The sequence below is a fragment of the Helianthus annuus genome, chromosome 8, assembly GCF_002127325.2.
Source record: "Helianthus annuus cultivar XRQ/B chromosome 8, HanXRQr2.0-SUNRISE, whole genome shotgun sequence".
Classification (NCBI taxonomy): domain Eukaryota; kingdom Viridiplantae; phylum Streptophyta; class Magnoliopsida; order Asterales; family Asteraceae; genus Helianthus; species Helianthus annuus.
The window spans coordinates 410,814-480,614 of record NC_035440.2 but is presented as its reverse complement, the minus strand read 5'-3'; the positions used below and the strand labels follow the sequence as shown (position 1 = coordinate 480,614).

General features: G+C 35.5%; 3 protein-coding genes and 2 long non-coding RNA genes across 11 annotated transcripts; 2 read left to right on the top strand and 3 right to left on the bottom strand.

Annotated features, from left to right (window-relative positions):
* Positions 1-12,530: 12,530 nt before the first annotated feature.
* LOC110871704 (potassium transporter 6) lies at positions 12,531-17,350 on the bottom strand. 2 transcript variants are annotated; one of them, XM_022120418.2, is made up of 7 exons: positions 17,002-17,350; positions 16,436-16,925; positions 16,097-16,150; positions 14,510-14,770; positions 14,238-14,414; positions 13,882-14,136; positions 12,531-13,809 (listed from the first exon to the last, which is right to left on the bottom strand). In XM_022120418.2, the coding sequence occupies exons 1-7, from the start codon at positions 17,038-17,040 to the stop codon at positions 12,764-12,766; spliced, it is 2,322 nt and encodes a 773-aa protein (XP_021976110.1). In that variant the 5' UTR covers positions 17,041-17,350; the 3' UTR covers positions 12,531-12,763. The 2 variants fall into 2 exon arrangements, with proteins under 2 accessions (XP_021976110.1, XP_021976109.1); XM_022120417.2 differs by having other exon boundaries at positions 16,993-17,348.
* Positions 17,351-29,563: 12,213 nt separating this feature from the next.
* On the bottom strand, positions 29,564-35,632 carry LOC110871706. Of its 5 annotated transcripts, none has more exons than XR_002553904.2 (3): positions 35,348-35,629; positions 33,418-33,539; positions 29,564-30,326 (listed from the first exon to the last, which is right to left on the bottom strand). It is a non-coding gene; the product is annotated as an uncharacterized LOC110871706 (long non-coding RNA). The 5 variants fall into 5 exon arrangements; XR_002553903.2 differs by lacking the exon at positions 29,564-30,326 and adding an exon at positions 30,567-31,095 and having other exon boundaries at positions 35,348-35,632; XR_002553906.2 differs by lacking the exon at positions 29,564-30,326 and adding an exon at positions 30,567-31,038 and having other exon boundaries at positions 35,348-35,632.
* LOC110871705 (WAT1-related protein At3g28050-like) lies at positions 29,819-31,901 on the top strand. The gene is made up of 7 exons (XM_022120421.2): positions 29,819-30,015; positions 30,096-30,161; positions 30,619-30,732; positions 30,827-31,061; positions 31,134-31,292; positions 31,355-31,506; positions 31,657-31,901. The coding sequence occupies exons 1-7, from the start codon at positions 29,843-29,845 to the stop codon at positions 31,799-31,801; spliced, it is 1,044 nt and encodes a 347-aa protein (XP_021976113.1). The 5' UTR covers positions 29,819-29,842; the 3' UTR covers positions 31,802-31,901.
* Positions 35,633-40,791: 5,159 nt separating the features above from the next.
* Positions 40,792-52,969, top strand: LOC110871707 (WAT1-related protein At1g70260-like). 2 transcript variants are annotated; one of them, XM_022120422.1, is made up of 7 exons: positions 40,792-41,062; positions 41,250-41,294; positions 41,466-41,582; positions 45,609-45,855; positions 45,996-46,154; positions 46,250-46,401; positions 52,703-52,969. In XM_022120422.1, exons 1-7 carry the CDS (start codon positions 40,851-40,853, stop codon positions 52,836-52,838), a joined length of 1,068 nt encoding a protein of 355 aa, XP_021976114.1. In that variant the 5' UTR covers positions 40,792-40,850; the 3' UTR covers positions 52,839-52,969. The 2 variants fall into 2 exon arrangements, with proteins under 2 accessions (XP_021976114.1, XP_021976116.1); XM_022120424.1 differs by lacking the exon at positions 46,250-46,401.
* Positions 49,228-50,442, bottom strand: LOC118481137. The gene is made up of 3 exons (XR_004864528.1): positions 50,353-50,442; positions 49,930-49,996; positions 49,228-49,292 (listed from the first exon to the last, which is right to left on the bottom strand). It is a non-coding gene; the product is annotated as an uncharacterized LOC118481137 (long non-coding RNA).
* Positions 52,970-69,801: the final 16,832 nt, after the last annotated feature.

Below are 69,801 nucleotides of genomic sequence, written 5' to 3'. Positions count from 1 at the left end.
TTTTGTTTTAAGGCACACATCTTAACACCATAATAACATCATGTAAAATTTAATATTTTGTTCACTTTATAAATATATATCAACGTAATTTATCTATTTGTTTTTATTTATTTATTGTCTTTATTTATAAGGGATTTAGCTATTTTATCTAGTGGGGGATCGCTAGAATGAAAACCACCTCGAGTTGTAAGAACCGCGAGAACTACACCCCACGGAGGGGCGTTCGCCGCGATTTTTTTTTACAAGTAGATGTGTGCATTATAAACACGGCCGTAAAAAATCACGGCGAACGCCCCTCCGTGGGGTGTAGTTTTTTACACCTCAAGTTTAGTGTTTTTTAATTTTTTTTCTTTTTTCTTTTTTTTTTCACCAAACTTGAGGTGTAAAAAACTACACCTCACGGAGGGGCGTTCGCCGTGATTTTTTACGGCCGTGTTTATAATGCACACATCTACTTGTAAAAAAAAATTGCGGCGAACGCCCCTCCGTGGGGTGTAGTTCTCGCGGTTCTTACAACTCGATGTGGTTTTCATTCTAGCGGCTCCCTTATCTAGTGTGTTTTATTTAATTTATTATCCGTAGCTATTTTTTAAACCATTTCTCTTCAAAGTTCTTTGTAGTTAAAACTTAAAAGGGATACATAACAATCAAGGGATACATAACAATAAAGGAATACATGACAAACTATGATTCTTATTAGTAGTATATATCATTCTTATTTATTTATTTTTTCTATTTAAAGTTGGTTAAGTATTCAACATCATTTTTGTGTGTTATATAGACTTCCTTTTTGTTCTTTTATGTTTAACTATCACTTGGAACAATAGCTGATTAGTTTATTTTATTAGAAAGATTTTAAATATTTTGTAGTATATTAATATTTTCTAGTATATTAATGATAACATATTATAGATAGGTTGTTTAGGATTAGAGAATTAAGCTTATACAATATTATCTTTTTGGCACACTTATACTTAAACAAATACTTAATTAAATAAAGAAACAATATAAAGTGGGTACCAAAGACTAGTCATTCGTTGACTAATCCAAAAACCAATGAGATTAGACCACACCCACCCAACAACAATTATTTTATTAGGTTTCTTCTTTTCTATTTAACATTTATGTAAATAAGTAAAAGTTACAACAACAACAACAACCATACTCAGTAAATCCCACAAATAGCGATGCTACTCATAGGGTCTGGGGAGGGTGGGATGTAGACAGACCTTGCCTCTATCCCTGGGGATAGAGAGGCTGCTTCCAGAAGAGACCTCCAGCTCCAAAACGAACAACAAACCAACACATCAAGTCAAAGAATATAGAAAAAAGAAGTCACCTACACCAAGCTAGTGATCAGATTGACACAGTATAATGTAAATCGTGTATAATAGCATAGAATATCATTCAGGCATGTACACAAGAAGTCAATCACCGGTTAAGTCACTTAAAGAATAAGAAAAACTTAAGTCCTAAAATACACCTAAGACCTTCCTGCAATATCCTCTAGAAGTCCTTAACCCTAATCCTACGCCTCCACGAAGTCCTATCTTGGACCATGTCCTCAGAAAGATCCGACTCTAGTAAATCATGCCTAATCTGCTCTTCCCATGTCAGTTTGGGTCGGCCTCTTCCTCTCCTCCCCTCCACAGTAAGAGTTTCCACTACTCTAACAGGTGTTGTCGTTTGCCTCCGCTTCACATGCCCAAACCATCTCAATCTCCCCTCCTTAATCTTATCTGAAATACTAGCCACTCCTAATCTTTCCCTAAAAACCTCATTTTTTATCCGATCCAACCTCGTGTGTCCACACATCCACCTCAGCATCCTCATCTCTGCTACCTCCATCTTGCGCGCTTGTGTCTTCTTGATAGCCCAACAGTCTGTTCCATAAAGCATAGCTGGCCTAACTGCTACCCTGTAAAATTCCCCCTTTAGTTTAGTTGGGAACCTCCTATCGCACAATACTCCACTGGCTGCCCTCCATCTACACCAGCCAGCCTGTATGCGATGGGTTACATCACTATCTATGTCACCATCCCTTTGTACAAACGACCCCAAATATTTAAATTTAGTTGCCTGCGGGACCAATTGGTCCTCAATGGTGATTTGGGTGTCATCGTCATCGGCTACACCACTGAAATCACAGTGTAGATACTCGGTCTTAGATCGACTAATCCTTAGGCCCTTGCCCTCTAGAGCTAATCGCCACTCCTCTACCCTCGCGTTCAAGCACTGTTTAGTTTCTGCAATCAACACAATATCATCTGCAAAAAGCATGCACCACGGAATTGTCTCCTGGATCAACTTGGACAGCTCATCCAAGACCAACCCAAAAAGAAAAGGGCTCAACGCAGACCCTTGGTGGAGTCCTACCTCCACAGGAAAGAAGTTTGTATCCCCTACAGGCGTGCGAACACTAGTTTCCGAACTATCGTATGTATCCTTAATTATATCTATATACTTCCCAGGTAGCCCTCGTCCCTCCAAACTATCCCAAATCAGTTGCCGTGGGACAGTGTCATATGCCTTTTCAAGGTCGATGAACACCATATGTAGATCTTTCTTCTTCTCTCTATATTTTTCCATCAATCTCCTTAGAATATGTATCGCTTCAGTAGTTGACCTCCCTTTCATGAATCCAACTTGGTTTACTGAAACCTGCGTTTCTCTTCTAATTCTAGTTTCAATTACCCTCTCCCAGAAGTGTGACGACACGTGTTCCAATCTTATTGCTATAACGACACGTCGACACGTCGACACGTGTACTCATAGAGTCCTTTTTGTGGTATGCGACAAGCGGCAAAACGCGTAAGATAAGGGTTTTATGGAGCTTTATATAACTTGAGTGTGTAATGGGAATATATATATATATATATATATATGTATATATAGAGTGGGGATCCTACGGAAAATGTATTTTTCCTAAAAAGTGTAAAAAGTCATAAAACACAATAATTTCAGGCATAAATTGTCACACCCCAACCGATGGCGGAAACATCGGGATGAGACGTACAAACTGTTCAAAGACATCATAACACTAAATGTGACAATATAATTAAGTTTCATTTATTAAAATAGCAAAGTTTCATACATTGTCATGAAAAGAAAATAACAAAACATCAACATAGATTATGTCAAAAGTAGGTTTCTAGGCCATCCTATTCATTTCTTCAAATCTTGACTTCCTCATCCTGCAGTATGCATTTAAAATAAAGTCAACAAAACATGTTGGCGAGTATACAAGTTTGAATATAGTATAATATGTTTGAAATAGTTTAACATGCTCAAATCCACGTGACTACATGAGTTCATATTAACAGTTATACTCGTAACGATGAAATCTATGTGTTCAAACCAAAGTTTAACGCAATTAACATAGCCTAACCCAAAAAGGGTGGTAACATGAGTAACATAGAATAAACCTAACAATTCCCATAATATTATGGGTGGTGCGTTACAACCTACAGCGCTGCCATTGTTAGGGGAGGCTTGCAAAGTTAATGAACACACAGTCATAAATGTTTAACAGTAGCATAACGTGATTAACATGAGTCAAATAGATTCACATGAAATGTGGATTGATAGTGCAAAAATGTTTAACATAGTGTGTTTTGATATAGAAATGCATACTACACCCAAAAGTGTAAAATAGAAAATGGGTCATGTATACTCACCTTAGGTTGCGTTGCGTTTTTCTTGGAAATGATTAAAACAAGAGATTGCCCAAGAGAACGTGCACAAGAGATTTACCCTATTAATTTTGAGGATTTGTTAATTATAGAGAATTTAAGGATTATTTAAATAATAAGGCAAAAATATCATTAATATTTCTAAAATAACAATCATATGCCTCATATTTTATATTTAATGAAATATATGACAATTCATTTATAAATAAATGAGTAAAAAAATAAATATTGATTTTTATGTACTATTAAAATAATATTTCTGATTTTACCAAAGTATTATAAATATTATTACTAAAATAAATAATAATTCTTGATTATTATGCACTTAAAAATAATAATTCTGATATATATAAATTATAGATTAATAATTCGGATTTAAAATAATAATTCTGATTTTATAAAATAACAAATCTGATTAATAATTCGGGTTTAAATAATAATAAAATTCTGATTATTATATTTATAAAACAATAATTCTGATTATTATATATATATAAAATGATAATTCTGATTTACTAATAAAAATTCTGATTTTAAAATATAATTTCTGATTTAATAAAATACTAAATCTGAAATAAAATAGTAAGAACAATAATTCAGATTTTTAGATAATAAATTTAGTAATAATTCTGAAAATAAATAAATCTGATTATATATAAAATAATAAATCTAATTTTAATAATATAATAATCCTATTATAAAATGTCAGAATATATTAATAAATCTGTTTAATAATAATAATAACAATTATATTAATAAATCTGTTTAATCATAATAAATATAGTAATAATATATTTGTTTAACATTGCTAAATATATCTGATTATAAAAATAATTAAATAAAGATCCATTAATAATAATAATAATATTAATAATACTAATAGGTAATAATAATAATAATAATATTAATAAATATAATAATAACAATAATAATATAAATGAAACTGTAATTAAAAGAAAACGGGAAAACGAAATCGAAACGGGAATTCGTACCGGACACGGTCACCGGAGGCGGCGGACGGCGATGAATATCGGCGGCGAAGGTGGTGGTGCGGTGGTTCTCCGGCGAAAGTGGATTCTCCGGCGAAAGTGGACGAATCGGTTTCGGGAATCGGAAATGAAAGGGAAGAATGATGAGGGTTTAGTCGAGTTATATAGGAGATGAAGATTGTCAGTTTCGAACATGAAAGGTCGGGTCCGATCATTATTCAATCAGAGAAGACAAACTGTTCAGGCGGTTTCTTTTTTTTTTAATTCAGCAAATTTAATGTCATGTTAAATACTTTATAGTTTCATGAATTTCCGGATGTGGTATGCCTGGCCGAGTGGTTAGTGCGTTGCTTGTTATCCTCGAGGTCCTGAGTTCGATTCCGTTTCAATGCGGTTCAAACCCCTTTTTTTTACAACAGTCAGACTAACTAACTGGGTTAGTCACTAACTGAGTTTTCTAACTCAGTTAGTACTGCCCTTTAATAAACTTAACCTAGTTAGCTTATTTAACTGGGTTTTCACTAACGGAGTTAGTTTAATTAACCAAAATACTCAAAATCATTAAAAAATCAGTTTTTAATATTTATTTATTTAATTTTAATTATTAATTTTTTTATTTAAAATATTAATAAAATAATATAAAAATCATTTTAACCCAAATTTCGATATTTTTCACCGAATTAACGTATAAATTCCCAATTTTCGTACGGTTTAGGGTAATCTCTTGGCAATGATGAATTTAAGAGCTGAGATTAAGATGAAATTTCACTGTTACGTGCTTAACATAGTTTCAACATGTTATCAATTGTTTTGATAATACATAGCATTCAAACACAAATATGGATAAAATCATGCATTTTCATTATGATTTCAAGTCTCGAGTACAATTTGGGAATAGAATCAAATACCACAAAGGTACAACTTACAAAAATAGAAAGTACAAGTAGACTTGCCAAAAATGGAAAGATTGAAAATACGAGATGTCACATAAAACACACCTAAAACTCACAAATAATAGAATGAATATTACTAAAACACCATATTCAAACTCTATTAGTCCATAAAAACTTAAAACACACCATCGTAGAACTATGAATATAAAACACACAATGCTAAACAACATAAAACACAATAATATTTGTCATGCCACAATCAGAGCCTTAACATCTAAAACACCACACAAAACCCACATACATGATGTTTTAGTAATCTTCATCATATTATTTGTGAGTTTTTGTTGTGTTTTATGGTTGACATTATGGTGTTTTATGACTTTTTACACTTTTTAGGAAATTTAGACTTTCTGGCCAACTCCTATCCTATATATATATATATGTGTGTGTGTGTGTGTGTGTGTATGGGGCTTTATATATGTACGTATATATATATATATATATATATATATATATATATATATATATATATATATATATATGTGTGTGTGTGTGTGTGTGTGTGTGTATGTGTGTGTGTGAGTGGGGAAGATTGAAACACGTCGTTATGCATTTCGCGAGAAGTGGGGAAGGATGAAACATGGTGCCCCCGTAATGGTGTTCAGGGGCGCATGGGGCGTTATGGTGGTGTTTAGCGTGATGTAGCGCCCCATTACACAAGGTCTAAACACTTTGAATAACAAGATACATAAAATTTTGGCAGTTGATTTATTTAAAGACAAAACTACAAAAAACAACCTTTATGTTTGCCTTAGATTGCACGTTATATCTTTTACTATGAAATCGGTAAAAACCAACCTCTATGTTCATGTTTTATGACACCCTATAACCCTTAGCACTGACCACGTCAAAAAATTCAGTTAAATGGCCTCACATGCCTTGCACGTGAGGGCATTTAAGTATTTTAATATATCCCTTTATAAACGAAAATTGTATTTATACCGCACCCCCTGTTATCTTGTTCTTCATGTCAAGCCGATCCCACCCCTAAACGCTTCAATTATCCCGCTCCATCAAAAGCTTCAATTTTTAATATTAATTACCCCAATAAAAATGATGAATTTAGGGAACTATATAAAGAGCTTTGTAAATTTTATATAGTAAACTCAGTTTATGAACATTAATGAAACCCTGTCAAATTACAGATCTGCAACTTCCTTGATCAAACTATTGTGAAATAGGAGTATGATGAAAAAAACAACTACAGATCTAAGGATCAATATTGGTCACCATCGCCGGTTTGTTCCATTGTTGGAAAAACGATTTAGGCGAAGAAAAATCAAGATTGGTTCGTAAACTTCAATGAGCCGGAGCAAGGTTGTTTATAGAGAATGGGGGTTTCCTTCAGATGTGAAGTTTTCAGGGGTGAATAACAAAACGCCGATGAGGAGTTTATTAGTCTCGTTTCAAGGTACACCGGTGAATAACGAAAACGCCGGTGAGGAGTTCAATAACATTTCTGAGTTGTTCGATGACTAATTTTGTGTGATTGATGTGGTTAGGATCGAGATGAAAACTGGATAATTGCAGGTGCGGCTACTGTAGAGGTAATGTGGGTAGTGGTGCGAGTGATTGAAATTGGGGGTTAATGGTGGTGCAGCTACTGTTGAGGTGGATGGCGATTGAAATTGGGGGTTGGTTGTGGTCGGAAAAGTGGTGCAGGTGGATATGTGAAGAAGAGAAAGAAAGGGGGTGAGGGTAGGGTGCGGTAGGTTTGTTTATACAGGGATATATTAAAAAACTTAAATGTCCTCACGTGCAAGGCATGTGAAGCCATTTAACTGAATTTTTTGACGTGGTTAGTCCCAGAGGCTATAGGCTGTCATAAAACATGAACATAAAGGTTGGTTTTTTTCGATTTCATAGTGAAAGGTATAAAGTGCACTTTGAGACAAACGTAAAAGTTGTTTTCTGCAACTTTGTCTTATTTAAATTCTAAGATAAGATATATAATACATATTTTATAATAAAGGAAACAAATTTATTAAGTAAGTTGGCTGTTTGACAACTTTTAAATGGTTAAATGCTAAACAAGTAAGATGTCTGAACCATTAAGTGCTGAATCAGTAAGAAGTCTGAACCATTAAGAATCGGTATAATGCTTAACCAAAGGCAAATGTCTGACCAATTCAGATTAGAGGTCTTAACCATTCAAACTCAGTATAATGATTAATCATTCAGAGGCGAATGTCTGAACCATTTAGACATCTGCTCGTGAGACAAACAGTTTGAACATTAAATATTGAACAAGTAAGAGGTCTGAGCCATTAAGTTACTTATTAATTATTAATAGCTAAACAAACAACCCTTTCATTGACCGAGTAATAATCTAATATTATACAAACTAGGGTTAAGACCCGCCCGCGTTGCGGCGCGGGTACATCGTAAACATTGAATAGATTTGTCCAAACGTTATATGATGCATTAACCATATGAAAACACACATTTCGACGTATCCAGTTGAACTCAGTGTAACCTGTATAAGCATTGTGATTGGATCAAACGTAAAGTAAATGGAATTTATATCGAACAATCATAACGTATTATATGTGACCCAACTCATACATATAAAACGTAACGGGTAAGATGGAAAATATGCACATGTAATCGAAAGGGATTAATTAGAGCTTTCGGGAAAAAAGGAGAAAAAGAAACCATAATTTGAGTCCACTTGGTTCGAAAAAAACTTTACGAAACATACATAAAATAAACACGAAAACATATTATATTTGACCTGAATCATTTCCCAAAAAAATTTACGTCGAAACGTAGAACAACTTGAATTTATACCAAAATGTACATAAAAATATGCACTTAAAAATACTTTCTTTAAGCGAAAACGTATTATATTTAACCTGAGTCGTCTATAAAAAAAGTTTACGTCGGAATGTAGAATAAATCATATTTATACATACCCGTACATAAAATATGCACGTAAAAAATAGTTTTTAAGTAAAGGAATTATAGGGGTAAACCGAAACAAAATATTAGTAAAAAATTTAATAGGTTAAAAACGTTTGTAAAACTGTGCCAAGTAGCACCAATGCCACAACGACATCGACACTCAACATCGTAAAAATAAAATAGATAAAATGGTAAAAATTACACTGAACGAAAAGAAAAGAAGATTAAAATCGTTGAACCACGCACGCCCGTTACAGTGTCTTAATGCGAAGAAATTAACCAGAAACGTAAAACGAACAAAATAATAACTTAGTCGATCTAGGACCCGCACGTTGCGAGGAAGTTTTCAAAAGGGAAAAAATGAACGCGATGCGACGGGTCTGTCAAATACGAAAAAATAGAGAAAAAACGTTGAACCTCACATGCACGCTACGACATGGTAACTTGCAAGATTTAGAACGAAACGTAAAAGGAAAAACTTGCGAAATATAAAAAGTATGGGGGACCAAATTATTAAATAATAAAGTGTTGTGTTAAATTACAAAAGATTGAAAAGTTTGAGTTAAGAATAAAAATTTCAAACGGGTTAAAATGTAAAAGAAAAAACTTTAAGGTTGAAAGTGAAAAAGCAATTTTTTTTTTGAAAAAGTCCCCAAGCAAGGGGTACAAGTCATGATGCACAAAAATCTTGATAATTTAATAATTTATATATGGTATAATTAGAAGAAAGTTATTTATTAATAATATATTTAAAAAAAATTATCAATCATGTTAGTTTTTTTATTACCATGTACTAAAATAAATGTATAGAAAGACTTGTTCGCTGGACCACTCTAACCAGACCACTCTAACCAAGGATATGTAGCAAATCTAATTATAAAATGTAAATCTTAAACGTCGAAATATCTACAACATAGAAGGATAAAGATAGTCATTTTTCTGTATTCAGAGAATGTAATAAATACATATAAACTTTTAATAAATACATGTAATACGAAAGTGTTTGTATGTATGTATGTATCGATTTATATAAAAATCACTTAAAATTAATATACCTTATGTAAAACAGTAACTACATTGTTTTGTGGATTGAGTTTCTGGATGTGAATGAATGGCAATAAAATTCCACTTCACTTCTTTGATTTTTGTCTTCAAAGTTGCTACCCAAGGGCAACTTTGCAAACTTGTAGTTTCACCTAATTAACAGCCACAATTTCTCGATCGGTCACCTACAGGGGCGGACTCAAGCATAAGCTTAAGTGGGCGAACGTCCCCCTTAAAAGCAAATTTTTAGTATATTTTATAGGAAAAAAACCCAATTGTACTCCTTTAAAGTTTGATTTTTTTTTAAACTTAACTTTCATTAACACACCACCGAACCCGCAAACCGAGCCGGCAACAAACAACAAAACAAAATTCACGTCTTCCCCCTGATCACCTATAGCTTGTCGTCATACATTACCTCCCCACAAGCGACCTCAAACATATATGTCATGTCCTAATTCACACTCAACCAACAACATATTATGACACGTCATCACCAAGACCCAACCTAGTCAACTTTCACACCATAACTTCGGCAGTTGTACTTGTAGACCTTCCATGGATTAATTAATTGAATATTAGATAAATTTTGTACAAGTCAAATGAAACGTTAGGTCTTCATAGAATGAATGGAGGGCTCTTTGACAACTTAATGATTAAGTTAGGGCTGGCTCTGGGCTCGGCAAACCTGTGCCATTTTTTAACTTAAAAAAACACTATTTTTTTATATGCGTATTTTTATACACGTGTTTGGAGTGTTTGGTTTAAACTTTAAACCCTTTAATAAGAATCCTGTATCTAAGTTGAGTTGACATGGCTAACATATATAATAAACATGCTGTGTAACTCATGTCTGAGTTGTACTAAAACTAAACGATACTTATTTTTGTAAGTTTATTTTTATTTTCTCATCAACCTAACCCTATCTACTTATTAACTTATATGAACCTGATTTCTAATATATCAATTTTTTTAAGTTTATTAGTTGTTTTTTAAATAACAAGTTAATACTAAATGACAGTGGGCATGAAACAACACGTTGAGTTGATGAACATGGTCTGAAAATGGCTGGATATGCAAATAACATGGTTTCCTTACTGTATAACGTTAAAGTATTTATTTGAAAGCAATATTAAATCTTCATCAATACATAATGCTGAAAATGACATATTTCATAATCATTAAACCAAAAGTTAATGAAAATCTATTTATTTATTACCGTATAATAAACAATTACAAAAATAAATAAATAACTAAATAAATAAATAAATAAATAAACTATAAATAAGCAACATGTATGTACCATTGGTTTTGAGAGTTTTTCAAAATAAAAAAAAAATGAATATTTTCTTTCTAACCCTAAAGTTCAATCTTTGGCAATTTAAATCTAAAGTTTCATTATTTTGTAATTTAAACCCTTTGATTTCACTTATAATTCAAAAGTTTTTATCTTTTGTAATTTAACCCCTTTGATTTTTTTACTTTTAACCCAAAGCTTTTCATCATTTGTAATTTAACCCCTTTGGTCCCTTATACTTTTCATCTTTCGTAAGTTTTCCGTTTAACGTTTCGTTCTAAATTTTCCGAGTTAACATGCCACAATGTGCGTGTGAGGTTCAACGTTTTTTCATCTATTTTTCCCGTTTGACAGGCCTGTCGTAGCACGTCTGTTTTCCCCGTTTGATAAGTTAGTCACAACGCGTGGGTCAACGATCAACTTAGTTATTTTTTCTATGTTTGATAAGTTTGTCACAACGCCCAAGCCACAACCCCGGGGGCTTGGGTTGGGGGCGTGGGTTTGGGCGTGGCCCCATTGGCGTGGGTTTGAAGCCGGTCGTTGGGCGGGCTAGTAAGTGACATGGCAGGCTCTCAATGGCCAAACCAAACTCATGCCCCAACACAAGCCCCACTATATCCCATGGGCGTGGGTTTAAGTGAGGGGGGGGGGGGTTTCCATTCCATGTGTCAACAAATGTCCCAACCCAAACCCCACCATACCCCATAGTCTAATATGATATATAACTAATGAATCCACGCCGCAATGGTAATTCTAGTTGTTAAAAAATAACATTATGTATAGCTAGAATAATAAGCCGACAAGGCAGCAACGTTGGTGCCGTGTGTTACTTGTTCTATTTTGCAATGTTTTAAATACCGGTTTGAACCGGCCGGTTATACCAGTTAAACCGGATATCGGACACGAGTCCGGTACGATAAAGGCCGGTAAAACCCGAATACGGTATGTCTTATGTACCGGCGGTAAATCCGGTTCTACCGGTTTAAACCATTGAACCGGTTTGCATTATCTGATTTGATTTCTTAATTTTACTAAAATACAATATTAAGGTCATATTGATCTTCCATATTTTCGGTAATTAACCTAGTGCCTTCTATTCCAATATTTCGTCGTTGTTAAAATTGTTACTTACCTCATACAATGCAATATTGTTTATAACGAATTAAAATATTCTTAAAATGCTTAATAGTTTACAATAAAAATAGTTGTTTTTAGATAAAACTATGATCAGTTACATAAATCTTAGTTGAGATTGGATTGTTTTTTGAGATGAATTTGTATTTTATGGAATTTATAGGGTTAACTAGTAACCCGGTTTACCCGCCCGATACAACCCGGTTCAACCGGTTGAACCATTTTAGAGCACAACCCGGTATGACTTAAAAACCGGTTTTTAAAACATTGCTATTTTGTCAAATATACATACATACATACATAGGTGGAACTTTCGTGTCCTTTCACTTTTCTACCGACAATTTTTTGTATATTTGTTGGTTGTAGATCTAATTTTATAAATCCGCTTCAGGCCGTCAATAGAATAGTATGAACACAACATCATTTAGTATATATTTTAACCTTTCACATTTAAAAGTTTTTTTTGTATAATTTAGTTCTGTCACTGTGATTATTATATCATCTAATCTAAAGGATGTAATAACAGATTCAAGATTTGGACATTTCCTCATCAACAAACTACACCAAAATACAAAACACCACCTGCCTACCTGCCTATCTCTTCTATCAAACTTCCAAAAACCGCAACCACCACAAGTCCACAACTGATGGCAGGTGTAGGCCGCAGATCTTCATGTATAGTATTAGGTATAGCTAGATCACAAAAATATATACAAAAAAAAAAAATAAAAACATATTAGTAAGTCATATTCACACATGATACGCCATTCCCACCTCAAGGGTCGAAGCATGAGGTACACTTAACGAGTCTGTTGGCGGCCTGCTGTTTCTTCTCAAGAACTCATAACCTACATTTATAAACACTTTTTTAACCAAGCTTGACCCTTTTTTTGCTTTAACATATGCATGTCCCAAAATGTAGGCTACCCCTGCTTCCCTAGCCTCCATTAGGTCACGTAACTCTGCCCGTGAACCATCGTCAATCTTTGGGCTCTCTGGTACCACAAACCTCACTCTTTTCTCTACTTGGTTAATGGGTGAGGCCCGTATTTCCTGAACCTCTTGGTCGTCCATGCGCAATTGCACGCCTTCTAGGTGTGTGGAAGGTGTTCCCACAACAGTCATCGCCTCCCCATCGTTGTATAGTTCCCCGTTCGCACTTAGCCCGTCAGGGGTAGTGCTGTCTTTTTGCTTCCTAATAAACTCGGCTACACTACAAACCAAATCCTTTTCAAACTCCACATCATCCTTGTGGACGTCCCGGTAACCATACCTGACTATGCACCGATACACACGGTGCTCTCGTGGGCCTATATGGCCCACCAGAAACCGTTCTTCGTGTCGCACATGTGGGATGGGGACTGATTTCACACAAAGGAAAATGAGCACTTGATGAAAAGCAGGGAGGTTGGTCACAAAATGGGAAAAGATTGCAGGGATGCCCGACACGAGCTCCGTGTGAACCAGCCCGATTCCTTTTACCCGGACTATGCCAAGCGTAGGGCCCAGGCTTAGGAGCCAATCAACCGATACTTTATTCTGGACATCAAATTCATACTTTTTAATCGTACCATAGTGCCACACGTACATCACGAGCATGAAGATAAACGAGAGTGCTATCGGGACCCACGCCCCTTCAAGAAACTTTATAAGAGAAGCTGAAAAATACAAAGCTTCAATCGTCCCGAAGAGCACCACAAAACCAATTGCAAGAAAAACACTTTGGTGCCAACATAGGACAATAACGAGGGACATTAAGCAAGTTGTAACCAACATAACCGTAATAACCACCAAACCTGATTAATACATCATGAAATCAATAGAAGCTACTTGACAAAATCAAATAAAACTTGTGTTAACCACCATACCTGAAGCATTACCCATGCGTTTTGTATCTCTAAACCCGATGGTAACAGCTAAGCATAGCATCATCAAGATCCAGTTAATCTCTGGAATATAAATTTGCCCATGAAATTTTGAAGATGTATGGACTATTTTGACCCTGGGAAAGCATCCGAGAGAATAACACTGTTTGATAATTGAAAATGTCCCGGTAATTATGGCTTGACTTCCAACTACTGCAGCAAGTACGGCGATCAACAGTACCGGCACCCTCAAATTCTCTAAAAAAAGAGACGAAACCAGCCAACCCGAAGCGAGATTTAGCAAATAACCAAATACATCATTTGACGTGTTTTAATATTAACGTTCAAAAGCAACTTACCGGGTACAGAGATGTAGAATCCAATCTTATAATCATTTTCGATAACATGATGCTGAGACAAATAAGCAGCTTGTCCCATATATGCAAGAATTAAGGATGGATAAACGAATGATGTAAAAGCTATTTGTATAGACAACTGTGAAAAGTGTCCGAGATCAGCAAACATAGCTTCCGAGCCTGAACAAATGGACAAAATTTTCAAAAAAAAAAAACGATAACTTTACCCCTACAAGACAAACAATATTGCGCGTGTAATATAAAAGAAAACTTGCCTGTTATGCATAATAAGATACCCCCTAAAGATTTCCAGCCTCTGGTTTTAGTTTTCCTTAGAAAATTATACATGTGAACAGGAGATAGTGCTTTGTAGATATGAGGGTTCCAGTGAAAAATATTGTATACACCGATTGAGCTGATGCACAAGAGCCACAATATAACAACGGGTGCAAACAAGTGCCCAACCCTGTGGGTCCCATAATGTTGCAGGGCAAACAATGCTATCAGTATGATACATGCAACAGGGACTTCTACATCTGCAACAACATACAAATTCCTCTTATCATTATGCGTATTAATCTAAGCGTAAGTGAAATCGAGTGATCCAATGCGGGTCCCCGTGTTGTGAGATGGTTAACATTGTATATGCAAAAATTGCAACTAAACAATAACAATCTGTGGTTCTTTTTTTTATAAGATTATGGAGAGATGGCAACTGCTTCCATAAAAATGACCTTTTCAAGTAGACCGAACTCCTTATAGTGGTGGATGATGTGTGATCCGTTACTTAAAGATGTGTTTAACATATTATTTATCTGATTCTAGTTATGTATGTAAATATAATCAAACTTGCATCCAAACAACCCTCAACTTGGTTAAAGCGTGCGTAATCTCGTTACAGGTGGTTTACTCGTTTGACATAATAAAGGTTGTGGTACTTTTTATATAAAGCATACTATGATTAGACGCCTTAACTTGTTTCATACACAAGTTCATAGGATTAAGAGAAATATGCTGATTATGCTACTTTATACACAAGTTCATAGGATTAAGAGAAATATGCTCTGATTATGCTACTACTTTATTTGATGGGAAGTATTAACTAGTTTCATTCACAAGTTGTTGACATGAAGGAATTTTAGTTGGTATGACAATATTCCTTTCATGATATTAATAAAAATAATCCAACAACCTAAAGACAAATAACTTGTTAAAGAATTTAGGGATTAGGATCAAATACAAAGGATCCTAATTGTAAGAAGTGTAAGAAGGATTTATAGAGTGACAAGTGTCCAATAACCTAAAAAAACCCACTACACAAAAATACCCCACTATAAAAAAAATAATAATAAAAAAAAACCTTAAGAAATGTAAGAAGGATTTTTTTTAGGTTTTTGGGGTGTGTTGGGGGGGGGGGGGGGGGGGGGGGGGTTTAGGTTTTTTTTAGGTTTTTGGGGAGTGGGGTGGGGGTGGGGGGGGGGGGTTAGGTTTTTTTTAGGTTTTTGGGGGGGGGTGGGGGTGGGGAGGTTTAGGTTTTTTGGGGGTTTTTTGGTGAGGTATAGTTTTTTTTTTTTTTTTGCAGGGGGGTGGGTGGGGGGTTTAGGTTTTTTGGTGGGGGGGGGGGGGTGGTTAGGTTTTGGGTGGTGGTGGGGTGGGGGTTGGTGTTTAGGTTTTTGGTGGTGATGTAGTGGGTTTAGTTTTAGGTTATTGGACACTTGTCACTCTATAAATTCTTCTTACACTTCTTACAATTAGAAGCCTTTGTAGAATAACTTGACCCAAGAATTTAGTACCAAAGATTATTATCACATTCACATGATAGAGACCTTGATTACCCAAGTTCATTAACATACAACACTTACATTTGTGGTGTTCTTTGGCCATCGCAAGTTCCACACCGGAAACCGCTGAGAAGACTGCGAAAGTCACCACAACATCAAATCAATCTAGCTGATAGAAAATAAAGAATTTATGCAAAATCCCAAAAGAAAAGTTTAATACTTTTCACAAGAAACAGGTAATATCATTATTGAATTAAAAATAAAATTAAAAAAAAGCACCCATTTTACTCACAGTTTGATATCAATTGTCATAAAAACAAACAAATTTCAGATTTAAAAATTAGTAAAAGCCCAGAAAAATACATAAATAAATGTCATAAATTTGAGATTAACGAAAAAGTTAAAGAAATAAGAAACAACCTGAAAGAGCAGGAGTTAGGACACCATCACCAATGACCATACAAGCTCCAACAAGAGCCAAGACAAGCAGAAACTTATGCAAAACTCTATGTTTCTCCAAAGTGGATTTAAGTCTTGACCCAAAAGAAGTGAGGGCTAAATCATCAGGTGTTTCCTTTTTGTAGCTTGATAATTCTTCATCAGCTAACTGACAATTAGGCAATGAACTGACTCTAGCATGTCTACAAAGCAAGGAATAGAGTGCAAATGTGCCGCCTTCACCATTATCATCAGCTTTAAGCACAATGAACACATATTTCAACAAAGGGACTAAAGTAAGAGTCCAGAAAATAAAAGACAGTGCCCCAAAGATTTCTTCGTTGGTCTCTGAGTGTTGAATATCTTCTGCAAAAGTGCTTTTAAACACATACAAGGGTGATGTGCTTAAATCTCCATAAACAACACCTAAACTTTGGTAAGCCAATGTCAAAACTGTCCTCCATGACTGTTTCTGTACACAAAACAAAAGATTTTCAAATGGGTGTTTTTAATTTGTATTTTGGCAAATTACTACATACCCATCTCACCTTCTGATGATTCTGATGAAACCCAGATTCCAGATCCATTATAAGTTGCTTCAGATTAATAAAGTTTGGTGCTTTAACTGATGACTCATTGAAGAAAAGAAAGTAATGAAATTGGGTGGTAATTAATTAAGTAAAATGCACCCACTCCGGTAAAGAATATAAACAGATTAAAATATATACTCTGAGATAATCTGGTTGCTTAGCACCAAGACTCGATAATAACAGGAATGGATGGAGAAAATGTATAGTTTAATGTGAGAAAGTGGTAAGATGGCAGTTGAAGTATGACGAAAACAAGTGCGAAATTGGAGCCTAAAAACTGTATTATTATAATATAAATTATAATTGCGTGTGGTAGTAGTGTTGGTGTATTAATTTTAATAAAAATAAAAACTGTAAATTTATTCTTTTGGATTTCATCAGGTGAGGTGGGTGTGGCTGTGTTACATCTTCTAGATTTTTCTTTTTGACTAATAGTTTTCTCACGTAAAGTTAATTCGGGGGGTCAAAATCATAGACTTGAAACACTTTCCCAAACATTTTGTCACAAATTTCCTTTTTTTCAAATTAATGCTTCTTTTTTTCTAGTTATACCCTTATAAAGAAGTAACTTTTTAATGCATATCAAGTTGTAAATTATGCTTTGCACATTACTCAAAAAAAAACTTTACTTTTTATTTTTAACCCAAAAGTTTTTACTTTTTGTAATTTTGACCCTGTATAATTTGTTTTTTTTAACTTTAACCCAAAACTTTTCATTATTTGCAATTTTAACTTCACAACTTTTGTCACTTATACTTTTCATCTTTCGCAAATTTCTGTTTTACGTATAGTTCTAAATTTTTCGAGTTAATACGACGTAACGTACATGTGTGGTTCAACGTTTTTGCCTCTATTTTTCCATGTTTGAAAGGTTTCAAAACACGCATATCCTAGGTCGAGTCAGTGTTGGTGGTCGATGACGGTTGTGTGACATTAGTACTATTTGACACCATTTTACGCCCCGCTGCAACGTGATGTGTACTTTGTGGGTTTTTCAAAGAAAAACTGGTTATGCATATGGTTGTCGTAACGTTGGCTTTAGGGGTTTTCCAAAAAAAATGATTTTTTTTACTTTTCACCCAAAAGTATTTCATATATTACTTTTAACCCAAAACTATTTGTTTTTGACTTTTAACTCAAAACTTTTTATCTTTTGCAATTTATTCTCATAAGTTTTTTACTTTCAACTTTGTTCCTTTATAGTTTTCATTTTCCGCAAATTTTTCGCTTTATGCTTGGTTCTAAATTTTGTGACATAACACATCGCAACGCGTGTCTTTGGCTTAACGTTTTTACGTTTCGTTCTAAATTTTGCGAGTTAACACGATGCAACATGCGTGTGTGGGTGAACGTTTTACATCGTCTATTTATTCCCCGTTTGACAGGGTTAACATAATGTGCGGGTCTTAGACCGACTTAGTTATAGCTAAAGAATCCCCGCCGCATTGCGGCGGGTTGTAATCCTAGTTATTATTATTCTACAAGTAATAACAAATGTTGTGATATCTTAGCATCAATTTTCAATTTCTTTGTGGACGGTAAAGATTTAAGATATGATATATTTCATATCAATGTGTTTTTTAGTCGAATTTTTTTTTAAAGATTTTCCATATAACAAAATAGTTGGATGAAGTTAGTGGACTCCACTATAATTGATAGGAAAATCAAACTTTTGATTTAAAAAGGTAAAAAAAAAATCTATTGGACTAAAATAGATATTTATGTCAACCCACATGGACTAAAATTAAAAATTTCCTTATAAAATAGTTTTTTATAGACATATACTTACCTCTATAGATCCTACACATTATACATGTTACATGAGACTTGAATATTGATTAATTATTTAACCTTAAAGAAACACTTAGGATACATTATAGATCCACCATAGATCCTACCTCGATAGATCCTACACATTATAGATCCACCATACCACATTGGTTGATAAAAACCTGTAATCATTGTTTTTCTCATGGTGGTTTAGAAAAGACTTTTTCAAATAATATTATATGTAAAAATAATGTACTCAGTTAATATAACCTTCTTTACTTTTGTTAGTAATAATAATTTTTTTGATAATCTTATAAAGTGTCAACTTTGTGAAAAGTTAAGTAAATTATCAAAATATAATATATATTTTTTTGAAATATAAACTTCAATAACGCACAACACCCATAAAACAGGGGTCAAACAACCACACTTACATAATTAATCAATATAATATATATTAACAACCAACTAATATTGTTTTATATTTGTTTACATTATGAAAAGTGGGAAGAAAACTATTACTTTGAAATTAAGAAAAAGAAGAAGAAAAAAAGTCCTTTGTGGGAAAAGGAAAATAAAGGAAGCCCACTTAAGTTGCCCAGAAATTGCTTTATATGTGCACCCACGACTCATGAATGGAGATCACATTGCTTTTCACTTGTGTTGAGTTAGGTGCCATTCTTTCTCAACCTACTTATCAATCTTTACCAACTTTATTTATTTATTTATTTTTACTTTTATTGTTTACCCTTATAAATCAACTCTTTTATTGCATTCACATGATTTGCACATACCTTGATTTAACTAAAAAAAAACGAATTTAAACTAAATGATTAAACTTGTTATAAAAATGAAACATAAAGGATGACCAACGTGATTTTGAAACGTTAAGAATGAAACATGCAATTTCATACAAACGTAAAGGACGTTTACACTATTGTGTAAAGATTTGTAAAAAAGGAAAAGAAAACAAATTTAGGTGAACACACAAGGCTAGTTATATCTCTTTTTCTTGTTCTCATCAACTTTCTTCTCAATATTGAAAGCTCATTTCCCTGAATCATCTGCACAACTGCCAAACGAGTCATTCACCCCCACACGTCAACTTCATCTTCTCCAAATCAATGTTTACGGGCTAATTCCTCATGTATACTTCAACTGATTCTACCTCATTATCTTCTCTGATTACGTTTTATCGTCAACTTTTTGACCAGCAACACATTCTTTATGTTGTCCATTCACACTTCCAATACCTTTAACAACATCAACACCTTCCTCTTCTTGTTTACTCACATCCATGGTTGTAAGAATCGCTAGGCGCTGGTCGGGCGGTGGGGGTACCGACTAGCGATTAATCGGGATTAATCAAATTGAGTTTTTTATATGTATTTTTTTTACATAGATATGTTTTAACCCTTCATCTACCCATTTTTTTATTATGCAAGATTAATCGTTGGAATTTATAGGTTTTGATCGGAATCTGACTTGAATCTCGCTCGGATAGCCTATTTCCAGCCGACGAGAACCGATTTCCGGCCGACTAGGGCCGATTTCCGGCTGACTAGAACTGATTTTCCGGCCAACTAGATCCGATTAAGGCCGACTAGCGATTATTTCACTGATTACCTAAAAAATAACCAGTGGTTGATCGATTAGCGATTAATTGTTGACTAGTCGCCGATTAATCCCAATTTTTCCAACACTGCTTACATCCATACATCCTTGACCAGCATAAGTATCCTATTCAAAGTCAAACTCAAGCATTTCTTGAACAAAAATATTTCATTTTTCAAATTCAAACTAAAAATCTTGCAACTACTCAACATTACTTTAATTATATACGGAATATTGTATTTTAATAATCCCAACTTTTCGCTGTTGATCGCCAACAGTTCCAACTTAAAAAATAACCACTAGCAGTCCCAACTATTAACATATTGGCCTCCAATAGACTTTGACTAACAGAACCCTAATGTCGTTAGTATCCGGTCGCCGGAAAAAAAAGTTTTTGTCCAGAAAAAGGGTTCTAAAGGTTCGATCTAAGGTTAAATAGGTTTGGAACAAAAATGTTGAGTATTCCGGCTAAAAAGTTGAGTTTTCCAGCCAAAAAAAAGTTTGCCAGCAAAAAATGAGTTTTCCGGCAACCCCGATAATTGGGGCTTTTACTAGAAAAAAGGTTCCTAAACGTCCGTAATAAGGTTACAAAGAGGTTTGGGCCGAAAAGGTTGAGTTTTCCGGCATAAAAAAAGTTTCCTGGCCAAAAACGTTTTTCCGGTGACCGGAGACTAACAACGTTAGAGTTCTGTTAGTCAGGGTCCATTGGAGACTAATATGTTAATTGGGACTGCCAATGATTATTTTGAAGTTGAGATTATTCACGACTAACGACGAATAGTTGGAATTATTAAAATCCAATATTCCATTCTATAAAATCAAACTTATACAATTGTTGAGCATCATCATCATCCTTCCTATGCTTTTACACAAAAACCCATTTGAACACTAACTACCCTCGTATAGACTATACCATAAAGTGAGAGCATAGTTTTTTATAACACATACTTAAATTGTATGTTCAAGAAATGCATTTCTTGTGTCAAATTCAGATGTGAGTTTTGACTAACACAATTTTTATTTACATCAAAATTTTGTGTATGATATAAAGAATATTTCTTTTTGGCTTTTACATCTTTCTTTTATAAGAGAATTAGTAAAATATTTATTTTATAACCGGATTCAATGTTAAACATCCGTTGTTGTGACTGATATACAGACTATAGTATACATTTCATTAATAATGTTTAATGTATACGATTTGCTAACTATCTTGTACGTGGAGTGAAATGAAAATGATGGATATTATTAGTCGGCAGTGACTTCGATCTGGACCAACAATTGGGACCAACATAGGCCTCACCCCTCAACCATTATTAATAACCAATGTTTTAAATACCGGTATGAACCGGCCGGTTATACCGGTTAAACCGGATATCGGACACGAGTCCGGTACGATAAAGGCCGGTTAAACCCGATTAAGGTAATATTGATCTTCCATATTTCCGGTAATTAATCTAGTGCCTTCTATTCTAATATTTCATTGTTGTTGAAATTGTTACCTACCTCGTATAATGCAATATTGTTTATAACTAACAACAATTTTCTTAAAATGCTTAATAGTTTACAATAAAAATAGTTGTTTTTAGATAAAATTATGATAAGTTACATAAATCCTAGTTGAGATTGGATTGTTTTTTGGAAGAATTTGTATTTTATGGAATTTATAGGGTTAACTAGTAACCCGGTTCAACCGCCCGATTCAACCCGGTTCAACCGGTTGAACCATTTTAGAGCCCAACCCGGTATGACTTAAAAACCGGTTTTTAAAACATTGTTAATAACACGTTACACCTATAAATTCATATCCATATCATTATCCTTAAATTTCATTCATAGCTTGGTTACTGAATTGACATTGACACTTTGCGGTTTATTCTATAGGATTTTTTGTTTTAGTAAAATTTTGTTAGAATTATAAGTATAGAACCATGTTGATTGTTAAGTGTAAATGAATACACTAGCGGATCTTGAACTTAGTTTACACTACATTTTTTTTTTTCCGAAAATTTTCGCTAAAATTTACATTATGAAATGAAAAAATAGGAGGGTTCGGGGGACCCGTCTGGCCCTCACTAAGAACTGCCATTTCATGAACATAAATTATACTACAAATATTTCTAAACATTCTTTAAATTTAGACATGTTCTAAACGTTCAGGTTATTGCTAGTTTTCTTAGTTTTCTTAAAATTTAAAATGACACACACACGAAGCCTATCATGCCAATCCTACGTGGGTCCAGGCCCAAACGTTAAGCCTAATTTAAAGGTTACGTCATCATTTGTAATTTTTCATTCAGATTTCTTTCTATTTTATTTTGTTAGAAATGATATTCTTACTTAAGTCTAATGGGTCATAATATGAAACATGTCATTATGATAAGGCTATTCCTGAGCCGAACGGAACCGAGCTAGGTTAGCTTTGCGTGGCTCAAATTTTTAAAGAGGCAGCTCAGTTGACTCGAAATCATCAATGAGCTGGAAGTTTGAGTTCGAACTTGACTCATGTAGCATCCCAATTTTATGCCTATAAAATGAATTATTAATATCTCTATATTTTCTACAAGAATGTCTTAAAAAGATAATATTGATATCGAAAATAACAAAGAGTAAGTTATGGTCCTCAATATGTCAAAGTGTTTACCCCTTATATTTTATACATCTGAAACAGTGATTTATGCCATTATTAAGCAATTAACTTACGGACCATAGTTGACACCGTTAGATATAGTTGCTTAATATTCATATGTTTAGTTGACACCTTGCCTTGGTCGTAGCTACAGCATATCTGTCACACCCCAACCGATGGCGGAAACATCGGGATGAGACGTATAAATTGCTCAAAACAACATAACACTAAATGTGACAATATAGATTAAATCATTTTATTAAATTCTAAAGGATAATACAAAGTTTCAAACAATCAAATATAAATTCAAACAATAGATTATTTCTAGAATGAGTTTCTAAACCATCCTAGCTTGTTTTCTTGTATCTTGATCAATCAACCTGCAATATGTATTAAAATAAAGTCAACAAAAGCATGTTGGCGAGTATACAAGTTTTCATACATAGCATAATACGTGTTTAAAATGTTTGCTCATATCCAAATGTGAAATACAATATCATGTTAACAGTATACTCGAAACGATGTTACTCTACGTGTCCAAACCAAAGTTTAACGCAATTAAAGTGTCCAACCCAAAGTCTACAGGGTGGTTTTAACATAGTTTGACCTAACAATACCTGCTCATAGAACAGGAGGGGCGTTTCTCAACCTATAGCGCTACCATTGTTAGGGGAGGCTTGCAAAGTTAATGAACACATAGTCATGAGTGTTTACAATAGCATAACATGTCCAACATGATTAAAATGTATCACATAGAGTAAGGATAGAGTGTGCATAAAATGTTTAACGTGATTGTGATGTTTGATATAGAATACATATTGCGCCCAAAAAGTGTAAAACGAAAATGGGTCATGTATACTCACCTTAGTGTGCGTTGCGTATTTCTTGGAATAAGATTAAGAGTCAAAGATTTCCCCAAAGAGAGCGTGCACAAGAGAATTACCCTATTAAATTTTGAGGATTTGATTAATATTTGGGAATTTGGGGATTGTTTAAATGACAAGGCAAAATTATACAACATTTCTAAAATATCTAATAACAATGCCTTATTTTATATATTTTGTATAAAGATAATGACAATTTATTTATAGATAAGTAAATCACAATAAATACTGATTTTTATATATTATTATAATAATATTACTGATCTAATCAAAATGTTATAAATATTATTACTAAAATGGTATATGTATAAATAATGATTTCAATATCATAGATAAATCTGATACTATTTATAATTTAAATAAAATGTATTTGTTACATAATAATTCTGAAAATATATAAAACAAAAATTCGGCTTTTATATATATACATTTATATATATATATATATTTAAAATGAAAATTCTGAATATAAAAATTCTGATTTACTAGAAATTAAATGATAATTCAGATTTAAATAAATAATAACAATTTCTGTTTAAAAATATAGAATATAAATTCTGAATATTATTTTTAAATAATATTTCTGTTTTAAATTCTGAAAAATAAATAATATACATTCTGAAATTTATAAATAAACCTGATTTAATAAATAATGTTTCAGATTTAAAATATAAAAATAATTCTGTTTTAAATAATATAAATTCTGAAAATAACTAAAACAGAAATAAAAATTCTGATTTAAATAATATAACAAATCTGATTAATTAAGTAATAATTCTGTTATATATAATAAATCTGGTGAAATATAATTTCTGAATAAAATTTCTGTTTTTAAAATATAAGTTTCTGATTTAAATAAATCTGAATTAATAAAATGAAAATTCAGAAATATATTGATAAATCTGTTTTTATTATACCTGTATTATAATAATAATAATAATAATAATAATAATAATAATAATAATAATAATAATAATACAATAATCACATAACCGGAAAAATAAAGAAAACAAACGGGATCGGACAAGATGGTTTTACCGATCGGAATCTTCCGGCGTATGGTCGTCTTCTCCGACGACGAGGCAGGTTTTCCGGTGAGGTTGTGAGGGTGTCGGGACTGCTCGGAGGGGAATCGAGGTATGGTTTCGAAGTGAAGGGGATGCCGGGTATATATAGGGACGGTTTGGGTCGGGTAGTTAAGGAAAGGTGGAAAAAAAATGGTAACCGGAAATCAGACGGGCTTGATTACCGGAAACGCGTTCCAAGTTTGGAAGGAAATCGATTACCGGAATTGTATTGAAGACATTGTTGTTTGCGGGGGGTCCTACTTTGGTGACCTTCAGTGGCGTTTGGCATCTTTGCCGATGCGTTTGGGTGGTTTGGGCCTCCTCTCAGCTCGGGAGGTTGGAGTTTATGCTTTTGTGGCGTCTAGAGCTCAGTCGTATGTACTGCAAGACCATATCCTTCGGAACAGTGGAGTTGTTAAGCTTGATGTAGACTACCAACATGCCCTTGAGTACTTAAGTGTCTCTCTTCCAGACTTTGATATTGGCGGTTTCTCTAATATGGACACCGCCCCCCCAAAGCCACAAAAAACTTTGGCGAATGCTCTATTTGACAAAATCGCTCAGAGTCTAGGAGAAACATTTGATCTGTCTCAACGCCAGAAGGCGGTGATTGAGTGCTTGAAAGGCCCCCATGCGCAAGACTTTTTAACTGTTATCCCGATCGAGGGGCTAGGGCAATGCATGTCGGCTGTTGAGTATAGGGCTATCCTCAAATACCGGCTGATGATCCCTATGTATCCAGAAGATGAAACCTGCCCAATCTGCCGTAAAGCCTGCATGGATAAATACGGGGAGCATGCTGTTCATTGTAAGGAGCTCCCTGGTTTCAAATATCGGCATGACTGGGTGAGAGATGTTTTGGGGGACATCTTGAGGAGGGCAGGGATTTCTGCGAAGAAGGAGGCCCCTGTGAATTTCCTTACAGACCCCATGGAAGGGAGATCTACACTGAGACCAGCGGATCTGCTCGTCTTTGGCTGGGCAGGAGGGAAACATGCTTGTGTGGATCTCACAGGAGTCTCCCCCTTAGCTGGTTTAAGGGAAAGCGGGTTTGTAGCAGGACAAGCTATAAGGAAAGCAGAATAAAAAAAGGTGGATAAACACGCTAAAGCATGTGCTGATAACCAACATGTATTTGTCCCCTTCGCCTTCGACACCTTTGGCTCCCTAGCTCCAGAAGCTATCCGTTTGTTGACTAGGGTCCACAAGGTTGTCCATAACAGTTGCTCATCAACAGGGGGGCAGGGGTTTGTCTTTAATAGGCTAGGGTTTGCTATTCAGAAAGGGGTAGCGGCGCAGCTTGTTGCTCGCTTACCTGCGCTATTGATGTAAAGTAATCAAAGTTGGAATTGTTTTGAAAAAAAAAAAAAAAATTTGAATTCAGGTTCAACGAAAATTAGCGCATAAAAGGAATTAAATTCCTATTCCCTTTGGATGTGGCATTCCCGGCCGAGTGGTTTGTGTGTCGTTTGTTGACGTCAAGGTCCCCGGTTCGAATCCTGGCACGCACATATAAAGTCCCTTTTTTTTTTAATTAGCCAACCAACTAACTGGGTTAGCCACTAACTGAGTTTTCTAACTCAGTTAGTGCTGCCCCTTAATAAAACGAACCTAGTTAGGCTCATTTAACCAGGTTTTCACTAACGGGGTTAGCTCAACTAACGAAAATGTTTAAAAATCAATAAAAATTTAGTTTTTAATATTTATTTATTTATTTACTTAATTTTAATTATTAATTTATTTATTTAATATACTAATAAAATAGTATAAAATCATTTTAGCCCAGATTTTGATATTTTTACCGAACTAACGTACGAATTCCCAATTTTTGTACGGTTTAGGGTAATCTCTTGGTAACACTTGTTTCGAGAGCTGAGATTAGAATATCTTTCCACTGTTTTTACGTGCTTGACATAGTGTAACGTGTTTTAACATGTAATAATATAACATAGTATTAAAACAAACATATGATCAAAACGATGCACTTTTTCATTATGATTCAAGTCTCGAAATTCGATTAAGTTGACTGAGAGTACAATTGTCTAAAATAGGACAGTACAAGTCAACAAGCTATAAATAGAAAGTTCAAAAACGCGAGGCGTTACAATATCACCCCGTATCACCATATGCAAACGCGTACGAACTATCTATGCATTTAGATGTTTATGCATATCTTTTCTTACTTCCACATGCATTTGTTTATATGTGATGCATGTAAGTTCAATTATTTTAAGAGTGAAAGCTGGTGGAGCAAGGATGGAAGTAAATAGTGTACAAGTGTTTTGTTTTTATAATCCTACTAATTAGACCTTCCGTAGTCGCATGTGGTATGGCGCCACCCCCCGCCATAGCGCCTTATGGCGCCGGCAAACACCGCCCCGGGGGGCGCCATATCCCGGATTCCGGCCTCCTCCGTGAAAATTATAACGGCGCCATACGGTAGTTTCTCTCTCTCTCTCTCTCTCTCTCTCTCTCTCTCACACACACACACACACACATATACATAACTGAAGGGTGTCACCCCACTACACACCTATGTGATATAACCCCCTTCTCTTATGCAAATGCCACACGTCGAATAACCCCACAGTACGAGAGGGGGGGGGGGGGGGTTGACCACTATACATGGCCTTATTGTGGATGGAAAATAGGAGTTTTGGTGCAAACTGGGATGCACAATTTTTCCTATATATTTTACACTAATGCTATAGCATCCCTTCTTCTTGTTCATTTACAAGTAACTATTTCTTCTCCATTTTCTTCTTCTTTTCTTGTGTTAAGACATAGAATACTTATTTATCTATTTAATTGTTTTCCAGATCACCGAATCGCCCTAAGTTAACAATCTCTGTCGCCAGTGGTCTTCTTGGGCTTGGCATACTAGGGTAACTAAAAACTTGCATACATTTGTAAATGCTATTTTGTCTTCTAATTGAACTTTTAAATCAATCATTTTTTCAGTTTCTTGATGCAGGTAATTGGATATGTAGGAATTACATATGCTTCTGCTACAGAAGCCACAACAATTTTTAACTTAGTACCAGGCTTCCCATTTCTATTTGCCATCATTTTTCGGTATCAAACGTTTATTCAAGAATCTCTTACATGATTCCAACTTGATAAATATAAGTCACTTCAAGATTCCATCTTTTTCAGGGTATGGAGGTTTGGCCAAAATCATTGGAACACTAATTTCAGTTATCGGGGCCGTAACCGTCACTTTATACATGGGCCCCACAATCATAACACCTCGTTTAAGTTCAATCGCCCCACAACATCTCCTAGAACAATCATCAGATTTCATCCTAGGTGGACTGCTGATGTTACTTGATAGTGTCTTAGCTGCATTGTTTTTTATCGCACAGGTACGTTACCATTTTACTTGCATTACTACTTGCGTAAATAGGTTTTTCTTATATTTAAATATGTACAGGCATTAATCCTGAAGAAATACTCAGCAGTGGTGATTGTGGTTTTGGCTTACTGCTTTCAACCGTCTCTCCCGAATGTAAACCTAACGGTTTTCTCTCTTTTAGCCTCAGTGATTTGGAGCACGATATAAATATGTTTGATTCACAGTCTAAAACGAGGTTACTTGCTATTTTGTACTCTGTAAGTTGAGAAAAAAATCTGCATACTCCTTACTATTTGTTCCTTCAAGTTATATTGATTTGTACTTTATGGAAAAAATGGTAACATAGGGGTTGTTTGGAAGCCGTTTTCAAAGCGCAATTGGAGCATGGTGTGTAAAGACGAAAGGGCCTCTTTTTGTTGCAATATTTCAGCCGTTAGGGATTGTGATTGCAGCTACTTTGGGAGTCTTATTTCTAGGGGATGGTCTCTATCTTGGATGGTAAAAAGACCTTAAACTTTGAAAGACAGTTATTGTGTTGTAAATTCATAATGTATCCTGTGTTAAAATATTTGGCAGTTTAATTGGATCGGCAGGCATTGTTGTCGGATTTTATGGTGTAATGTGGGGAAAGTCTATTGTAAGGCATCTTGTGCATTATAATAATATACATATAATGTGTATCTATAATACTTGCACCTTGTGCCGTGTTTCAATGATAGGCAGTTATGTAAGTGTATAACAGTCTCTCTCTCTCACTAAATCTGGTCAATAGTATTTACACTGTGTACAAACGCTTTTGCAGTTCTTATGATTTTTGACAAAAAAAATGGTTTTATATCAAACACTCGAGCTACACTAAAACAAAGGTACGTCACATAACGACACTAGCAAATGAAATTTGGTATGCTGATATAAGAAATTTTAGCAGTTATATAGTTATTTTCCAACTCTTGCCGAAAATATCAAATCAAATATAAGATAGCAGAAGAAACAAGTTTTGTGTATATCAAAGGTCATGAGTTACAGATGTATAAAATCCCATTTCATTTGAACGCTAAAGATGTAGCTAAAATGATTGTGAAAATATAACCATGCTGCTAAAGAAAATTATTTTATTTCATTATTTGGATACAAACAAAAACCTAGGAAATTTGGCAATTATAAATTAACCAAATAAGTTAAACATGATGTACTTAACAAATAAACAAACTCCATTAGATTATTAAATTGTGTGATTTTCAAATCATTTTCACAAGGTGGTCCTCGTAATAAGAAACACATATCTTAATCTAGCTAAACTCAACTCGTAATTCGTAACATCATGAATGTACGAATAAATAATAAGTGTAGCATCCTAAGTGGTCCTGGTACTAACAAATTCATTAGATTTAGTATTACTAAACTCTTACTGGTATTATGACCAATACATTTTGACCAAAATATAAGCAATCTTGTGCCTCAAAAGATTTTCAAGAGGAAGATGAAGGGTGCACTGCCATTTTTGGCTATGATGGTTGCTCAAGTTTCACAGGTGGGATTAACATTAGCAAGCAAAAAAGCTATAGAAACTGGGATGCAGAACTTCTCCTATGTATTCTACTCCAATGCTTTAACATGCCTTGTTCTTCTTCCTTCTGCTTTTCTCATTCATAGGTACTTGTCTGTGTGTGTGTGTGTGTTTTGTATCTGAATCCTACAAGCATCTTAGACTGAACTTTTTGTTTTTAATGCAGATCGCCCAATCGCCCTCCACTAACTTTCTCAGCCGTTGGTGGTTTTCTTCTACTTGGCATACTCGGGTATCTAATATTTGCATACATTTCTCACATATTCGCACATCAACTTTACTATAAATGCTATGTCATTTTACATGTCTTGAAAACTTGTCTTCAAATCCATTATTTTTGGGTCAACCGAGTTTGTAATACAGACGATTTAGAGTTTGACTATATATATGGAAGAAACTGTTTTATAGAAACACAAAAGAAAATGTTAGGACCGCAATGTGACATTTGTTTTTTGGAAAATAATAAACACATGAACGAAAGACAAAATTGATATGCTTTCAACTGTCTCTCCCGAATGTAAACCTAATTTCAGATATCAAGTCAAGCATAGTAAACTAATTCCCCTAATTCGACCGGTAGAGACTCCCATTATTAAGGAAATACGGTAGCAAATTTGCCTGGTTGTAAAGTAACTGATTAACAATCTGTTTCTTTCTTTGTTATTATCATGAAAATACGTTGTTTTCAGATTTTTGGTACAGGTAGTTGGGTATGCAGGAGTTACGTATGTTTCTGCAACAGTCGCAACAGCAATTCTTAACCTCATACCAGGCTTTACATTTGTACTTGCCATCACCTTTGGGTATTATTGACCAAGAATCATATCTATCATTTACATATATAACTAAAAGAACAGGAATTCACTAGAAAATATCATATTTTCCCTGTACTTTCAGGGTAGAAAGACTAAATAATGTACAGTTGGCCATGTGGGTCAAACTCATTGGAACAGTAGTCTCAGTGTTGGGGGCTATCATAGTAACTTTCTACACAGGGCCTGCAATTATAAAAGCGACTCATTTAACTTCAGTCAGCCCACATCGTTTTCTTGGACAATCATCAAACTGGATCCTAGGTAGCGTTCTGATGCTAATCGACAGTGTCCTATCTGCTTTGTTCATTATAACGCAGGTACATTACTACTTACACACAAGCACAATATTACCTGCATATGTAAGTTTGCTTACTAATGAATGTTTACAGGCATTAATCCTCAAGAAATACTCCGCAGTATTGATCGTGATGTTGGCTTACTGCTCCATTATAGTTGTTTTATCTTTTTTAGCTTCATTGATTTTGGAACATGATCTGAACGCTTTTAGTTTACAGTCTAGAACAAGGTTACTTGCCATTCTGTACTCGGTAAGTTGACAAGATCTTCTTACTTATTTTGTTTGAAAGTAAAATGATAAAATTATTTACAGGGGTTCTTTGGGGCTGGTTTTCAAATCACAATAGGAGCATGGTGTGTGAAGATGAAAGGGCCACTTTTCGTTGCCATGTTTCACCCGTTAGGGATAGTAATTGCGGCTATTTTGGGTGTCATATTTCTGGGGGATAGTCTCTATCTTGGATGGTAAGTATGCATTAATCTTTTCGGTTATTGTGCTATATATATTCTTAACATGTCGTTGACACTTAAACAAACAAACAAGCGTACCGAGTAAATTCGAGATAACAGAAACTCAGCAAGTGGGGCTGACACTTATGTTTAAATATTTGGCAGTTTAATTGGATCATCAGTCATTGTTATTGGGTTCTACGGTGTAATGTGGGGAAAGTCTAAAGAAGATAAAATTGTTGAAGTTGAGAGTTCAAAGTCCCCTCTCTTGCAAGACAAATCTGAAGAGCATACTGTTGTGCTACCATAAAAAGCAGCTCACATGCATTATATAGATGTATGAATCTGGAGTTGTCTAGTTCAAAAACCTCATTACTCTATGATGCTTAATAATATCATTATCGTAATCAGACCTGGCAATTTTGACCTGCTATCCCAAAATTGGGTTGATATGGGTGGCTGTTTCTCATTGAACGGTCAGAGTGGGTTGATTGATAGTATACAACCCTTTCTAATGAAGTGGGTCAGAATGGGTTGGTGTTATTTTTCAAATGGGTCAGCATGGTTTGGTCTTGTCTGGTGTTATATTTCAAACTGATGAAAACAGTGTATTTCAATCTGCGCGCATCAATGAATAAGTTGAGATAGAGGATAAGAACTTCTAAACAAATCCAAATGTTGCAACCCATACGAGCGTAACCGGCAACGGTTACCGTGTGGGGCTAGTTACGCACCGTGCGCTGGGTTAAGCGCGTATCGAAGCTGGGTTACGCTCGTTACCAGGCGCAGGACGGGTGTTTTCTGGCCCTGGTACGTATAACCGGCATTTAGACATGCGTACCCAATGCCGCACGCATAATCGACACCTGAACGCATGGAACGACACTGGAATGCGCGTAACCGGCATTAAACGCGCGTACCCAACGGCACGCTCGAATTGTCGATTGAGCGCGCGTAACTGGCACCAGTTACTCGTGCAAATCCAGTTTCGCGACGAGCACTGCGTTGAATGCTTACCGGGGCCGGGTTACGCGCATTACATGGAGTCAGACGCGCGTTTCCTGGCTTCGGTACGCATAACCGGAGTTTTTATACGTAACAGACGCGCGTAAACGCCTGAACGTGCGTAACCAACGCTGGTTACATGTCGAGTATTTGGTTAAGTGTGTGTCGGGGCCGAGTAACGTGGCACCAAACTCGCGTTTCCCGGCCCTAGTTCGTGTAACCGACTAACCGGCATTTAAACATGTGTAAACCGAGGCAATGCGCGTTGCCGTTGCCGAAACCAGAAAGTCAAAACTTAGAAGCTGTACAGTAATCTCAAAATAACCATTTTTTAAACCAACCCGTTCCGGCTAAAATCCGTCCCGAACCAAAATAATCCTTTATTGAATCAAAACGTTTAGACCAAACCCATTCTAACCCACAACCCAAACCCGCCCGACCCGTTTGCCAGGCCTAGTACTGTAGAGTAAAATTGAGGTTATCCGGCTGGATGGTGTCGACTTTAAATGGAAATTAGGCCCAACATAGTACTTAATTTTTTAGTTCATCTTGACTCAAACCCATCCTGACCCAAACTCATCTTGACACAAACCCATCCTGACCCTTGTTTCAATCGGTCCATCATGACCCAAACCCATCCTGGCCTGGCAACCAACCCACCCATTTTGCCACCTCTAATCGTAATTCATCTACCTTCTTAGTTCTTTCATAAACTGATACGACTTATAAAAGTAATAACTCATTGAGATCTATTTAAACAATTAACATGTGTGTTGTTTTTATCCTTGAATGACTACTTTATGTCAAGCAAAATGGCATACTACTTATAGTAACAGCAACATGATTTAACCATGATAGAAAGAAAAAGAGCATCAGGCTATAAAATGCAAATGAACATAATATTTTAAGTTAAAAGCTTACATATGTGATAGGTTTTGTTCTTCTTCCCTTATGTTTGAATCAGTTAGTTGCACTACACTAGGTAAGTACTGAGGTTGGATAAGTTGTTCAACGATGAGCTGGCTGTGGATGGAAGGTGGCTACTGCAAGTTCTCATGTCATCAGGGGCAAGAATTAGAAATATACATAATGTATACACAAAAAGGTCAATGAATCTGACTTTCAGCCAAAAGCACACACAATTTTGACTTTTTGTGTCTTGTGTAATGGTCAAAAGACATTAGCATGTCAAAAGGATTGAAGACATTTAGACGCCTCTGAGCAGGAAGAGGCAATTGCCTTTTGCATCTAGAATTAAAAAAAGAAAAAACTTAATATTGTATTTCTTTAGTTCACTACATGATCTACATCTGAACCAAAATATAAGAATCCTAAATTCTGTTACTTGGAATCTCTCGATTGATGATTCTTGCAAGTTATAATTGAATTCTTTATGATCATAGTTCATACCAAATTTCACTTAAGTAGTTTTGGAATTCTCACAGTTTATCTGACCATATTTTAAGTCAAACCCACAATGTTAAATGTGCAAACCTCTACTTTAGCCATGAGGTGCATAATAGCCCACCCCTGTTGTATTTTTATTAAAAAATAGAATGTGTAAAAATGCATACATCTGCATATGACATTGATAGCAAGATAATAAATACAAGGGCTGTTAATTTACATAAGTGCATGATAGCTAATGTCTTAAGGGTGAGAAAGGAGAAGTTTATACTATAACTATACAGACATTTTCCAGACATATATGCATGCTAGCGCATTTTTGATTAAGTATAAAACAAACGCATACACATATATTGTACATCAGGCACATGTGCGATGCTTTTGTTACAACACAAATATGCTAAAGTCACAAGTTTAGCCCTCTGCAGTAAAAAAATCTTAGATAAGTTAGCCAGCAAGGGGCTAGCTGGAGGATGACTTGTTCAAGTTCCAACATCAATGGGGTGGGCATTGACGAAATACAAGAGAGCATGCGCACATTATAGTTTTGACTTTTTTAAATTAAAAAAAAAAACACATTCATTTTTGAAAATTCTTATCTTGGTATAATATTCTGCATGCTGAAATTAAAAGGATGTTCGACGCTTCCTAACAAGGAAGAGGCGGTTGTATTTAACACCCTTTAGAGCTAAAAAAAGTTGTAATTAGATTACATTATTGTATTCATTTTCCTTGACGACATTATAATGATCATAAATAACATAACATGGATTCTCAAGTTTGACAAGTTGTGAGATGATATTCTTCAGGCATACTAATGCTGGACTATATCTTATTATCTTTATGCCTTTATATAGCATATCAGCATCACATAATTGTAAAATGCTTAATATTCACTTATTTGCATTTACAAGCAATGAAATTTCTCAAATACTTAACTTTAGATCTCACATTAGTATACATCCAAACACCTGATATGTAGTTTCTATATAGTTTCTTGTGACTTGTTTGTCAGCATAACTTGACAAAACTGGTTAATGACATATTTTTGCTTGTAAATGTTTTTTTTTACTAAATAAAAGTCCTAAAAAGTAAGGTGATGATCACCTTTCCTGGTCCTGGTAAGCAAAGAGTTGAAGAGGTATGGGAAGCACGACCATCTTGAAAAGTTTATTATAATATTATTGATTTATCACTACTATGCATCACTTCAACCAGACAAATAAATAACCAAGTATACCACTGATTAGCATAAGATATAGTGGAACAGGCAAATAATCAAACACCTGGTGTGCAACTTTATACGAATGCTACAAAAACATATCTTTTAATTATACTGTGCTAGGATTAACCTTCTGAAACCTTTCTAGAACTATATCACTTTGGGTAAAATAAAAGTGAAGCCTGAAATTAGTGGGAGAAGGTAAGACGTGGATAAAATTACCATTTGGCAAACTCTTTTTGCAGATGCTGGCTTCATCAGCAACCTCTGATCGTGCATTCCTTGTCCGGAGAAGAAAAAACACAACGTTTGACGATACACAAGTCTAAGAAGAGAGTTCTTGATCATCAAGATCAAGAAACCACCCAGCAAACTAAAGGGATCTAACTTAAAAATTAAAAGGACTCGGGGATTGGGGGCTTTTAATAGCAGTAATTAACTACTAATACTAATCTGGTTAGCAACATCTTAATTGCCGTTTAAAAAAAATCTAACTTAAATGACAACGCGGCAGTGAAGGGTGGCGTTAGAGCATTCTCATTCAAACCATCAAAATATGTGAGGGGTAGTTTTTATATTATAAAGGATATAAAAAATAGTTGTGAGTGTAGGAGAGAGAAAATGTTACTGTTCATCTGTATATTTTGGGGGACACTGTTCACCCAGTATAATTTTTTTTAATATATATTGAAAGTGGTTGTGAGTGAAGGAGAGAGAAAAATGTAATGATAATATTATTTAATTGAAAATGAGAGAGAAAAAATATTTGTTTTTAGTGAAAATATATTGATATAGGAGTTGTTTTTTAGTTGAATATATGTATAATTTGATGGATTGGATGAGAATGCTCTTAGTTTTTTAACATATTTTTTACTTCAGCATTAGTTTTTGCTTGACATGTATTGCTTACGTGCAAAACATAATCAAAGTACTTATGTGTCAAATAAGTCAAAACTAGAATTACGACCCGCCGCAATGCGGCGGGGATTCTTTAGTTATAACTAAGTCGATTTAAGACGCGCATGTTATGTTGAACCTGTCAAACGGGAAAAAATAGACGATGTAAAAACGTTCACTCACACACGCACGTTGCGTCGTGTTAACTCGTAAAATTTAGAACGAAACGTAAAAACGTTAAACCAAAGACGCACGTTCCGATGTGCTAAGTCACAAAATTTAGAACGAAGTATAAAGCGAAAAATTTGCGGAAAATAAAAACTATAAAGGACCAAAGCTGAAAATAAAAAAAAAAGTTGTGAGGATAGATTGCAAAAGATAAAAAGTTTTGTGTTAAAAGTAAAAAAAAAAAAAAACAAATAGTTTTGGGTTAAAAGTAATTTATGAAATACTTTTGAGTGAAAAGTAAAAACATTATTTTTTTAAAAAACCCCCAAAAGCCAAGGTTTTAACAACCATATGCATAACCATTTTTTGTTTAAAAAACTCCAAAGCCAAGATTACCACATATAAGTAAAAAAAATCAAAGTGGTTAAATTGCAAAAGATGGAAACTTTTGAATTAGAAGTGAAAAATCAAATTAATCAAAGTAGTTAAATCGTATAAGATAGAAACTTTTGAATTAGAAGTGGAAAATCAAATTAATCAAAGGGGTTAAATTGCCAAAGATTTAAACTTTAAACTTAAATTGTTAAATATTAAAACTTTAGGGTTAAAAGGAAACAAAGACTAAACTTTAAACTTAAATTGTTAAAGATAAAAACTTTAGGGTTACAAAGTAAAATTCTAGTTTTTTTTTTGAAACCCCCCTAAACACATGTTACAACACAATAATGCATATTCAAGTTGCTTCTTTATAAGTTAATAATTTTGATATTGTCTTATGTGTCAAAGTTTGATACCGTGGACTCCTTAGTTAACTTTTAGTTATAATAGGATTACTAAAAAAAATATATGTTTTGAGACTGCCACTAAATGTTTTTTGAATTAATCCCAACCGATAAGATAGGCTTACTACAATTCAAATATTCATTTCAATATTATTTAAATCAATGTCCCCTTAATTGTGGCGTAGAGGTAGGATTATTGAGTTTTTCAATGGAAACTCAAGTTCAATTCTTACTTGTGTCATATTCGGGTAGATATAGGCACTGAAGGATTTGGACTAGGCCTTGTGTGAGGTTGTCAGTTCGATTCCCGAGCCTAACCGGGTTTTCGTCTCACCGTGTGTTACGCCAGAGAGTTCTGCTCTTGTGGTGGCACAACGACTGTCAAGTGTCACTCGGCAGTATGGTTTCCCAGGGAAACACCAAAAAAAGGCAAACTTTGAAGTCACCGTGGACCCGGTTAAAACAACATAGCCTGGTCAAAGTGAAGCAATATAAGGCTTTCTAATTTGAAAAGTGTATCTTTATACATGAAGTTAAGCGATAAAAAAAAATTAAATCAATGTAACGAAAGAAATACAAAATATACTAAAAGTTCACTTAATGACGTCTTAATGGACATGTCATTTTCATTGGAATAAAAAATTAGGCCTGTCATCATTTTGTCATGTTTCTAAACATTCAACGTGATGTAAGCATCCAAATCCAAACATAGTATATATGAGTATATATTTTAATTTAAATACAAAAAAAAAAACTTTCTGGAAAGTTTAAACTTTAGAACGATGGGTAAGTATTTGAATTATTTATAAATTATATGCTGACGTATTACACACACGAGGTAGATTTTGATTTTGGTGGGGTCACTTTTAATACGAGCCACCCACACCCATAAATCATATCGACACGACTCCATCACCTACTAGAAATTATTCTTTTTCGATGTAATCCATATTCCAATTAATCATTTCATTGCTAATTAGTTGGGTGAATCATTTTAATCGAATCTCAGATACCTTAAAAGAAATTTCTTAAAATAACTTATATTACATACATGTGTGTTAATTCAACTTATGAATACAAAGTTAGGAGTTCATGTGCCGTTTGGGTTGTAGGCTAGTGATAAAAAGCAAAGCTTTTCTGAAGACGCTCAACTTCTAATCTTAGAAAATGTGTAATTTAAGAGTATTATAGCGAGGGTGTTTAGTCTTTAAAAAAAGGAGTTCAAGTCATGTATTAGACCATGTGTAGTGGTAATGTGTTATAATGCCCTCACCATGGGGCATTATCCGACACGTGGCGTCCTAGTCAGCGATGGGGCATTATAACAAAAGTGGTGTAGTGGGAATAATGCCTAAAATCACGCCCCCTTCCAATCACTAAAAAAAAAAAAAAAAGAAAAAGCAAGTTGATGGAAAGTTGTCACACTTTGGACACATGCAAAAAAAAGGCAAATGGTGATTGGGTAGTCAATCTTTCCACACATGCAAAGGTGGGGTTCTCAATAGTTGTCACAACATGCTCATCACTGATTGGTTTGGCAAATATCAACATAGCGTTTTAATTATAACGCGAAACCCATTTTTTTTCAAAAAACACGCCTTAAAACGCCCCATGTAATGGGGATGGGGGCGTTTTAGGGCGTTATTTTTCAATTTTTTTTTAAAAATCACGCCCCACTACGGGTGGTCTTAATAACGAGTAATATAAAAACATAAATGATGTTAAATGAGTTGCAACAACAACCATAAACAATAAATCTCACATGTACTTAAGTTACGGGTAGGGCGTAAGGATGGTGGTATACACTCAAATTATATCTGTATCAGGATAGAAATGTTGTTTACAGTAAAATCATACGACTCTAAAACCATATCAATGTCGAATATAATAGTAACACCTAGTGCACCAAAAAGGCACAAAGGCAAGATTGATGTAACATGCAAAAAGGCCACTAAAAGTAAAAAAAATAATCCCCTAAGGCAAAGCTAGGGCATATCTATCTATACTAACCTTAATTCTAGGTCTTTATAATGTCTTATCCTCAACTATCTGCCTAATCCGTTCATCCCAAATCAGTTTGGGTTTGCCTTTATTCCTTTTCCCCTCCATAGTAAGGGTTTATATTACTCTAACCTGCTTTGTAATCTCTCCTCTTCACATGCCCGAACCACCTCAATCTCCCATCACTTATCTTATCTGATATAGTAGTTACTCAAAATCTTTTTCTAAAAACCTCGTTTCTTATCCAGTCCTACTTTGTGTATCCACACATCCACCTCAGCAAACTCATATCCGCTACCTCCAACTTACGAGTTTGTGTCTTCTAGATGACTTGGTAATTTGTTCCGTATAACATAGTTGATTGAACTACAACCCTATAAAATTTCCACTTTAATTTAGTAGGAAACCTCTTGTTGCACAATACCCATGTGGTTATTCTCTACCTACACCAACTGTCTCAACACGGTGAGCTACATCCTTATCTAGTCCACATTGCTTTGCACAAACGATCTTGGATACTTCAACTTGGTTGGATGCGAAACCAGTTGGCCTTCGATTGTGATCTAGACGTCCTCATCATCGTTTGCACCACTAAAGTCACAATAAATGTAACTTTTCTTAGAGGGACTGATCTTAAACCTTTGGTTCAAAAGTTGCTAGTTAAACCTTTTGGTATGACAAGTAACTTAAAATTGCATGCCCACACGCGCCCGAAGGCTTGTTTCACTCCTATAATACTTATTCCTAGTTAAACGACTTGGTAGTGATTAATCATGCAATTTTAAGTTTATAGGATCTTAAGGGGGTGTTTGGCCTAGCTTTTATTTTTTGGCTTATGCTTATATTTTAAACTAACTTATAGCTTATTTTCTATCATTTGATAAACTTTTTTTTAAGTGTTTGGATTAGCTTATAGCTTATTTTATATCATTTGCCTTACACAAAGAAGATTCTTCAAATAAGCTAAAAAACCATCATCAAATAAGCTTCTTCAAATTAGCTTATATAAGCTAATAAGCATAAGCTTAAAAAGCTAAACCACACACCAAACAAAGCTTATTTTTTAAAAAAAAAGCTAAAAAAAGCTATAAGCTTTGTTAAAAAAGCTAGGCCAAACACCCCCTAAATATTTTTGTATAAACACAAAAAAGTTTCTAATAATAATATTTATGATGATTATATTTAATACACTCATGGCCGGCCCTGAGGGTGGGCGAGGAGGACCATCGGTCAGGGTCTGATATTTCGAATTACACATTATTTAAATAAAAATGATATTTAAAAAAAATTGATATGTGTATGTAAAAAAAAATTAATAGGGTATACCCGTACAAACACCAACATAAGTCCACTTACAAAACTATTTTTAAGGTTTAGATTAGTTATTAGCCAATTGTCATTAGGTTTAGACCTCCCAACACCTAATTTCGTTATGGCCTAATGACACGTTTTTTCGAGCTTGAACAGGGTAAACGAATTCTCAGGGTCGGCCCTGAATCGCCATATAACTTGTCTTCCTTTGATTATATTACAGATTTATATTAATCTTAATATGAAATAACAGAAAGAAAATATACCTGGATGTATTTAAATACCCTGAAAATTAAGTTACACAAATAATGCATTAAATAATTGTAAGGCCTGTAGTAGTAAAAAAAGAGATGAATAAAATAATGGAAATAAGTAGATTGCCTTCCTTGTATGTGATTGGGCCATTCGAGTTGCTGCAACACCCCAAGAGTACCTTCACCATTTCCTCAAGGGTTACTCTCTCTCTCATTCACTTATTTAAATGGGCCTCTCTGCAACCAAAATCTTGACTATCCATCTAACTTATCAAAGCTAGCTAGAGAGAAACACTTGAGAAATTAATATTGATGATGGTCATGGAAACGAAGGGTGCGGTGGTGGGTGAAGTGGTGCCATGCATGCTAATGGCTTTAATGGAGTTTTGCACCATCGGGTTGACCATCTTGGCTAGCACCGTCATTTCCAAAGGCTTAAGTCCCTTTGTGTTCGTCGTCTACACCAATGCACTCTCTTCCATCTTTCTTCTCCCTTACAACACCTTCATCGTTAGCAGAAACAAGTTCGGTTCTTTCCTTTAGTTTCTTAATTACATCATGCCATCAGCGTTTTTTTTCGCCGGTTTACCTTCTATCATACATTCATACATCTAAAATAACATGAACGAATGCATGCATGCATGATATTGTTTAGCTTCATAATATTTATTTATAGTTTGATTAATTAGTTGTATGTCGTTTATCTTGCAGGAGAGAAGATCTTATGTCACGGTTTCTTCTTCTTGGTTTAGTAGGGTTTGTATTCTTGATCTCTTTCTCCTACAAACTTATAGTCACATATGTGTACAAACTTATAATATTGTATATTGGTTATTAAGAGCTTCACTCCTAGTCAAGTGAATCAAAATGCATATATAGTCAGTCAGATTAATAATTTTGATTCTGATTTGAGGTTTAATCATGTAGGGTGACAATGGCACAAAATCTAGCGTTTGTTGGATTGAGTTATAGTTCCCCGATCGTTGCTATTGGAATGGGTTGTTTGATCCCTTCTATTTCTTTCCTTCTTGCCGTCATTTGCAGGTTCGCTTCTTTTTCTTACTTCGATTAAGAAGAATACGCGCTTCAGCTGTTGGGAAATAATTCTCGACTTTTCTAAAACAATACACCTTAAAAGCAGTGACGGAACCTGACCAAAAGTTCTGAGGGGGCGGAAAGTCACGTAACCCAATTTATGTATCATATATTGTATAAATATTTAAGCAAAGTAATTGGGAGGATAATCCTATATAATTTTAAAATTTTCAGACGAAATAAAAAAATTTACACTTGTAACCGAAACATTCGAGAGAGGGGAGGGGGGGGGGTGGTGCAACCCCACTATACACTAAGCTACGCAAAGGATTAAAAGGTTACATATATAAAATAAAATAAATCAGCAAATACATAATGAAATATAAAATTTGACCCGTAATCACTGATCATTCACTTCATTGGTTTTTGAACACAAAAGTTCGGGTGGTTTATGCACATCTGCGGCTTTAAAAAAAATTATATATTAAACTTTTCATGTACAACATATGTCCCTTTATTAATTAACTAGTTGTTTCCATGCGCGCGCGTTGCGGCGCGCTAAACCAAATCGTTCTATAAGAATGACAAAACATGTCAAATAACAAAAAGTAGCTCGAATTAAAACGTAACGTATTTTCGGTACCGGTTCGGCACCGGTGTTCACCGATTTTTACCCTCAAATACCGGTGTTGTACCAGTACCAACCGGTACCGAACCGTACCGTACCAGGTATATTCGGTACCGATACATACTTTTGGGGATTTCGGTAACGGTATTTTCGGTACCGATTGGTACCGAGCTCATAAAATCCTGTAACAACGTAGCAATACAAGTAATTGCACAGTTTAGATTACCTTTTATACACACAGTAAGTAAACTGACTGACATCATTCTTCAAACGATTCAAGATAAACGATGCGTAACCAGTCATATCCGGCATCGTGGAGTGCATTAAAAAGGGAGCAATTGGACGATTGGATGCTGGGCTAGGTGTTTCTTGGAATGCCCACGGATTTTTCGGGTCAAAACCTCGATTATGAGGATTCATTTTTTCGTATTGTGGTTGGATGAGAATTTTTTTTTTTTTTTTAAATAAGATAGAGATCATTATAGAAGAGGTGGAGTAGTTGTGGTAAAAAATGAATAGAAGTGTGAGTATTTATAGTGAATTGATATTTTTTTAAACACATAGCCGTTGGCCAACGGCTAGCCCAAACGGCTACTTGTCTTGGCCAATGAGATATAGCCCAGCCCAACGCCCGGGCTGAAACCCCCACCCAAGAGGCTACGCCGAAACCCAAACCCACCCGGGGTGGTGATTTGGGCGTTTGTACCCAACCCACGCCACAACCCACGCCCCATAGCCCATATTCTAATATTTCCTAGATCTTTTTTTTAACACATAGCCGTTGGCCAACGGCTAGCCCAAACGGCTACTTGTCTTGGCCAATGAGATCCCGCCATGTCATCTTGATAGCCCCTCCCAACGCCCGGGCTAAAACCCCCGCCCAAGAGGCCACGCCGAAACCCAAGCCCACCCGGGGTGGTGATTTGGACGTTTATACCTAACCCACGCCACAACCTCCGCCCCATACCCCATATTCTAATAATTCTTAAATCTTTTTTAACACATAGCCGTTGGCCAACGGCTAGCCCAAACGGCTACTTGTCTTGGCCAATGAGATCCCGCCATGTCATCTTGATAGCCCCGCCCAACGCCCGGGCTGAAACCCCCGCCCAAGGGGCCACGCCGAAACCCAAGCCCACCCGGGGTGGTGACTTGGGCATTTGTACCCAACCCACGCCACAACCTACGCCCCATACCCCATATTATAATATTTACTAGATCTTTTTTTAACACATAGCCGTTGGCCAACGGCTAGCCCAAACAGCTACTTGTCTTGTCTTGGCCAATGAGATCCCGCCATGTCATCTTGATAGCCCCGCCCATCGCCCTGGCTGAAACCCCTGCCCAAGGGGCTACGCCGAAACCCAAGCCCACCCGAGATGGTGACTTGGGCGTTTGTACTCAACCCACGTTACAACCCCGCCCCATTATTGAATATATTTTTAATTAATTGATATGATCACTGTTCATTCCATTCGATTTTTATTAGTATATAATTATATGCATTGTTTAAGCAATTGGCGCATACAAGAAGATTTTATGCTTAATAATTTCCTGAATTATCTGGCATAATCATTATCCATATAATAGTTGGGACAAAGACAGTAATTAGTTACTATCCTAAATTTCTAATCCTAAGACCATCCGTAGTGGGGCGTGATTTTCAAAAAAAATTGAAAAATAACGCCCCAAAACGCCCCCACTACCATTACATAGGGCGTTACTTTTTAAAATTTTTGAAAAAACATGCTTCCGGCGTTTAATTAAAAACGCCCAAGTGGGCTGACACATGGGAAGGAGCAAGTGGGCTGACCAATGGGAATTATACAAGTGGGCTGACACATCACTAACCAACAGCTTTTTAGATAAAGTTTCTTTTCTTTTTTTTTTAATTCTTTTTAATGATTGGAAGGGCATTATTCAGGCATTATTCCCACTACGCCACTTTTGCAATAACGCCCCATGCTGACTGAGATGCCACGTGTCGAATAATGCCCCCATGGTGGGGGCATTTTAACAACTTACCACTGCACATGGTCTAAGAACCATAGTTACCAACTACTATATTATAATTAGTATTTTTACAACATAGTTATTGTTCAACCATCTTATTATTATGGTTAACTTTAGATTTGCAAAAATAGTGAAAGTAACCACAAAGCTGTTAATTAACCAAATAACCAATATTAGGTTATAGTTAGCTTCTTCCTTCTTAAATATACATGTAAAATAATCAATCACGTATGTGTGTATTTTGTAATCACATCATTTTTTTTTTTAATTTTATAACAATGCTAAACTAACTAACATTAGTATTATTTGATTAGTAAGAAAATTTAACAAACACTTTATTAGCAACAATCATATTAACATGTCAACTTTTATTGCACAAGAAAAATCAAGCAATGGAATAATATTAAACAAAAAGATCGTATACTTTATATCAGAACACGGATAATTATAATAGTTCAAAAAGTATATTTAAATATTTGGAATATATGGTGAGTAAGTCAAACTTTATTATTTCTTTTAACTTAATTAAAAATGGTTTAAAAGAATATATTTGATTAAGAAATCAGAACTGGTGGCTCCTAAAGCACCATGGAAAGACAACTTGACGTAAGTTTTGTCTGGCTTCTCACTTTTTTTATACGAGAAGAATTCTCAATATATATCATATTGAAAAAGACGAGTTAACAAAAAAAATCTGACTAACAATACAAGATAACGTCACGAATATTGAAATCATTACACTTTAAAGTTAAATTATAGGCTAACTTGTTATCGTATTAAAAGATCAAAATATGTAAAGATCTAGGTCGTCCTTCGTTTTTCAAACTTTTGTCATAATCACAATTAGACTTTTGAAAACAAAAATTCAAAATAAATAGTAAAGAAAAGTCACTGATACTATAAAAGTTATTATGTGTAGATATTATATCTACAAAAAAGAATCAACTGATTGTTAGATGAATTGAAAAATATTGTAAAAACTGTTAAAAAAAGGCTATGTACGTGTTATTTTCGTATACACCCTCCTACTGTTAGAACTTAGATGAATAGAAAAATATTGTAGAAAAAAAAAGGCTATGAGTTATTTTCTTATACACCCTCCTGCTTAAAGATCGTATTCAAATAAATTATGATTATTTGTTTTCTGTTTGTACCTAATGACTATTATTAATAACCAACTGGGGTAGCCCAGTTGGCCACCGACATCCACCTCTTCCCAGAGGTATTGGGTTCGAGTCTTGGGAGTGGCATATGTCGCCCAGGGTAAGAACTCGGCATGGGGAAGTCACCGCGGAGCTAGCTTGGTCGGGTAGCGGCTCCTGGAGTGAGATCACTCCGGCGGTTGGGAGGACCGTGCACTATCCCCCTAATGACTATTATTAATTAATTTGTAGAAAGACAAGTGTGGATTTGAGAAGTTCAAGCGGTCAAATAAAATTGATGGGTACATTGGTATCAGTAATTGGAGCTATGACGCTGACGCTATATAGGGGTCCAGTGGTGAAAGACAAAGACCCCTCGACTCATCTTCAACTAGCTCCTCCACTCTTTGTCTTCTTATCCCAACATGAGAATTGGGTTCTTGGTTGTCTTCTTTTCGCACTTGCATCCTTGTCTTACTCGATATGGAATATTATTCAGGTGATCTTGGTTATAGTTCATCCAACAAAAGAATTGAAGTTTGGTTGCTAAAATTTACTTTATTTATTCCCTGCCTGAAAATAGAGTATATATGTCGTCTATCATTAAAGGTAGTTTAATTATTATTGGGCCGCATGCAGGTGGGAACCATTGAAAAATGCCCGGAAGTAATGACAGTGGCTTCTAGCTCTACTTTATTTGGGACATTCCTATCCGCTTTGCTTGCTTTAATCATAGAACGAGATCCTATTGCATGGAGGTTGCAATTTGACATGGGACTCCTTGTCATTGTCTTAACGGTAAGCAATATCATTCATTGTAAGGTTAAGATGAATACAAGTGAAACTTAAGGTACAAACAAGAATCGATTATAATAGTCTAGCTTCCAACACAGGCGATATTTGGAAGTCTTATCAAAACCCATGTACATATGTGGTGTATACAAAGAAAAAGCCAGTTTTACGTTGTCATGTTCAAGCCTCTCGGGGTTCCAATTGCAGGCATGTTTGGATGCGTTTTCTTTGCTCAAACATTTCATTATGGAAGGTACTAATTGTAGAAATTTGTAATACAAACACAAAACACAACCAAAACAGAAGAAATAGTGACAAAACAGGTGACAAAATCTTATTTATCCAACCCAAAAGATTTACCCCCAAAATACCCAAAGATCTCACAAATATGAGATCAGATCTTACAATAGTAAGATCTAAGTACAACACAGAAATACAAAACAAACAGTGATGATCATCCACAGATGATCATCAACATAACAAGATAGTTTTCTCAGATACAGATGAGAAACTATCACAACAATCTCTGAAAGTACAAAGGAAACCCTAATCGAAGAATCCAGAGAAAACAAGAAGATGAACTCAGCAACTAACTTCAATAATGAAGTAACACTCCTTTTTATATGATGAAACTTTGTAACTTCCAGATCAGCCCATAACTTCCAGCCAATGAACAAGAATAGTCCCTGTATTTACATAAAACACCCTCGAGATATTTTGTTATTACCAGGCCACAATAACAACTTGTAACAACCATCATAAGCCCATAACAACTATCATAAGCCCAAATAAGCCCAACCAGATGAATGAAATAATAACAAGAAATATAATATATAAGCCCAAATGTTTTTAACATCCCCCCTTCATTCAACTGGTTTAAACAGGTCAACAAGACCCAGTTTTTCACAAAATACCTCATGTTGATCAACATTCAGACCTTTTGTAAATATATCTGCAAGTTGATTTTCTGAATCAACTTTGACTGGACTAATTATACCATAAGCAACTTTTTCTCTCAAGAAATGCAGATCTAACTCAAAGTGCTTAGTTCTTTCATGGAAAACAGGGTTAGCTGCTATAGACAAAGCAGCTTGACTGTCACAGTTTAATAACATAGGAAGTTGACAATTAACATTTAACTCAGACAACAAATTTCTCAACCACAACAACTCACATGTAGCAGAACACATAGCACGATACTCAGCTTCAGCTGTAGATCGTGACACAGTACTTTGTTTCTTGCTTTTCCAAGAAACAAGGCACTCTCCCAAAAAAATACAAAACCCAGTTACAGATTTTCGAGTGGATAGACACTTAGCCCAATCTGAATCAGCAAACCCATACAAACTTAACTTATTTGACTTCTTAAAAGTCAATCCTTTACCAGGATTTCGTTTTAAGTATCTTAACAACCTCAAAGCCAAGTTTAAATGCACCTCTTTTGGCTTGTGCATAAACTGGCTTAGAAACTGAACTGTATAACTAATATCTGGTCTTGTTAAAGACAGATATATTAATTTTCCTATCAATTTTTGAAAACCAGTTATGTTTTTAAGATCTTGCTGATTTTTTTCAAGTTTAGATGTAACTAATGAACTTTGTTCAATTGGAACACTAACAGGTTTACAACCAAGATAACCAAATTCACTTAATAGTTCAAGACAATACTTTCTTTGATTTAGACACACAGTTTTGTTTTCATACAAAACTTCTATACCAAGAAAATATTTCAAAATTCCCAAGTCTTTAATTCTAAAGGTTTCATGCAAGATATGTTTAATACGCTTGATTTCAACTTCAGAATTACCAGTTATCACAATATCATCAACATAAACTAGTAAAAACACAGTTATTTCAGATTTTGACATCATAAACAGCGAATGATCACACTTACTTTGCACATAGCCATTTTCAATTAAAACACTTGTAAGCCTCTCATTCCACTTTCTAGGTGCTTGTTTAAGTCCATACAAGGACTTAACAAGTTTACATACTTTGGTTTCACCTTTTGAGTAATAACCTTGAGGAAGTTTCATATAAACATCCTCACTAATGGTTCCATGTAAAAAAGCATTATCTACATCAAGTTGGTATAAAGACCAACCATAAAACACAGCAAGAGTAATAACAGTCCTAACTGTTACCATCTTAACAACAGGTGAGAAAGTCTCACCAAAATCAAGACCTTCTCTTTGGTTAAAGCCTTTGGCAACAAGCCTGGCTTTAAACCTTTCAACCTCCCCATTTGACCTATATTTAACCCTATATACCCATTTACACCCAATAGGCTTTCGACCTTGAGGAAGATCAGCCAGAATCCAGGTATTATTCCTGAACAAAGCATCCATCTCTTTGTTCATGGCTTCTACCCATCTGGGATCACTAGCAGCTTCCTCATAAGTTGAAGGCTCAATTGTTTTATTAAGAATTGAGGTAAAACATCTATTTTCAACAGATAAACACGAATAGCTAACAACTTTGTCCAAACTATACTTAGCTTTACTATTTAACACATAATTTTCAAATCTTTTTGGTAACACAGATTTCCTACTTGACCTTCTAAAAGAAGGACTTGTTCCCTCAGATGGGTTAACCTCTTCATTTGAGACACTAGTGCCCTCTGCCCTACCATATCCTTCTCTACTACTACTTCCTGTTTCAGAATCAGAATGTTGATGACCAACATCAACATTTTCTGGAACGGCAGATGTAGAGGGGACTGGTTGCTGATCACCACCAGAAACCTCATAAGGTTCATGACTCCCCTCTTCATCATTGGGAACAGTAGGACTAACTGTTAATATTTCAGCACTATCAAAGAAATTTAAATGATTCATCTCAGTTGGAAAACAACTATCAATATTATTTAACTGTTCAGACTTAAAAGGAAAAACTGTTTCATAAAACTTAACATCTCTAGAAAAAAATTCTTTTTTATTATCTAAACTCCACAATTTGTAACCTTTTTTAACATTTGAATATCCAATTAAAACACATTTTTCTGCATTAAAAGCTAACTTATCTGAATCATTTAAAACTGTGCTAAAACATAAACAGCCAAAAACTCTAAAGTGAGCAAGAGAGGGTCTAAAACCAAACACTATCTCATATGGACTTTTTCCTAAAAGCACGGAGGAAGGTAACCTGTTAATTATATACACAGCAGTCAACAAACAATCAGACCAAAAATTTAAAGGAACTCTACTTTGAAACAACAGTGACCTTGCCAAATTTAAAAGATGACGATGTTTTCTCTCAGCCACCCCATTTTGCTGTGGGGTGTAAGAGCAGGTAGTTTGATGTAAAATACCTTTGATTTTACAAAAAACATCCATTTTATGATTAACAAACTCAGTTCCATTATCACTTCTAAACACCTTAACTTTTTTTTTAAACTGAGTAAGAAGAAGTTCATAAAAACTCTCAATATTTTCAAAAACTTCAATTTTATTTCTTAACAAATAACACCAAACAGTTCTTGAAAAATCATCAACTATAGTTAAAAAATATTTGAACCCCTCTTTACTAGCAACTTTATATGGACCCCAAACATCAAGATGAACAACATCTCCTACATTCTTTGATTTATGTTCACTTAAAGGAAAAGGACTTCTAACTTGTTTAGCCCTATGACAAATTTCACATGTTTGCTTTTTAACATCAATAATACCTATATCATTTTTTAAAACTGACAAGATCTGGTCAGCAGGATGACCAAGCCTGCTATGCCACAGACTACTGTTGTTCAAACTATTAAAACAAAAGTTAACAGAATTACCACCTTTGTTTATAAAATACAATCCATTATCCTGTTTACCAGTCACCAGGACTCTCCCTGATTTCGAATCCTGAAGAGTACAAGTGTTCTGGTTAAAAACAACAGTAATCTTATTATCTCTAGACAACTTATAGACAGATAAAAGATTAACACTATAGGTGGGAACATAAAACACATCAGTTAATATAACATTTTCAGCCAGTTTTATATTACCAATTTTAGAGACTTTTGCCTTAGTACCATTAGGATGAGACACAAACAAATCAAACTCAGACACATCAACACTATCAAACATATTTAAGTCAGTTTTAACCATGTGTTGATTGGCAACTGAATCACAGATCCAGTTGCAATCAAAACAAAAATTAATAAGACTAGAACAACAAAAAAACTCTCCTAATGAATTAAAACTACAACCAGACTCACCTCCCATGTTAGAAGGCTGTGCATCAGAACTGGTTTTTTCATTAACAAGACTCAAAAGCTTAGCTACCTGTTCAGGAGAAAAAGGAGAACCAGAAAGAACAGATGACATATTTGTTCTACTATTAGACACATTTTTACCACTTTGACTTCCAGGTTTCTTCTTGGAACCTGAAGGAAAACCAACTAACTCATAACACCTATCAACAGTATGACCCAATTTATTACAATGAGTACACTTAAAGTTAGGATTTGGACCTCTAAATTCTTTCCTTTTTTGTTCAAAGTTCTGACCAGTTTTAGAAACAAAAGAAACATTCTGAGTTTTAGTACCTACACTAGAGTTTCTATGAGATTCCTCTCTAGAAACAATTGAAAAAGCAACTTTGACTGAAGGTAATGGCTCTCTTGTTAACAAGTTTGTTCTAACAGGATGATATACATCATCTAAGCCCATTAGAAACTGCATAAGCTCGATTAAGGTAGAAAAATCATTGTAATCTTTAGCTGCTTGACATGAACATGAAGGCAGTTGAAGCACAGCATCAAACTGCTTCCACATTGTATTTAGTTTGTGATAATATTCAGAAACTGAACTACCATTTTGAGTAATGCAATTAATTTTTTTATACAAATCATATACTATTGAGCCATCAACCTTGTCATAAGTTTCTTTTAAGTCTACCCAAACATCAGAGGCTAATTTAGAAAACACTTGTCCTAAATATAACTCCTCTGAAACAGAATTTAGTAACCAGCTTAAAACAACTGAATTACATCTGTCCCACTGACTGCTTAAAACTTCATCCTCTGTATTCTTTTTACACTTACCATCAATGAAGCCAAATTTATTTTTGGCTTCTAAAGCTAGTTTCATAGCACTAGACCAAACCCTATAGTTTTCAGTTCCCTTTAATTTTATTCCAACAATAGTCAAAGAACTTGAATCACTAGGATGTAAGAACAAAGGATCACCTATATCCAACTTACTAATCAGGGTCTGAGAAGACCCGGAACTATCACCCTTATCACTCATTTAGACAAGACAACAAACACACAGAACAAAACTAAAGCAATCAGTGAAAAACCAACCAGAACAAAAACACAACAACAACAAACCCTAAAAGGCGAAGCTGAGTCAGTGTCAAGACTCCAGGTTCATCACTCACAGGTGCCTGGACATGTCTTAACTCAGGAGCCTTAACACAAACTACTAACAATACTACCAAAGAAGAACAAAAAAAACTATATTCAACAAACAATAACAAACAAGATCAAATACACAAACAATAACAATCAAGTGCCGGTCCTCACTACCCCGACTTCAACTAAATCAACCAACCAAAAATAAAAGGAGAGGAGTCAGAAAGATCTCACAGTGGGTGCAAGCACTCCAAATAATATCAGATCTAATAGATCTGATATCAGATCCAGTGTACGAACAATAACAAACTGGTCAGTTTGCCCTAAATCTTCAAGGATTTAGAGACCAACGCAGTTCTTCAAAAAACAACGATAGAAACCCTAGCTAGGGTTTTATCCTCTTCAACCAAGCTTCAAGATCCAGAAGATCTCAACAACCAGAACCAGATCTGCAACTAATAGCAGACCTACAAACAACCAACACAAGAATCAGATATAACAGCGGAAACAAGAACGGATCAAGAGCTCAAAGCTCTGATACCATGTAGAAATTTGTAATACAAACACAAAACACAACCAAAACAGAAGAAATAGTGACAAAACAGGTGACAAAATCTTATTTATCCAACCCAAAAGATTTACCCCCAAAATACCCAAAGATCTCACAAATATGAGATCAGATCTTACAATAGTAAGATCTAAGTACAACACAGAAATACAAAACAAACAGTGATGATCATCCACAGATGATCATCAACATAACAAGATAGTTTTCTTAGATACAGATGAGAAACTATCACAACAATCTCTGAAAGTACAAAGGAAACCCTAATCGAAGAATCCAGAGAAAACAAGAAGATGAACTCAGCAACTAACTTCAATAATGAAGTAACACTCCTTTTTATATGATGAAACTTTGTAACTTCCAGATCAGCCCATAACTTCCAGCCAATGAACAAGAATAGTCCCTGTATTTACATAAAACACCCTCGAGATATTTTGTTATTACCAGGCCACAATAACAACTTGTAACAACCATCATAAGCCCATAACAACTATCATAAGCCCAAATAAGCCCAACCAGATGAATGAAATAATAACAAGAAATATAATATATAAGCCCAAATGTTTTTAACACTAATCCTAATTTTGCATCTTACCAATCTTAATTAATTTGTTACTCGTCTCTAAAATGTACTAAATTATGCAGCTTGATGGCCGCAACGATAACTGGAATTGGATATTACACCATGATGTGGGGTCAAATCAAAGAGGATGAAAACAAGAGAGATAAAGTGGATTTATCGGAAGAGAGAGCCCCTCTTTTGCAAGAAGAACAAGTATAAACAAGAAGAGGAAGAGGAAGAGGAAGTTTCACGTATATATGTCGGCAAGGGTATGTTTTAGAGGCCCAAGCTACAAGTAAACTGTACAATGTTATGTATGAAATAAATAATTACAGATTTGAAGTTGTTTACACTAAGACTATATGGTATGGTGATGGACCATCCTTGGAGGATGATCCGCCACGTAGGCGACACATCATAGTCCTCCCAAGGATGGATCATCCTCCAAAACTAGGGGGCATGGGAGGATGGTCCTAGTCATCATCCTCCACCACTTTTATATTTTTTTTTATTTTTTTAAATCTTCAACTTTTTTTAAACATTTAACAAATAAAGTAATAAAATATTTTCATTAATATTATAAAACATTACATAAACATAAAAAAATTAAACTTAAAAAAATAAACTAAAAAAAACATAAACTTAAAAACCTAAAGTTAAAAAAAAAACTTAAAAATATCCTAACATATTAAAATAAGCTACTAGTCGTCGTCTTCCATGTGGTGGGCGGGTTCGTTTTGAGCGTTGTTCCAAATATACTCCACCAAGTCCGCTTGTAGGTTGTGATGTGTGTACTCGTTACGTAGAGCGAAGGCGTTCAAATCTTGTTGTTCCTCACTAACTGGAACAGAATTTCCAGTAGACACGTTTTCGTCGTAATCGCATATCGCTCTCCCTTCGTCTTCAATGATCATGTTATGAAGGATGATACAAGCGTACATAATGTGTCGTAACCTCCTTGGTGTTTGCGAACGTGCTGGAATAGAAATGATGTGCCATTTTTTTGTAGAACACCAAAAGCCCGTTCAATATCTTTTCTTGCGCCCTCTTGAAACTTTGCAAACTTTTTCCTTTTGTCGTCGGTCGGGTGCGGGACAGTTTTAACAATTGTCGAGTACGTTGGGTATATCCCATCGGCTAGGTAGTAACCTCGCCTGTACTCCACCCCTGAAACCGTAAAACTTGTGTCTGGACCTGTACCCGCCACTACATCATCAAAAATCTGTGACTGGTATATGATGTTGAGGTCGTTGAGTGAACCAGGTAGACCAAAAAAAGCATGCCATATCCAGAGATCCTGTGACGCAACAGCCTCTAGAATGATAGTCGGATGTCCCTGATCTCCCCTAGTATACTGACCTTGCCATGCAACCGGGCAGTTCTGCCACTGCCAGTGCATACAATCAATGCTCCCGAGCATTCCTGGGAAACCATGTCTCTGTTCGTGTGATTGATATAATTTTTGAACGTCGTTTGCGTTTGGTTTCCGCAGGTATCGCTTGCTATACAATTTGACAACCCATTGGCAAAACTTGTACAAACATCGACGTGCGGTTCTTTCAGACATCCTAATGTACTCGTCTAATGCATCTGGTGCGTAACCGTACGCAAGTTGGCGAATGGCCGACATACATTTTTGTAAATTACTGAAACCCCTTTGCCCTCTAGCATCGTTTCGCAATGTAAAAAACGGATCAGACTGGGCCATGTCGCCTGCAATACGTAAGAACAGTTGACGACTCATGCGGAAACGACGTCGAAAAATCTCGGCCGGGTACACGGGTTCGTCGGCAAAATAATCGGCTACTAGTTTATCGTGGCCGGCTATAAATTTAGAACAAAACATAAATGAAATTAATTAAAACATACATTTTAAAATCTACATAAAACATAAGGAAAAAAAAATTAAAATACCTTCTTGGTCTCGGTTATATTTTGCTCGTCTGGTTAGCGGTTGGGACGACCCTTCAGCGGCCGCCATGAACACCTGAGCCGCGTTCATAATCATGTTGTGCATAATAACATCCTCTTCCGAAGATGATGAATACCACTCGGACGAAGACGATGAAGACATAGAAGAAATTGAAGAAATGGAAGAAACGGGTGAAGCCATGATAATTTTTTAGCGAGAGATGGGGTGGTAGCGGGTAAAAAATGGTACAAAATATGATGATTTTTTATAAAAAGGGAATAGTGGTTTATAAAATGTGAGAGAGATGGGGTGGTAGTGGGTGAAAAGTTATGAAAATTGAGGTTAAAGATGTGAGTATTTATAAAAATGGAAGTGAAATGGGTGTATTTTTAAATTATAGCCGTTGGAATTTTTTTTTATTAATTTCAAACGGTCAAATGTTGGGGGGCCCACCATAAACGCATCGTCGCCAACGTCTAGATTCAGACGGAGAGGACGGGGACGGTAGGGGGCGGCACGGTGTTTGGACCGTCGCCGACCCGCGACGGGCCGGGGCCGACCCCCATACCGTGTAGCCTAAAAGGAAAACAAAAATTATCCGAGATCAATGGAGGCACTACGAATCATAGGGGTCTGCAGGTTTTGGTTTTTGAAAATAGTTTGGCTTTTGGTTTTTTGGTTTTAGCAACGGTTTAGTTTGGTTTTTTTATTTTTGTAACAAAATTACGTAAGATTCAAAAATAAAAAAGTATAATCCGATATTTAAGAATTTTTCTTTGGTGTTTACATTTATATTAATATATTTAACCTTTTGAATTAATATTTGTTGCCTAGATTGATTTTTGTAACTCTAGATTGAAAGAACAAAGAATTGAAAATTACAAAACTTCTATATAAATCTGAATGATTGTGTGTACATATGAATGATTACAATTGAAATCCTATGTCTATTAATACTAAACGAAAAGTTGTGTTTGAACCATGGCATCCCTTCCTTCAATCGACGTGTCCCTAAGTTGTCTGTTGTTTGCCGTCCTTTGTGAATACAATATGTCTCCTAGATGTGTTGTGTTGTAGGTTATAAACTTTCATCTTGTCGCTTTTGGTTCTCATACTTAACTAATCTAAAATGATTATAACATAAACTAGGGCTGTAAACGAACCGAACGAACACGAACAAGGCCATGTTCGTGTTCGTTCGTTAAGGAAATTAACATGTTCGCGAACTGTTCACGAACGCATACCGAACATAAGTTTATGTTCGGGTTCGTTCGTTAAGGAAATTCAGTTGTTCACGAACAGCTCATGAACACTGGTTTCATACACAAACGAACACAAGCAAATAAAAACGAACGCAAACGAACATTTAACTTGAAAATAAAAAAAAATAAAAACATTGTTATCCTTAAACATTGGATATAACTAGATAAATACTACCATCAAATGATAAATCAAAACACAAGAAGTCTACTACACCACCAAACGATAAATCAAGTTTAACTAACTTACACATAACTATCCCCAAAAATGTTTTAGAATGTCTAAATTTTAGCTAACAAAGAAACAAATAGGATTTCAAGTTTTCAATATATTTAGATAAATGGTTTATTATTATTTTTTTATATAATCAAACGAACACGAACGAACGTAACCGAACATATTAACGAACGTTCACGAACGTAGTCGAATGAACGAGACCTGTGTTCGTGTTCGTTCGCTAAGCTAATCGAACGAAATTTTTTGCTCGTATTTGTTCGTTAAGCTAATTGAACGAACGTAAACGAACTTCCCGCCGAACGGTTCACGAACTGTTTGGTGAACGTTCGGTTCGTTTACAGCCCTAACATAAACCTAACGATTTACTAATTACATAACAACCCTTGGTGATGAATGTCGTAAGGGTCATGCAAAAACCTATTAAAACTACGTAGATAGCGTAAGTAGGGTATCGTATCCACGGGGAATTTGTGGTTAATGTTGCGTTTATATCTAAGAACTAAATTAACTAAATTGGGGGTTTGATGAATTTAATTGTAAAAACTAAAGAACTAATTAAGAGAGTTGCAAGCAATATGAGAAAAGATAACTTCCACCCAGAATCCCAATTACCCGATTAACGTGAAAATTTAGTTACAGATTCAAAACACCACATAGACATGACCTCGGAATTAATGAATTTGATTAGTTAATAGGGACAATTTTTAAGATTCACTATGCAACCTAATAACCCGTTTGATTGTATCAATTATCCACCAATTTACCAACCCGCTAACAACGCAAGAAAGTTGCCAATACGCTTAATAAACGACAAGTAATTCAAATACAAGAAACGTTTACCAATAATCCAACACAAGTGGTCAAGCTGTACCAGTTACAAGAATCCGTAAACAAAATTCAATGCAAAACAAGGCAAACGTTCATCCGGGTAGAAGTTACGAAGAGTTTAGCCGCTCATGCTTTGTCGTACAGCTTCGGTTGTCATCCCGTGTTGCGCGAACATTCTTGAATGGCTGGAATGGATGAAAAATATATTGAAAAGTAATGTACAACTCGTCCCCAATGTTGCTATTCGATATATGACGGCTGCCAATTCCCCCGATAATGAAAAGTGTTGAGAGATTAAATAAATATGCCAAATTCGTCCTTGGGCTTCTTTTCTTGACGGCTGTGTACCTCATTCTCAAAAGGACATCCGAAAACCTATTTTAACTAACATTCCCATAAAAAGGTATGTTGGCTGTTCAATAGGAAATTATGAATTTTCCTTGAATACATGCAGCCAATTTCTCTTTTAATTGAACCGACAAACTTTAAGTAATTCCCGCGTGTCGCGGAACCATTAGCGCCATCCCCACGCGTCGCGGGGATCACCTATCTTGACCGACACGTTTTGGATCGCTTAGGCGGGTTATGGAAGGATAACCCAATTCGTGTGCGTGTCACGGGTCGTCCATGAACCGACTTCCAACTTTAAACAACCGACTTGTCTTGAAAGGGTCTTGAAAGGCTAGGCGCGTCGCGGCAGTTTCCATCCCACCTTGCGCGTGTCGCGGCTTCCACTCAATTGATTTCACTTCGTTGTCTAGCATTAACCCCTCGAATCTGTTTTTGAATTCGGATATCTCGTTTAACCTGTTTAAACCACTAAATACCATAACACTTAAATATATAAACACATAACATTTAAACATGTTTAACTTACTAAAACTAACACGAATAATTATAAATTACCACACATTTTAGCCCGACATCACTTGGACTTAAGGATGCGAGAGATTAGATAAATATTACAGATTTATAAATATAAATTATTTCATTTTCATTACTCAACCTATATAGTATACGAGCATATAATCTAGTTTTGTTATATTATAATGCCTAAAGAGCAGACTCCCTCAAATTCAATTAATAAATTTCTTCATTTAGCATAAAAGAAAATAGGATATTGTAATAAATCAGGTAAATGTATTTATTAGTAATAAATATTTTAAATACAATATCTTTCTTTTAAACGGCTAATTTTTCCCCTTAAATACACTTCACAAGGATTGAACCTTAGTCTGCTTACAAAAGATAATTCCTTTAACCACTAGACTATAACCTTAGCTAAATACAATATCTATACAAGTTCTTAACATTAGTTTTGTGTTTAATATATAGAAGCCTGATTCTTTTTCTAAATTGTACACATCATCCTTACCTTTAATTAGATTATTTTTGTTATTATTTATCATACTAACGGACACTTAATACCTAATTTGGGACAATAACATAACATGACATATAAATAAATAAATTAGCTTATACAAAACTTAGTAGTATCTTATTGATTAGTTATAAATAATAAATAAGTTAGGAATAAAATATAATACAAACTTAATTAACAAATTATAATTCTATCACCTTACGACTATGGATTAATGCAAAACAGAAAAATATAAAAGAAACAGATTTATTATCTGTTGATTAATAGTAATTCATTAATATCAAAGCCGTATTTTTAATTGTTTATAAAATTTGATTACAAAATCCCAGAACCTACTATAATAGCCGGATTTTCTGTAATAGATTCGACATTCTGAGTTAGTTGTAGCAACTTAATTTAAGTTATTTCAAGATTTAATGTTTCGAAATATTAAATTTAATATGTTATAAGACAAACTAGACATCTGGCTGGTCAATCATTTCAAGTTTAGAACAATATCACTATGGTCTGTCTATATAAGCAAAACGTGCATTTTATGTCTTTTGTGTTTCAGGGGTTACGCAACTAGTGTTTTAAAGATTATCCTCGTTTGTATAAAAATATACAGGTTAATGACGTTTTAATGTACTTGTCATTTTCTTTGGAATAAATAAATTAAACTTGTCATCATTTTGTCATGTTTGTAAACCATGGTATTTTCTTTAATGTTTGTCTATGATTAACAAAAGAAAAAAAATAGTATGAGTATATATAAATAAAGAAAGTGTATGTGAAGTTTTAATTTTATATCGATGGGTAAGTACGTATTTAAACTATTTGGATTTTGATTTTGGTGGGGTCACTAATAATATGAGCCACCCATTAATCATATATATCGACAACAATACCGACTAGACATATTAGACATTATTCTTTTGCCGATGTGTAATCCATATACTCCACTCTATTTCTAAGTTGGTATGATTTATGTCTGGTTCCCGGTCGATTTAACTTGTAGTAGTTCAAGCAGAGCCGTCCTTAAAATCTCTCGAAAAAATTTAGACCTCGGGCGACGAAAAGAGTTGGGCCTAAAATTATGGTTAAGGGTAAATGAATTTAAAAAATAAAAACTTAGGTGTTGTTTGTTTTTTCTGCGAGAAAAGGTCTGTAGTCTGCGGACCACATCTGCAGGAGAAGAGGTGGACCAAATGTCTGCAGTCTACAAGGAGAAGAGGGTTTGTTTTTTTTATATAAAAAGATCTTCACACACAAACACACACACAGACACCTCTGCTCTCTCTCTGCCTTCCTCACCACCACCAAGCACCACCGCCTTACACAACCACCGTCGTCACCACTACACCACCGCCCTTCACCGTCTCTCTCTCTCCTCTCACAGATCTCTCTCTCCTCCCTCGATCTCTCTCTCTGCCTTCATCACCACCACCGCAAACCCTAGCCTTGAACTCTCTCTCTACAAACTCTCTCTCTCTACAATCTGTCACCACCACCGCCATCTCCTTCTCAGGCCAGCCGTTTCTCCAGCACACCCATCTCCTTCTTCTCCGGCGCACGGCGGCGTGAAAGACGGTAAGTTGTTGGTTGGTGGTTGTTTCTTCTTAAAACCGTTAAGTTGGGGATTTTGAGTGGGTTTTTGGATTTGAGGGGTTTTCATGGTGGTTGTGGTGGCAGGTGGATAGTGGTGACGGTAGTTGTGGTGGTGGCCGGCGGGAGTAGGTGGGGGTTGTGGCAGGTGGATGGTGGTTGCAGGTGGGGTGTGATGGCAGGTGGGTGTTGGTGACAGTGGTTGTGGCAGGGATGTGGTGGTGGCGGTGGTGGCAGGGATGTGGTGGTGGAGGTGGTGGCAGGGAAGAAGAGGTCTGTGCCAAGAAGAGGTTCCAAGAAGACATGGGTCATTGTCTGCGTGGTGAAGAGGTCTCGCAGACCTTTTTTAATGAAAGGTCTGCGAGAAAACAAACAAGCTGCAACATCCAAACGTCTGCCCGCGTCTGCGCGGCGCAGATATAAGTGGCCAGAAGTGCTTCTGGCCAAAAAAACAAACACCACCTTAGTGATGAGCAAAGACTCAAACTTGAGACCTTTACATTATGTTGAGATGGGTTTTTCCACTACACGACCAATACCTTTTTAAATAATAAACAGATGAATATACTAAATATATAATTTAATAAATATATACAGGGTTATAAAGACTTTTCGGGCCCTTTGAAATTTTGGGCCTCGGGCGTTGGCACTGGTTTGCCGGCCCCAGAGCCGGCCCTGAGTTCAAGTAATTTCTTATCGATAATTAGTAATAGGGTAGAGTTTGATCGATGTCGTAAGGTCGGTCAAAAATAAAGTTAAAAGTGTCAAATTCACCTTTTACTAGTAAAGGGCAAGTAGGGTGTCGAATCCACGGGGAATCAGTGGAAAGTATGAAAGTTCGTTGCTTTAATTACCATCTACGTCTAAACTAATTGCTTTTTGCAGTTTTTAGAATGATTATGAAAACAAAATAAATTAGATTTGTAAACAATTATGAGAAGAGGGACCAATCTCCGGGTTTTCAGGTTGTGTAGAAACACGGGTAACCTAATTACTACCAATTGGAAATCACATAGACATGATTTGCTAACTACTTGTTTTGATAAATAATTAACAGATAAAATATATGATTGCAATGATCCACGATCGAAACCGAAAGATTGATGCAACTGAATAGTAACATAGATAATTACCAATCCTAGATTTCATAAACATGAACAAGTTCAATGGTTAAAGGTTGAAGACAATGACAACTTAGAATTTAATCCTAATTGTTGATGACAAAACCAAATAACTGATGAACAAGTATGCAAATGATAATCCAACAATGTTTAATCAAAAACAAATAAACAATAAAGATAAACTAACCGAATGATTAGTCAAATCTCAATCCAAAAGTTTGTAAAACTAAGTCAACCCGGTTCCTAACACAAACCCTAGTCCCGGAGATGATCACGGGTGGTTTAGCCGCTCATGTTCTTGATTTGATCTTCAATCTTGATGAGGAATTGAATGATTGATGATTGGGTTGAGGTTGGGAACTCCAAATTTCGTCCTTAGGAAGTGGAAAACGGCTAGGGTTAATAATAATTTCGTTTGGGGAATGTTTGTGCTTAAATATGGTGGAAAAACAAGAAATTCGCAAGTCAGATCTGGCAGTCAGCGTCCAGTGCGCCAAAAACAGCACCTAGTGCGCCAAACTATACTTTCCTTCCGTGGTGCGCTGAAATCAGCACCTAGTGGCGCCGATTGTTACCGAACTTCCCGTTTTTCATATTTTGGCCTTCCAACTTGTGTGTATGCTTCCAATACTCCATAATGCTTTCCGAAAACCTTCCGTCAAGCTCCAAAAGCCATCCGTTATGCTCCGAGTACCTATAAATCAAAATCAACCCAAAGTAAACCGTTTCCATACACAAAATCATGTAAAGCCTCATAATTAAACACTTTAAAACACGATTAAACACCCTCACATCACATCCCCACACTTACCCTTTGCTTGCCCTCAAGCAAACCAATACGAAACTACTAACCATAGTAACAACACCTTTAAATCCCTAAACCAATGCAACCGTTTAAGTCCAAAGTCATACCCATTCCACAGACTGACACATTCAAGATTGACAGTCCGACAAGCAATTGATGCAATTTCTAAAACTTAAGACTTGTTTATTCAGAACTAACATGCTTAGGATTATACACATGCTACACGCCCCTCACAATAAACTCTCCTCTCGGTTTAACAACTGAACTAGCGTGTAATGTGCTAGTAATTATAACACTCAGAACCAAACATGAAATCCTGTAATCATAGGCTTGTATAACAATCATACCTCCACTGTATCATATAACATGACACGCATCAAAAGGACTTTCGGTTTTGGGCTTAGGCTAAGGGTAGGAAGATTTTTGGCTTATATTTATATATTTTTCGTGGCGAACAAACAAACCACCGAACCGCGACAACTTTATTTGCAAACATAACATACTTTTGGGTTGGTTTCTACCCAAGACACAAACAATATTCACAACACTTCTATTTTTGCTTTTTCTTTTCTTTTTCAACATTTTTTTTCTTTTCTTTGTTTTCTCTCTTTTTTTTAATTATTCAAAACTTGTTGTTCACGGTCGGTATCAAACGATTCACATTAGGAGGACAAACGAAAGGTAACTAAGCTCAACAGGGCTACTAAGGGTAATGGTTCGGTAAACATAAAACAAACAAACAAACAGGTGTAAGGGATATCCTAATGCCTTTATCATTTACGTGCACATATCAACCACAGTCTCAGCATGTATCAAATCATACAAGTTCTAACACAGAATAACAAGCGACCTGCTCTCAACAAATGAATTCAATATGTAAATCATTCTATCATTCTACAGGCTCAAAATTCTCACCAAGAAAGGATAAAAGGGTTACCGACACGTAGCATATGCAATCTAAAGCATGTTACCCCTAAATAGACATCTCTTCTCAGTTCTTTTATCCTAAAAACACCTGTCCGACCTACTCCTATGAAACTTAAAGGAACGACCATGACAAGGGACTATGTTAGTTTACTACCGGCAAGGAACTCATTGGTGATTGAGACATTCGGTTTTCATATCCATTTAGTTCACTTAAGGCGATAAATTTTTTTTTTAAATTTTCAAAATTTTCAATTTTTTTCACTTTTCATTGTTTTCAATCACTTTCAACTCTTTCAAGCCTTTCCCTTCCCGGGTTTCCATATCCCCACACTTGGGCGACATTGTCCACAATGAATAGTGCTTTTAAAACAAACCCGAGAATACCAACTAGCAAACCTCATGAGCGACCGTTTCCTAACACAAATAACATAACACATTCCCTAGACACAAATTATTTAACACCACCAAATACGAAAACACACATAAACATGATCGCCAACGAACAAACTAAGATAAAGGAAAGAGCACATGTACCTGATCAAACGAAACTTCCCCACACTTGTCTGCTGCCATGGTGAAGAACAAAACGGACATTGACACACAAACTCGGGTTGCCTCCCGAGAGCGCTAAGTTTATGGGTCTTCAGCCAGACCGTACCTGACGATCGTTCATGGGGTTCGAAGTGAACATTTACCCACCGAGTTTCCTGCATATGCCCGATAATTGACATTCCAAATTCCTATCTGCTTTCTTTTGCCAACGATATTTTTCGAATCAAATTGGAACAAGTGAAATCCACATTTGCCTACCGAATTTCCAAGGTGTTTTCGATAGTTAACATGTCGAGTCTTCACCTTCTTTCCTATCATGAATACGCCCGTTGGATCACTGCTTAGCCACTTCAATATACCTTGTCCGAGATCTTCTCTACTCACCTTTCTCTTATTCCCACTCGAGCCATCGTCCCCAACTTTGTTAATTGGAGTAATCAACATATGTTGTGGTTCGGAATAAACTTTAATTACACCACTCTCTAGCTCTTCAGTAGGTGCTAATTCTTCATGTAGGTTTAAACATATAATTTCCAGTTCAGGGAGACTTTCAACCTCTTCTTCATCTTCAACAACCACAACTGATATTTCTTGTGTTTCTTCAACAAATGCAGGAATGGATGTGGTATTATCCTTCACAGCCCTCAATGTTGCAATTTGTTCGTCTATTCGATTCGATCGTTGGACCATAGCCTTAGTTCTCAACCTACTCTCTTGTGCCACCTCCATCATAATATCCATGATTTCGTCAAGTTTAGAATTTTGGTGTTTACCTTGACAATCATTTTGACTTTGATGTGGTTGATCTGAACTCCCTTGGTAGTTAGCATGATTACACCATTGATTTCGCATATTAAAGTCATTGTATGTTGACTCAGAGTAGTCATGGTAATGACCATTATAATCTTCTTGGTATCTTGAGAAGGGCACCACCTCGGATTCGTAAATAACATAATCCAACTTTTGCTCATATCTATAGCTGACATTTGATTGATAGTGTCCCTGATATGAAGGTGCCTTCTACCCAGACATTAATTTTTCTTTCCAAAACACTGGGTCTGTCCAAAGCACTAGGCAATCTTCATGTATGTGAATTTTCCCACAACAGGGGCATGACTGATGAGCTCTATCCATGATCCAAAGATTTCACTTCCTGCACAAACAAACAAAAATACCCGAGTAGAAAACTAACATATAAAAAACTAAAAACTGAAAGAAATATTTTTTGATTTTTTGGGTTTTTCTAATTTTTTTAAGAAAAACAACTTACTAAACACTAAGCGCACCGATTCCCTGGCAACGGCGCCATTTTGATCGATGTCGTCAGGTCGGTCAAAAATAAAGTTAAAAGTGTCCTATTCACCTTTTACTAGTAAAGGGCAAGTAGGGTGTCGAATCCACGGGGAATCAGTGGAAAGTATGAAAGTTCGTTGCTTTAATTACCATCTACGTCTAAACTAATTGCTTTTTGCAGTTTTTAGAATGATTGTGAAAACAAAATAAATTAGATTTGTAAACAATTATAAGAAGAGGGACCAATCTCCGGGTTTTCAGGTTGTGTAGAAACACGGGTAACCTAATTACTACCAATTGGAAATCACACAGACATGATTTGCAAACTACTTGTTTTGATAAATAATTAATAGATAATATATTTGATTGCAATGATCCACAATCGAAACCGAAAGATTGATGCAACTGAATAGTAACATAGATAATTACCAATCCTAGATTTCATAAACATGAACAAGTTCAATGGTTAAAGGTTGAAGACAATGACAACTTAGAATTTAATCCCAATTGTTGATGGCAAAACCAAATAACTGATGAACAAGTATGCAAATGATAATCCAACAATGTTTAATCAAAAACAAATAAACAATAAAGATAAACTAACCGAATGATTAGTCAAATCTCAATCCAAAAGTTTGTAAAACTAAGTCAACCCGGTTCCTAACACAAACCCTAGTCCCGAAGATGATCACGGGTGGTTTAGCCGCTCATGTTCTTGATTTGATCTTCAATCTTGATGAGTAATTGAATGATTGATGATTGGGTTGAGGTTGGGAACTCCAAATTTCGTCCTTGGGAAGTGGAAAACGGCTAGGGTTAATAATAATTTCGTTTGGGGAATGTTTGTGCTTAAATATGGTGGAAAAACAAGAAATTCGCAAGTCAGATCTGGCAGTCAGCGCCCAGTGCGCCAACAACAGCACCTAGTGCGCCAAACTATACTTTCCTTCTGTGGTGCGCTGAAATCAACACCTAGTGGCGCCGATTGTTACCGAACTTCCCGTTTTTCATATTTTTGCCTTCCAACTTGTGTGTATGCTTCCAATACTCCATAATGCTTCCCAAAAACCTTCCATCAAGCTCCAAAAGCCATCTGTTATGCTCCGAGTACCTGTAAATCAAAATCAACCCAAAGTAAACCGTTTCCATACACAAAATCATGTAAAGCCTCATAATTAAACACTTTAAAACACGATTAAACACCCTCACATCAGAGTTATCTAAAAGTCATATTGATCATTAGATTGTAATTTAGCGTAGATGAGATTGATTAGTTATATTTTTGTAAATTGTGTTTTGCTTTCAATGATTAATTTAATAATATAGGAGTATAAATGTAATTCGGTGTGTATGCAACCTACTCTTATCTTTCTTAAACGTCAATAATTTTTTGTACGTCATTGTTTTTTTTAAATAACACAATAATGAGGACACTTTTTTTAATGTTTAATATGAGTACCATATTATCATATAAAAAATTACGTTTCAACTTAGTGTTTTTAGTCATTAGTGTTTTATTCTTTTGTTTATTCAATAATGTTTTATTTGTAAGAGGTACATGGTGTTTTATTTTGTAGGTAAAAAATAGTTCATCATGCAATGTTTTATCTATATCATGTATATAGTGTTTTATTTTTAGTTAACAAATGGTACATGGTATTGTATTTTGCATATAACAAATGATATACAATGTTTTATTTTGCAGGAACATAGCATTTTTATCATAAGTGAATAATTGTTTAGTTTATTCTTATGCTCTACGCTCTTAATTTTAAGGGTTATTGGACCCCCAACTATCGGCCTTTGGCCGTTGCCACCCGCAACTAACAATTTGACACCCAACACCCCCAACTTGACTTTTTGTTTGTGCTGGCACCACCCAGTTAAATCTTCACCAACTTGGTTTGTTTTTTATCCGACGTGGCACAAATGTGATGAGTTGGAGCTGATTACGTGGCGATGATGTATCTTTAACCCTCATCTCCTTCTTTATAATCCGACAAGTCCAAACAAACCCTAATTTCCTCATAATCATCTGGGTTCATATCGATTCATGGCCATCAAAGAGTGATGATTAGGGGCGTCTCCCTTTGGCAAATCTGTGCGTGAATGATTTGTTCCAAGGTAACCCTAATGTCAACCTTCAGGAGAAGGGTACGACGTCGATTGAGGCTCATACCTCTGCTATGCCTCAAGTCCGGCTGCTATGGATGTGGAGGAGGATGCTTCGTACACTGACCCCAAGAACATAACCTCAAATTCAGTTGAGGAAGGTAAGCTTTCCCCTGAAACTTTCTCTACACCTTCCAAATCCCCTTGTTCTACTAAATGTCTGCTAAAATTTCAACACCCATCAAGAACCTTAATTTTGATGGTGAGGGGAATATAGAGGATGAGGGTTGGGTAACTGAAGGTCTGTATGTGTTACAGTATATCGCAACATTTCTCTTAATCGATCTTATTTTTAGTCGTTTCATCTCTTTGTTTGGTACAGCTAAACGAAACAACCTGGAGATTTCTCAATCAGTTATCATTTGCATCTCCGATTTTGCCTTCAAGTATGCCGGTATTGTTCTAGATCTGTTTGTTTTAAAGAGATCTGTTTGCATCTCCATTTGCATCTGTTTGTTTGCATCTTTAAGAGATCTGTTTGTTTGTTTGCATCTTCAAGATATCTATTTGTTTTAAAGAGATTTGTTTGCATCTCCGTTTCTGATCTCTTGTGTAATAGAGATATACTGCCACTTATTCGCCACGTAATTATGTCCACGTAATCAAGAGTGTGACACGTAGGATCAAAAACAAACCCAGTTAGTAATGAGTTAACAGACTAGTGTCAGCACAAAGTAAAAGTCAAGTTGAGGGTGTCGGGTGTCAAAGTGTTAGTTGCGGGTGGCAACGGCCAAAGGCCGACAGTTAGGAGGATAAAAAAATAAGTTAAATAAAATGAAAGCAATCAAATGTATTAAATTTTTATATCATCTTAAATTATTTTATATAAATATTAGATTTTTTAGAGACAATATGACATTTATAATCATATTTAATGTACCTATTTATTAATTTAAGTATTTAGACAAAATATCACACATTTTAATCGAGCACACAAGATACACAAATTTTTAAACCAATGTTAAAAGTTAGATAAGAACCCTTAGTTACTTTTAAAATAATCATCAATACTACACATTTTGTAACAGCTAAGCTACAAGCCTTTTAGCAGATAACTTAGGTATACCTGTGACAACCGATGGCTCCAAACATGAACAAATTGTCGTTGGCTGACATTACGTAACTTATGTTAGGACTTAATATAATGTTGCACATTGTCGATGACAATTCCTGAGTGTCAGTGATACTACGTGTCACTGATAACTTGGCAAACCACGAAATCCACAACAACCCCCCCCCCCCCCCCCCCGCGACTGTCGCGCGGGCATACATGTCAAGTGTCGTTAGACCTTCTCCATCAACCAACCGGGTCCATTCTTCAGCCAAAATTGTAACTTTTTACATTCAAAACGTTTATTTAATTCCCATGCAACGAGTTCTATGGTTTTTACCCGATTTTTACCCTCATATACATGTAAAAATCCAACATTTTGATTGAAAAACCTAGTTTTACCACCTAAACCACATTCTTAACAAAACTGATATTTGGGTATCAATTCTTACCTAGATTCATCCCAAAAGCATTGTTGTGATGATTTTCAATCAATTACAAACAATTCTCAAGCTTCAATCTTTCAATTTGTTCTTTAATTTTTCTTTCTTCTCTATCCAAGTTGTATGAAGACGAACCGAACCATACCGATATTTTCGATGACAGTACTGGTTGAAAAAAAGCTTATCCAACTTAAAAAGTAAAGAAATTAATAATTATTATAATTATAATATTAAATTAAGATAATAAAAATATTAAAGAACAATATATTATTATAATAGTTAAAACACTATTCGTTAGCTTCCTTTACTAATATATAAATAAAATAATAATAATTACAGACTTACATTACTCTTATTTATTATTTCTTTTTTTTTGAACGACAAACTAAATCACCGGATAATCATTTTGGGATGCCTTCAATCGAGCAAATGCATCCCCTCCTCCATAATGGTCAGAGTTGGATGCATACCCGAGCCACCAAGCCACCAGTTCCGGGAAAAACCCGTCGCCCGAAGGCCCACTGCGGTAAAACCCGGTTTGGCTCGGTTTCGAACTGGCGACCTCTAGAGAGGCCTAGTTCTAAAATTCATTGTCACCACCAATGTCCTTTAAAGTGATGCTTGTGGGAGTTGAATTTGAGACCTCAAAGAAAGAAACCGAGAGTAGACCAAGGACATTTATTATTTCTTATTGCCAAATAAGATATAATAAAGGGAAAATTACGAAAATGTCGGTTGATCAAACATGTTTTCAAATTTGTCACGCTCCTGCGTCCTTAGAGCGGCACATTATGCGCGGGATGCGTCCTTCAAGCACGGAATGCGTCCTTAGAGCAAAAACCAATGAAAAATGGACACGTGGCCACGAGATGCGTCATTCAAGCACGGGATGCGTCCTTCAAGTTTCTGAAGCGTCCGACGAGGTTTCCGGCGAGTTGCAGGTTTCCGACGAGTTATTTTGAGTTTCTTTGACTGGAAACTCATGAAAGTGATGTATCTTTCAAAGAGGCATCACATCATCGCTGTTACGCAGTTCACCATTCTTCACACCTCTGTCGTAAACCATCGTTCACCCTCCGGCGATCATCGTTCACCGTCACGTTCAATCTGCAACCATAGTGTTCCGACCAACCTTCATCTCTGATCTTCATCGACGATCTGCATCATTCCAACACATTCATCGTCGGTCTTCATCGTTCTTACATTTTTTTTGGCGGCTGAACATTATTTTTAGGGTTTTGGAAGGATAACACGAAGAAGACATACTTTTGTCGTTTACTCTTGTCATTTAGGTTTTTAGATAATCTTAATTAAAATAACAATAATATAATAAATATAGCTATGATTATTGCTCGGAATTATCAACCGTTAGCTTGGGCTAAGTAATGTATCTTTCAAAGAGGTATCTAATAACTCGCCGGAAAACTCGTCGGAAACCTGCAACTCACCGGAAACCTCGCCGGACGCTTCAGAAACTTGAAGGACGCATCCCGTGCTTGAAGGATGCATCTCGTGCTTGAAGGACGCATCCCGTGGCCACATGTCCATTTTTTATTGGGTTTCGCTCTAAGGACGCATCCCGTGCTTGAAGGACGCATCCCACGCATTATGTGCCG

What these genes read in the sequence shown, in the direction of transcription:
- LOC110871704 (XM_022120417.2), bottom strand. Translation starts at nt 17,040, where the DNA reads ATGGATCTGGAATCTGGGTTTCATCAGAATCATCAGAAGGTGAGATGG. An exon ending in CCTAACTCCTGCTCTTTCAG is followed by an intron (nt 16,151 to 16,435) that starts GTTGTTTCTTAT and finishes TGACTTTCGCAG; the next exon opens with TCTTCTCAGCGGTTTCCGGT. An exon ending in ACGCATGGGTAATGCTTCAG is followed by an intron (nt 13,810 to 13,881) that starts GTATGGTGGTTA and finishes TGTATTAATCAG; the next exon opens with GTTTGGTGGTTATTACGGTT.
- LOC110871705 (XM_022120421.2), top strand. Translation starts at nt 29,843, where the DNA reads ATGAAGGGTGCACTGCCATTTTTGGCTATGATGGTTGCTCAAGTTTCA. An exon ending in CTTCTACTTGGCATACTCGG is followed by an intron (nt 30,162 to 30,618) that starts GTATCTAATATT and finishes CGTTGTTTTCAG; the next exon opens with ATTTTTGGTACAGGTAGTTG. An exon ending in TACTTGCCATTCTGTACTCG is followed by an intron (nt 31,293 to 31,354) that starts GTAAGTTGACAA and finishes AATTATTTACAG; the next exon opens with GGGTTCTTTGGGGCTGGTTT.
- LOC110871707 (XM_022120422.1), top strand. Translation starts at nt 40,851, where the DNA reads ATGATGGTCATGGAAACGAAGGGTGCGGTGGTGGGTGAAGTGGTGCCA. An exon ending in CTTCTTGCCGTCATTTGCAG is followed by an intron (nt 41,583 to 45,608) that starts GTTCGCTTCTTT and finishes ATTAATTTGTAG; the next exon opens with AAAGACAAGTGTGGATTTGA. An exon ending in TCCTTGTCATTGTCTTAACG is followed by an intron (nt 46,155 to 46,249) that starts GTAAGCAATATC and finishes CTTCCAACACAG; the next exon opens with GCGATATTTGGAAGTCTTAT.